The 72,089-nt window shown below is 36.5% G+C and overlaps 3 protein-coding genes and 1 pseudogene across 3 annotated transcripts; all 4 read right to left on the reverse strand.

Moving 5' to 3' along the window:
- Nucleotides 1–8,261: 8,261 nt before the first annotated feature.
- Nucleotides 8,262–9,308, reverse strand: LOC127561237 (olfactory receptor 5V1-like). The gene has a single exon (XM_051996532.1). The coding sequence runs from the start codon at nt 9,306–9,308 to the stop codon at nt 8,262–8,264; it is 1,047 nt and encodes a 348-aa protein (XP_051852492.1).
- Nucleotides 9,309–21,423: 12,115 nt separating this feature from the next.
- LOC127561238 (olfactory receptor 5V1-like) lies at nt 21,424–22,386 on the reverse strand. The gene has a single exon (XM_051996534.1). It carries the CDS (start codon nt 22,384–22,386, stop codon nt 21,424–21,426), a length of 963 nt encoding a protein of 320 aa, XP_051852494.1.
- Nucleotides 22,387–48,556: 26,170 nt separating this feature from the next.
- On the reverse strand, nt 48,557–56,917 carry LOC127561239 (olfactory receptor 5V1-like; annotated as a pseudogene).
- An 8,796-nt stretch (nt 56,918–65,713) lies between these two features.
- LOC127561240 (olfactory receptor 1020-like) lies at nt 65,714–68,711 on the reverse strand. The gene is made up of 2 exons (XM_051996535.1): nt 68,580–68,711; nt 65,714–66,670 (listed from the first exon to the last, which is right to left on the reverse strand). The coding sequence occupies exons 1-2, from the start codon at nt 68,709–68,711 to the stop codon at nt 65,714–65,716; spliced, it is 1,089 nt and encodes a 362-aa protein (XP_051852495.1).
- Nucleotides 68,712–72,089: the final 3,378 nt, after the last annotated feature.

The raw sequence follows: 72,089 nt of genomic DNA on the forward strand, positions 1-72,089 counted from the left end.
TACCTTCTCCAAAGTCTAATTCTTCTCCCTATACCTTTGAACCCATTCTTTATGTCTTCATTTAGGATCTTCCTACAGCAACAATTTTCTTTCATACACCATCAATCTTTCTTTTTCCCTCTATGTGTAGACATGCTCAGGGATTCCCAATTCTAAACTTAAAAACAAGCAAAAAAAAAAAAAGAAGAAGAAGAAGAAGAAGAAGAACAACAACAACAACAACAAGTTTGCTTAATTTCAAGCTGTTATCCTAAAACACTTTTCTTATTGTTAAGCTTCTTATGAAGGTCATCACCAAATGCTTCCATTTTTTTCACAAACCCATACTTTCCTCAATGCCTAATGTCGGGCTTCCATCCAAATCTCTCTATTGATACCATATTTGTACTCATCCATCTACAATGGCAATTCAACAGTGTTTTGCTGAATTTACTGATTTTTTTTCAATTAAATTGACCAAATGTTTTTATCTTACCTAATAAATTTGATGGCCTCATTACTCTTGGGTTTCACTTGTGATGGGAATATTCTTTTTGATCAGATTCCCAAAAATAAAGAATTAAATTATTTTAGAAAACTCAGAAAAAATTAAGAAGTTTCATTTCTGTGAAAGAAATATGACTTACCTCTTTTGCTCTGGAATTTTCTCCTTTAAAAAAATTTTAAAAAATAAGTGACTGAAACTAGGTATAAAACAAATATAAAGGAGATGTTATGATTTCTTGAATGGGAAGAAAATTAATTTCACGAGCATAACACTAAAAAGCTCCTGCCTTAGTCTTGAGAAGAGAGGTAGAATCAGCACCTAGCAGTGAGCCCTGCCCCAGTGACTACAATAAAGTGATTTGGACTTTGAGGTCCTCTGCTAGCTGCTCTAACTTTACCTTAGGGCTTGAATGTGTGTGACATAGGAATATGAGTTTGAAGAGTTCCAAGTTATAAACCAGGTTATTTCCTATTAAGCTGGTCAATCCCTAGAGGCCAGTGTAGGCTTTAATCCCTGAGGTTCTTTTATTGAGGCTCTGGACTAGCTCCTCTCCAGTGCCTCAAACAAAGAGGCTTTACTTTTCCCTGAGGGTCATGGTAAGATTTTTAATTGCAAAGAAAACCAGAAAATTATCTCTTTGAAGCCTTTTTGAACTTTCTTTCTTTGAGCATTTCTGATATTCCTTTGCTATATAATTCTTACATTTTAAACTTCAATTTATTTATTTATTTATTTTTGTTATAGCTTTTTACTTACAAGATATATGCATAGGTAATTTTTCAGCATTGACCCTTGCAAAACCTTATGTTCCAACTTTTCCCTTCCTTCCCCTCACCCCCTCCCCCAGATGGCAGGTAGACCAATATATGTTAAAGTATATGTTAAATACAACATATGTATACATATCCATACAGTTATTTTGTTGCACAAGAAGAATAGGACTTTGAAATAATGTACAGTTAACTTGAGAAGGAAATCAAAAATGCAAGTGGACAAAAACAGAGGGATTGGAAATGCTATGTAGTGGTTCACATCCATTTCCCAGAGTTCTTTCGCTGGATGTAGCTGGTTCTATTCATTATTGAACGAATGGAACTCATTGTTGAAGAGGGCCAAATCCATCAGAATTGATCATCATATAGTATTGTTGTTGAAGTGTATAATGATTTCCTGGTCCTGCTCATTTCATTCAGCATCAGTTCATGTAAGTCTCTCTGGGACTTTCTGAAATCATCCTGCTGGTCGTTTCTTACAGAATAATAATATTCCATAACATTCATATACCACAGTTTATTCAACCATTCTCCAATTGATGGGCATCCATTCAATTTCCAGTTTCTGGCCATTACAGAGGGCTTCCACAAACATTCTTTCACATACAGGTCCCTTTCCCTTCTTTAAGATCTCTTTGGGATGTAATCCCAGTAGAAACACTGCTGGGCCAAAGGATATGCACAGTTTGATAACTTTTTGAGCATAGTTCCAAATCGCTCTCCAGAATGGCTGGATCCATTCACAACTCCACCAACAATGTATCAGTGTCCCAGTTTTCTCACATTCTCTCCAACATTTGTCATTATCTTTTCCTGTCATGCTAGCCAATCTGACAGGTGTGTAGTGGTAATTCAGAGTTGTCTTATTTGCATTTCTCTGATCAATAGTGATTTGGAACACCCTTTCATATGACTAGAAATACTTTCAATTTCTTCATCTGAAAATTGTCTGTTCATATCCTTTGACCATTTATTAATTGGAGAATGGCTTGATTTCTTATAAATTAGAGTCAATTCTCTATATATTTTAGAAATGAGGCCTTTTACAAAGTGTCTACCAAAATTTATTAAGTGTCTACCAAAATATTTTAAAATATTTTCCACTCATGACTTTTTCCCTCAAGAATTTGTATGTGATCCTGAGTATATAAATATTACATATATATGTGTGTGTATGTATGTATGTATGTGTGTGTATGTATGTATGTGTATGTATGTATATATATAAACCAAGCATTTACTAATAATAAATCATAATTTCTCAGCCCCCACATTGAGTTATAAAATGCCATATCGGGTAGTGACTTGCAGTTTAAGAAGCTGGGATATATACTGCATCAAACTATACACTTATTGAGGTCCCTGCCCTCATGGAGCTTACAATCTAGTTAGTACAAATACATATACCACCTGGGGCTCTCCTTTTCCTGTGAACCCCCAAGGCGCTCAGGTTGGAGGCATATCATGAATATGAGTCAACATTCACTGAAAATCAGAGTTTGTGATCCTTTTTCATTATGTTTCTTTTACCAAATAATCAAAAGAAATATTAATTCAAAGGAAAGACTATATAATTCAACAGCACATCAGAATAAGTGACCACTGATTCTGCCCAAACAACCAACAGACACTCTCTCGCAGGTAACCAGAGTGACTGGCATGATGTAAAAGCATTGTCCATTACTCAAAATCTGGGCAGCCATGCTGTCATGGAAGTTATGTATAATATTGATCAACTACTTCCGAGAACCAAATTTTGACATAATTTTCCATAAGTTCTCATGACCAATAGTATCTAAGGTTTTTGTCAGATTGAAAAATATTGTGTACAGACCTTTGTCCTGTTCCTGGCATTTTTCCTGAAATTGTTAAGCAGCAAACTCCATATCAACAGGTCCTCAACACCTTCTGAAGCCATACTGACTCTAAGGTAGATGACCATCTTCTAAGGGAACAATCTGCCTATTAAGTTCTCTGGCAAGAATCTTGCCAGCAATAACTAAGAGAGAGATCTTGTGATTGTCACAGGACAATCCATTTCCTGTAGTATTAATCTATATTAGAGAGGTTTAGTAAAACAAAGTGCTATTTGAGGTCTAAGAAGAAAAGGTTATCAGTAACTAAAGCAAATTTTAAATAGCAATGAAGAGTCAGGACATTTGGAACAGACCTAACCACAGAAATTATAATAATAACTAGCACCCATTCATTCAGTACATCATTATTATATCTCAGTGTCTGGCTTTTGTTTCCTGTATTATATATTGCTTTTTATTGCATTATGGTCTAAAAGGATATGTTTCCTATTTTTGCTTTTTATATTTATTAATAATTTTTCTTGACTCTTACTTTTGTAAAAGTACCAAAAATATTCAGAATATGTATTTTCTTTAGTGTTCCCATTCAGAAGATGGCATTTTTCTTCTTTCTGTTAGATTTATCCTTCTTCATAAGACACATTAAAATACTGCACAATTTTTATAGTTTGTAGTTCTCTTCACATTGTGAATTTAAATGCTGTATACTATTTTGTGCAAATATCATTAATGATAACATTAGTTTATGAATCTTTTAAGTATAATTTTTTGATCATCCCTCTTGACATTGTCAATTTTTATTTTTGCTTTTTTATAGCTTTTTTGATGACAACTAATATTTTTTAGAATCAAATGATTCAAAGTAAATTTAGTTCCATTCTCTTATTTACATTCTGTGTGTGGCTTTATTTTTTAGATGTTATTTATATGCAACAAATTGCTGGGTCTTTTTTTTTATCCAATCTCCCATCTTCTTTTTAATGGATTTAAAAATTCATGTTTCTTTATGGTCATAATTGTTGAATTTATATCTATTTATTTTTCCTGATTTTTATCTCCTTTCTAGTTAATATTTTGTTCCTGAGATTAATTTTGCTTATGGTAATTTGATACTTATGAATTTCTACAAGGTTTCCTTATTCTGATCATCATCTCCTCAAAGTTTCTTAAATTTATTTAAATTGTTGATATCTCTTTATTTTTCAATACTTCTCCAGATCTTTAACCTTTTTTCAACCAGATAAATATGTTGTTGAAATTTTATCTTTCTACTCCAGTTTCACAGCCTATATTTTAGCTTAACTAATATCCTTTTGGGGTCATTTATTACAATAAGTTTTCATTTATTATTTCCCCTTTAGTAATTTTACCTTTTTTGAATTGTATTGTGTCATGCAATGGAACATGAATACACAAATAAAATATATGTTATATATAGTTTTTACATACAGTGTATATATACACACAAACAAACATGCATACATAAAGAAAAAGGGCAAGGCTTAAATGAGATAATGGATATAAAATACTTTGTAAAACTTGAAGCGCTCTACCATGCTACCTCTCTCTGCATGTATTTGTGTCTGTCTGTGTGTGTGATGTGTGTATAGTTATAGACTAATAAACATCATCATCATTATTATTTACCTAATTTGTCTAAAATTACCAGGTTGAAGTTTGATTTTATTCCCTGAGCCTTCTTCTATTGGAATATCCCTGAGCTCAAGCAATGTTTAAAGGAGTTTGCCAGTAAATAGTCACAATTAGATTCTCCAGGGGAAAAAAATGTATGCACACATACTTTAAAGTTTAATCTTACTTGTTTTAACTTTTGACAGCAATGGAAATGTATAAAGCAGCTAGACATTGATTGTGATTCACACAGTGTTACTTGTCACCAAACAGACTTTACTGCAATATAAATTACACAGTATAAATTTTTACAGTATAAATTTCACAAATAATTGCTGTTTTTCCTTGTAGTTTTATGTTTAATTCATTGTTGTTCAGTCATTTCAGCTGTGATCGACTCTTCATGACCCATTTGGGGTTGTTTTGGCAAACATACTGGAGCAGTTTGCAATTTCCTTCTCATCTTTGACAGATGAAGAAACTGAGGCAAATAAGGTTAAATGATTTTCCCAAAGTAACATAGCTAGAAATTTAATGTCTGGGATGATATTTGAATTCAGGGAACATGGGTCTCTTGAATTCATTAAAAAATATCAAGTCTGCACAGGAGTTAATTTTCAAAACAATTCAATGTTGGATAATAAGTGCAATTCTGATTCAGAAAATTTTCATTCTTAGCCTAAACTCAAAAAATTATAATTTTTTTCTCTCTTTGTTTCGACATAATGAGTATGGACTAGTCATCTAACTGTCTATCTCCCTACTCCAGATCATCTTTTCTGCTTGCCACATGTATATCTACTCATTTCCCACTCCAATCTCTTTCTGTCTCTCCCTGGTTACCACTTTCCTATTAATGTTGTCTTCCCTCGTACAAATGTGAACTCCTTGAGAGCGAAAACTGCCTCCCCTTTATATTTGTTCCCAGGACTAAAAAAAATGTGGGATATATAGTAAATCCTTACTAAATGCTCCCCTCTTCCTTCCTTCCTTCTGAACTTTCTTCTATCCCACTTTTTTTGCCTCATTCAATTTGTCCATCATGTTTACCTGAGTCCTCTTCTTGGTTTCTCCTATTAAGTCCTATTATGTTGTTGCAAGTCTTGACTTATCATTGATGCTATATATATGGCTCATATATGACTTTAGTTGTATAGATGATATATTGTCAGCCTAGTGGTAAGAAGGCAATTGTATGGGATATTTTATTGCAAATATATTAGGATAAAAAATCATCTGAAAGTGTCATGTAAGATGTCAAAAGCTTGCAAGCATATTAACAACTTATGTTAATTTCACAGATGAAAAAGGACAGAAATAGTGCTCATTAGAAGATGATATTATAGAAATATAACAGTATAAAATGTGTATGTTTTAGACATATAATTTCCCAAAATGTAAATATCACAGGATAATGTGTTAGACATCTACAAGCCCCCAGTTAGTAAGGATATTTCCTCCTCAACCTCATTACTTTTTAAAAATGAATTTATGTTTTCAGTATTATAATTATTTAGCTCATTCTACATTTAGAAAGTTCAAATTACCATGAAGCTACTCTACTTTCCCCCAACATATCAATATTAAAATGACTCATTATATACCAGGACCTAATCTAGGGCTTGGAAATATGAAAAGACAGGCAAAACCAAAACAAATCATAGTCCTTGCTCTCAAGAAGCTTCTGATTGAAGTTCTTTGTCATATTCTAGTGCATTACCCTCTAGGTTTAAAATCCTTAAAATCTTCTCTGTTATTCCCACCATAGAAATCATTTATACAGGAAGAGTTCTAGTAATCCAGATTAGGTAATCTCAACATTTGGACATAGACAATTTTGGCAAATTGATGAAACCAATGGACTCCCTTCTTTCTCCAAATTTAGCATATGTGCTGCTTCTCAATAAGCATCTGATTAAGGTACTCAGAATGTATCCTCTGTTAGGTGCTAAGAATATAAAGAAAGTTTTATCAAGGATACAAAGAAGGACAATACTTGCTCTCAGGAATGGTCTAATCTGATGAGGGACACAACATGAAAACAACTATGCAGTAGGAAGCTATAAAAAATTGCTAATTAAAAAACAGGGAAAGCACTAGAGTTAAAGAAGATTGAGAAAGGATTCTGGCAGAAGGTTAGATTTAAGGTGACCCATGAAAAGATTTAGGGAAACCAGGGAATGGAAACAAAGGGGGAAAGGATTCCAGCCATGGTATATTTATGACCAATGAAAATTTCTGGGGTTGGGAGATAGTGTCTTTCTCAAGGAACAATAAGAAATTCCATGTCACTGGATCACAGAGTAAATAACGCAGTATAAGAACTCTAATAATTTAATTTTTGAAGACTAAAGGGGAGCAGAAGCAGATTATGAAGGCTTTGAATAACAGAGATCCTTGAGATAATATAGAGTCACTGGAGTATATTAAACAGCAAGGGGAGATGGTCAAACCTGTACTTTAGGAAGATCATTTGATATTTGAGTGAAGGTTAGACTGGAGTAGAGAGAGACCAGTCAGCAGACTATGAAGTTGTCCAGACATAAGATGGTAAGGATCTGGTATCAGTGTAGTGACAGTGTCAGAAGAGAAAATGAAGACATAGCAAAGATGTTATGATGAGAACGTCTCCAGATTTGGCAACAGATCACCCAGATTATGATTCGGGTGATAAGGAAGATGGCCGTACTCTCAAGAGTAAAAAAAAATTAGGGAGAAGGGTAGTTTAGCTTTAGACATGTTGAATTTAAGATATCTATGAAACATCCAGTTCATGGTGTCCAACAGGTATTTGGGGACAGGAGACTGGAGTTCAGCAAAGAGGTTTGGTGTGAGAAAAATAGATTTGAGCATCAGCAGTAGAAAGAGAATAGTTGAATCCACGGAAACTGATGAAATCACCAAGTGAAATAGTATAAAGAGGAAAGGGAATAGGATCTAGGACAGAGTCCTGTGGAGCATCCAAAGGGTAGTGGGCATGAGCCAAATAACTATCCAGCTAAGTAGATTGAGAAAGAATGACCATATGGGTAGGAGAAATATAGGAGAGGATAGTGTTAGGAAAAGCTGGAAAGAAAGTCATAAGAAGAAGGTGATAAAAAGTGACAAAGGCTACAGAGGAGGACACAGAAAAGGTCATTAGATTCAGCAATTAGGGAATTAGGGAAAGTTTTGGAGAGGGCAGTTTCAGTTGAATGATGAGATCACAAAGCAGATTCTACAGAATTTAGAGAAATTGAAAGGAAAGAAAATGGCTTCTGGTGTAGTTTAGTAACAAAAAAAGAAAGATATGAGATATACCTGTTGGGTGATAGAGGGTTTTTTGCAGTTGAAGAGAGATGGGGTATGTTTCTCAGCAAATAAGGAAGCAACCAGTAGATAATTATAGTTTAAAGGTCAAAATGAGAGAATGGAGTGAATAGGATGGACAGTATGATAGGGAAGAATGGGTTTTTTAAATGCATAAAATACAATGATTACAAAGGAAATCGATTCTATTAAAATATAGTTAATAAATATATATACTTTTAAACCAAGTTCATGGACCCCAGCTTAAGCTCTGATTTGAACACTGGAATCATTGGGTAAAATATGCCCCTCACATAGTTTCCGCAAGGCAAATTTAACTTCCTTATTTCTCAAGCTGTAGATAATGGGATTTAACATGGGAGTAACAATACAGAAGAGAACGGAAACCAACATATCTACATCCAGGGAGTAGCCTGAGCTGGGCTGATCATAGTTGAAGTTTCCAGTTCCATAGTAGATGACCACCACAGTGAGGTGAGAAGCACAAGTGGAGAAGGCTTTTTGCCGTCCTTGAGCAGACTGGATTTTTAAGATGGCAGAAATAATGAGGATATAGGAGACAGCAGTGAAGAGGCAGGGGCTCAGACCAATGATGGCACTGGATATATAGAGTGCAACCTCATTGATTGAAGTGTCTGAGCAGGAGAGCTTCAGGAGTAGGGGGATGTCACAGAGAAAATGGCTGATCTGGTTGGGACCACACAAAGTGAGAGTTGCTGTCAGCCCTGTGTGGGCCAGAGAGTTCACTAACCCACACAACCAGGACCCAGCTGCTAAGTAGCCACAGACCCTCTTGCTCATGAGAACCGGGTAGTGTAATGGATGGCAAATGGCTACAAACCTGTCATAAGCCATAGCAGCCAACAAGACACACTCAGAGCCTGCAAAAGCAACAAGGAAGAAGAGTTGACTCAGGCAATCATCATAGGTAATGGTCTTCTTCTTTCGGAAAAAATTCACCAGCATGACAGGGACAGTGGTGGAGGTGTAGCAGATGTCCAGGAAGGACAAGTTGCTGAGGAAATAGTACATAGGGGTATGAAGAACAGGATTGATTCTGATTGCTGTTAATATGAGAAGGTTACCCAGAAGAGTTACCAGATACACAACTAAAAATATCAGGAAGAACAATCCATGCAGTTCTGGGTGGTTGGAAAACCCCAGGAAGATGAATTCAGTGATAACTGTTTGGTTTCCCCTTTCTTTAATGTCTTGCAGAGCTGCAATGAAAATAGAAGCTATTACTGTTTGTAGGAGGAGAGAGTTAACCTCTTCCTCTGTCTCATCCATCCTCACTACATTATTGACTACAGGAATCAATGAGAAGTACTTAGTCCAAAACATATAACAGAAAGGACAAAAATGGATAAACACACATTCACATGAACGGTTGTTGTCTATAAGATTAAAATGACCCTACCATGTTAGATCCAAGTTATAGTGTATCTGACTCTGCCCAGTCAGACCAAGATGAGCTTGGAATGCTCTTCCACAGGCCAAGCACAAAAAACTGGTGTGAAAATTTGGATGGTCTAAGTGTTTGCATCTCATGTTTCTTTTAAGCTGTTGCCATTCTGCTTTGCTTAGAGAGCATAGCTATAGGCAGTCTTTACCAGCATCTATTATGTCAAGCAATGGATTACAAAGTTCTTCAGAGAGACCTTGAGAGTGAACAAACTATTGAAGGACAGCCACAAAAAGGAGGAACCTTGACTTCAACTGAAATCCTCACTCAAGTCATGAATTTGGAGTTCTCTCTTCCTTAATTACTCCTTTGATATTCATTAGTTTCTTTGTACTGAGCTCAATGATGGGCTGACTATTATTTTATACAAAGGATCTATGGGTGGGACATCCAGTCATTCAGACAATATACATTTATTAAGTGCCCACTATGTGCCAAGAACTATGCTAAGCACTGAAGCCATAAATACTAAAAAAGACAGTCCAGTCATGCTCCTTTGATCCCTTTTAGAGAACCCAAGGTCACACAGCTAGTAAGTATCTGAGCTCAGATTCCAAGTAGTGGCAATTTTTGTCCAGAATTGGCTCTGTCACCTTGTTTAAGGTCAGACTTCAATGGGGCTGGTTTTTCAACAAGCAAATAAGATGAAACTCATCCCTTCAAAGTAGTCACATTGAGAATCATACACATATACTTTTTATATTATTTATATTTCAAGGGTGGTACAATGGATAGAGTGCTGGGGCTGACATCAGGCAGACCTGAATTCCAATTGGGGTTCAAAAAATTTCTATGTGATACAGGGCAAGTCACATGAACTTTCTTTAAATCGGTTTGTTCAGCTGTAAAATGGGAATAATAGTACTCACCTGGCAGTATTGTTGTGAGGATTCAATGAGATCAAATTTGTAAATCTCTTAGCCCAGTAACTGGCACAAAGGAGACACCTAATAAACACTCACTTTCTTTCCTTATTCCAAAGATGCAGTCATTATTTAAAATTTCTAGGAAACTTCTCTTTAGGAATTTCCTCTGAGTCTGAGGATTGCTTTGAAACATTCTTGATGGTGATATATCTTTATTCTTTGACAGAGAGTTTAGTTTGGGAAACAACCAAAGATCAATCATAACCTGTAGGTGATTAAATTGGATTATTTTTAAAAATGAGAGGAATTTTCTTGAGTGGCTCACAAACTGGCCTTGAAGGAAGAAGACCTAGGTATCTTTTTGAACCACAGAGCCAAGTATTCCTCATATCTCCCTGACTGGGGATGTGGATACATTCCTGTGTCCTTCTACTGGTCCAGTGTTCTATCCCCATGATCTCCCTTCACTGGAATGAATAATTGAATGTCAGGAGATTGTACTTGTACTTTTTTTAAAGAATGTAATTAGATGATATCCTGGAGGATATGGAAAATAAAATGCAAATACTAACTCACTGTTTATCTCACTGATACCATTTGAGAGGAACCCAGATTTTAGACAGATCTATCAAAACTATTAGAGAGGGCTGACCTTTGTCCATTGTTCAGAATGGATCATCCACTGCTGGAAACAAATTTGTCTTCATCCCACCTGGATCTGAAATGACAAGCAAAGATCAAGCAAAGATGCTTGGGAGAGCAGGTTAGCTCATAGATGAGGCAGGAGAGAAGCTATGCTGTGATGATAAAGTTGGTTCTAATGCTTTTTAAGCCACTGACCTTTTTGTACTTCAAGAGAATCTAAGAGCATATGAATGGACCATACTAGGTCCAACTAATGGCCTATTCAGCCCAAAAAGTGTTGCCAACAGACACCCTATACTACAGGAGAGCATTTTGTCCATTCTGATTTCCATTTAAGAACTGGTAGTTAAATATGGGCCAGATTAAATGTGATTCTCCTGGAAAGGAGAGTTACAATCCTGATAATACTGCATATGGAGAATAGTTTGGGATATTTCCTTTTAACAAGGCTCCTAGAATCCTCTATTTCAAATCTGAAGAGAACTGGAGATCTGCTAGTATAATTCCTTCATTTTTTGTAGGAGGAATTTGGGACCTTTTCCCTTTTCCAAAACTATATACTGCTTCTCCAAGTCTTGATTTCAGAGCTATCACATTCTTTTAGTTTTCCTCCTTTTCTAATTATTCCTTCTATAGTCTTTACAGTCTTCTGAAGGAAAATATCCTACACAGGTCTGGCTTTGTTCTACTTCTCTTCTTTGTCTATTCTCTCTCCCTTGAAAATCTCATTCAATTCTTCAACTATAATTATTTTTATGCAAATGACTCTGAAATCGATCTCTAGATCCTGAATCTACAGAGATAAGTCTCCCCCAAAAAAGTAAAAGAGAAAACAATAGATTAGGAAAGCAAATATACTTCAGGGAAAAGACAATTTGGAAAAAGAAGCAAAAACCAATAAGAGTAAGAGATCTATAGACATGGTACAAGAATTGCATATAGAAAAAACACATTAATCTTGAAAACAAGATTTGAAGAGACAACTTAAAAACCACCCCCCAAAAACATAACAAGTCGAAAACCTGAATATCATTAAAAAATAATTAATATCCCCAGAATTTTGAACACAGAAATAAGTGCCAATTGAAAAAGTCATAGATTATCTTCAGAAAACACAACAACAATAACAATTATAGGCTTCAAACACCAAGACATGAATTGATTAAATTACAATCCAATAACAAGCAATACATTTTGCAAGCCACAGAGACATAACCTACAAATATAAGGAAAAGGAAATTTGGATAGCCTTTACTCATCTTAGTCTGCTTCTCATTCTGCATACTCTATCACTGAATATATGTGTAGTCTTTATTGCATGTCCCTTCTTCAGGGACACAAACCTTCATTCCCATGACCCTCTTTGGAGGATCTCTTGAGAAGCAATATTTCTATTGCTTGATCTTTTCCCTCAATCCTATTGAGTTAGCAGGAATAGGGCTTGTGGTTACCCAAATTCTGATCCTTATAATTATGGATTGCCTATTGGGCAAAAATACGGTCATCTTTTTTTTAGATGAAGGAGAATAAAGAGACAGTATTAGGGTCAAAATCATGGCAGAAGGGGCAGGACACAATGAAATTTGGCCATAGATCCCAATATATCTGGAGTCTTGAATCAAAGAGCTAGAATGGAAGAGGTTTAGAGTAAAAGAAATGGATTATATGTGGTTACTCATCTCTTGATGGAAGCGGGAATTAGAAAGTAAGAAAATATGGTAAGAAATAAAGCCAACATGAATTCTTGAATTGGAACCAGAAGACCTGGGTTCAAGTCACAAACTTTCCACTTGGGTATGTGATCTTATTTTACCTGGAAAAATCATTTAACTCTCTGTTTGGAAATCTCAACTTCCTCATTTACAAATTTGGGATAATAATGTTGGTAACATCGACTTCACAGGGTTGCTGTAAGGATCAAGACGTATATAGTACTTTGGAAAGCTTAGTGCTGTAATATTATATCATGTCAGTGTCAAATATTGTTGTCACAGAAAAAATCAAATGGATGATGACTGTCTATTGTCCAAGATATGATGTGAATCTGAATGGATCAGAGTTTTTCAGTAAGACATAAATCTAAGACAGGAAATATAGATGGATCTTGATCTGTGCTGTGGGTTCAACTATATTTAGGAAATTGTGAAGTATTTTTAATGACCCCAAGTTTCTCATAAAAACAACTCCCATCTTTTCAACACAAACGTTGTACAAGTGTTGCTGCATGGAAGGAAGCACTGCTTCCAAAAAACTCAAGATAAGCATTACCCTGAGGGCAGTGGAGAAGAGCTCTGTAAGTGGGCTAGAAGGAACTGATGAGGGACAATGGAAAAAATAAATAGTGTGAACAACCTCATCAAAAAACTGTTTGACAGAAAGAAAAGATGGGCTGGGTTTATAGGAAAAGTGAGAGATGAGAGGTGGGTGGTAAGAGTTCCTCAAAGGACACTGCACTCAGATGTCAGGAGAAAAGGAGGAAAGCTTCTAGCACATTGGGTAGACTCAGACTTTCAGGATTACCTATACAAAAGCAGCCCAGTATAAATAGGAAAAAATTGGTTTCAATCTGTACCCTGAGAGAAACTCCCAAATCTATGGAATCAAAAAAGAAAAACATTAATCTCACATTCTATTCTTTTTGTTACCTGATGACTATCTCACTTCTCTCCTCTCTTTCATTTCTAAATTTCCTGGGAAAAGTTGTTTATGACCATACCTTCAGCAACTATTTTTTTTCATGGACTATCAACTTTCCCTCTTTATTCCCACCTCCCCATCCCATATATAGGCAAGTTCCAGGATTCCCAATTCTAAACTTAAAAACAAGAAAAAAAAAACCAAGTTTGCTTAATTTTCTCAACCTCCTGTCCTAAAACTTTTTTCTTATTGTTAAACTTCTTATGAAGGTCATCACCAAATGTCTCCATTTCCTCATAAACCCATACTCTCCTCAATCCTTAATATTGGGCATCCATTCCAATCTCTCTATTGAGAACATCCTCTCAAGGATCATCAGAGAGTCTCATTTTCAGGTGGTCTGGCCTTTTCCCCATCCTTATCCTCTTGCATTCTCCATTGCTTTTAACTCAGTCCTTCCTATTGGATACCACTGGATATATGTCTTTGGCTTTATAACCAAGGCAGCCAGATGTCACAGTAGGTAGAGTACCAGGCTTGGAGTCAGGAAGGTGTGAGTTCAAATGAAGCCTCAGATACTTAGTAGCTGTGTGATCCTGGTCAAGTTGATTCTCTTTGTTTCCTCAATTTCTCCAACTGTAACATAGGGATAATAATTGTACCTTGCAGGATAGTTATGAAGATGAAATGAGATAACGTTTGTGAAGTGCTTAGCACAGATCTTGGGCCACAGCAGGGTCTATAGAAATGTTAGCTATTATCATTATTATTATAGCTCTCACATTCTATTCTCCTTTCTTACTCCCTTTATACTCTTCATAGACGTCAGAAGAAGGGTATTCCTAAAGAGTGAGTTTTGATCTAATTCTTTTCTTTCACTACTTTCTCTCTTGAAAATATCATTCAATCCTCTGGGTTCAACTATGTCTTTTCAAAGGACTCTGAAATCTTATACGTAGTCTTAATTCTAAAAAATTCTTCCTTTGATGATTCCAGTCTCTCTGGTGACCATCTTTCCTCTCTTTCATTTCTAAATTTCTTGGGAAAAGTTGCTTATGACTATGCCTCCACTTTTACATTTTCTCCAAGACAGCACTACCTGGATGTCATACCTTCATTTCAGATATTATGTGTCCCAAACCAAGCCCTTCTATTTTTCAAATGAGGAAACTGAGTCTAAGATTGAGTGCTTTGTCCAAGATTACACAGGGAGTCATTGATCAGCCCAAATTCAAGCCCAGATACTTGATTCCTTATCAGAAGAATGTGCAGTGAATAAGATGTTTTAGGGTGAATGGAGACAGGAGGTAGAGTGAGAGGAACACTTGACACTGAAACAGAGGAGACACTTGGAGATCAGATGATCTTGTCTACATTATCTTTAATTAACCCTGTGGATCTGAATTTCCTCCCATATAAAATGATGTCTAAATTTCTTTCCAATTCAAATATTCCTTTGGATCTTTGGGGTTCTCTTGATAAGGGGAATGCTCTCTTTTCAAAAATATCCCTTTACCTGAAATTGTCCTCTCGAGATAGTCAATTGCCACCAGGTTAAGAGGGCTCTCCTGATGAGATCTGGAGCATTGGGGTTGGTGTGCAGGCTTGAATAGAGAAATAGACCAAGATAGTCCTAGACACAAAAAGGATGTTCACTCATGAACACATGGCTGGAGCTTCTGGTGGAATGGAAATCTGGGGAAATAAATGGGAATTGGAGCCAGTAGCATGATTTGTTTATTCTTGTACTGTTTCCTAGGTTTGTTAGAAACAAATTCTGTCCATTCTCTTCTGAAACATCTCTCAAATCTGTTCTTTCTATTCTCCCAACTGTTCCTACTGCTCCCACTGCCCCTCATCACCAAGTGCACTGCTCTAGCAGCCTCAAAGCAGGTCTTCTCCCTGTTCTCTACTCTCTCCAAAGCAACCTTCATGCTGATATAGCCTCATCTTTCTAATGCATTGAGCTAGTGATATCCATCTACAATGGCAATTCAACAGTATTTTGCTAAATTGATGGATTTTTTTTTCAATTAAATTCACCTGATATTTTCATTTTTCTAAGCCCTGTTGAAAATAAATTTGATGACCTCATTACTTTTGAGTTTCACTTGTGGTGAACATTTTTTTTTTTTGGCTCAGATCCCTAGGATAAAGAATTAAATTATTTTAGAAAATCAGAAAAAAATAAGAAGTTTCATTTCAATTAAAGAAATGTGACTTACCTCTTTTGCTCTGGAATTTTCTCCTTTTAAAAAATCCAAAGAAAATAGGTGAATGAAACTAGGTATAAAACAAATATAAAGGAGATGTGATTTCTTGAATGGGAAGAAAATTAATTTCATGAGCATAATCTTAAAAAACTCTTGCCTTAATCTTGAGAAGAGAAGTAGAATCAGCACCTAGCATGAGCTCTGCCCCAGTGACAGCAATAAGGAGACTTGGATTTTGAGGTCCTCTGTTAGCTGCTCTAACTTTACCTCAGGGTTTGAATATGTGTGAGATAGGGGATATGAAGTTAAAGAGTTCCAAGTTATAAACCAGGTTATTTCCTATTAACCTGGTCAATCCCTAGAGGCCAGGATAGGCTTCAGTCCCTGAGGTTCTTTTCTTGATGTTCTGGACTAGCTCCTCTGGAGTGCCTCAAGCAACTAGGCTTTACTTTTCCCTGAGGATCATAGGATGCCAGAATTTTTAAGTGCAAAGGACCCAGAAAATGATATCTTTGAAACCTCTTTGGACTTGCTTCCTTATCAACATTTCTGATCTTCCTATATAATTTTTTTCCTATATAATTCTGGCATTTAAAATCTCTATTCATTAAAGATTTGTAATTGTGTATTAGGTCTTTTAAAATATTTTCCACAAATGACCCCTTTTTACGTGAGATTTTTTTTACATGACCCTGGGTCTATAGATATATAAAAGAGATACACAAATCAAGCATTTACTAATAATAAATCATAATTTCTTTTTTTAAAATAACTTTTTATTGACAGAACCCATGCCAGGGTAATTTTTTACAACATTATCCCTTGCCCTCTCTTCTGTTCCGATTTTTCCCCTCCCTCCCTCCACCCCCTCCCCCAGAAGGCAAGCAGTCCTATACATGTTGAATAGGTTACAGTATATCCTAGATACAATATATGTGTGCAGAATGGAACAGTTCTTTTGTTGCACAGGGAAAATTGGATTCAGAAGGTATAAATAACCCGGGAAGAAAAACAAAAATGCAAGCAGTTTATATTCATTTCCCAGTGTTCTTTCTTTGGGTGTAGCTGCTTCTGTCCATCCTTGATCAATTGAAATTGAGTTAGTCGAAGAAATCCACTTCCATCAGAATACATCCTCATACGGTATCATTCTTGAAGTATATAATGATCTCCTGGTTCTGCTCATTTCACTTAGCATCAGTTCATGTAAGTCTCGCCAGTCCTCTTGGTATTCATCCTGCTGGTCATTTTTTACAGAACAATAATATTCCATAATATTCTTTTACTACAATTTACCCAGCCATTCCCCAATTGATGGACATCCTTTCATTTTCCAGCTTCTAGCCACTACAAACAGGGCTGCCACAAACATTTTGGCATATACAGGTCCCTTTCCTTTCTTTAGTATCCCTTTGGGGTAAAAGCCCAGTAGAAACACTGCTAGATCAAAGGGTATGCACAGTTTGATAACTTTTTGAGCATAGTTCCAAATAGCTCTCCAGAATGGCTGGATGTGTTCACAATTCCACCAACAATGTATCAGTGTCCCTGTTTTCCCACATCCCCTCCAACATTCCACATTATCTTTCCCTGTCATTCTAGCCAATCTGACAGGTGTGTAATGGTATCTCAGAGTTGTCTTAATTTGCATTTCTCTGATTAATAATGATTTGGAGCATATTTTCATATGGCTATAAATAGTTTTAATTTCTTCCTTTGAGAATTGTCTGTTCATATCCTTTGACCATTTATCAATTGGAGAATGGCTTCATTTCTTATAAATTAGAGTAATTCTCTATATATTTTGGAAATGAGGCCTTTATCAGAAACTTTGACTGTAAAAATGTTTTCCCAGTTTATTGTTTCCCTTCTAATCTTGTCTGCATTAGTTTTGTTTGTACAATAACTTTTCAATTTGATATAATCAAAATTTTCAATTTTGTGGTCAATAGTGAACTTTAGTTCTTCTTTGGTCATAAGTTCCTTCCTCTTCCACAGGTCTGAGAGGTAAACTATCCTATGCTCTTCCAATTTATTTATAATCTCATTCTAATAAATCATAATTTCTCAACCTCCACATTGAGTTATGAGATCCCATATGGGGTAGGGACATAGTTTAAGAAGTTGGGGTCTATACTGTATCAACCATGCACTGATTAAGGTCCCTGCTCTCAGGGAGCTTAAAGTCTAATTAGTACAAATACATATAGTACCTAGGGCTCTCCTTTGCCTGTGAACTCCAAGACTTTCAGGTTGGAAGCATATCATGAATGTGGGTCAATAGTTACTCAAAATCAGAGTTTGTGATCCTTTCTCATTATGTTTCTTTTACTAATCAATTAAAGGAAATATTAATTCAAAGGAAAGAATATACAATTCAATAGCACATCAAAATAAGTGACCAGTGACTCTGTCCAAACAAACCAACAGACACTCACAGGTAACCAGAGTGACTGGCATTATAGAACATAGGCAACTATAGATAATAAGCCAATGAATGAGCTTGACATGTTCCAATGAAACTTCATTTGTTGAATTTTTTATAATTTTCATGTGTCATGAAATAATGAAATAGTCTTCTTTTGATATTTCCCAACTATTTAAAAATGTAAAACTATTCTTAGCCCTTGGGTCATTAAAAAAACAACCCAACAACAGGAAGTGGGAATTGGCTTGGAAGGGAGTTTTGATTTCTGAGGTACAAATGTTCACCCTGAAATTGTTTTTAATTGTTCTCATCAGCTAGTTAGCACTGGCTTTAGCACATCAGTACTTGTATCTGAATGTGTGTCATCCTTCTTGATTCTATGTCACAGAGGAGTAGAGCCTGTAAAGAACCAAATTTGAACTCCCCAGTCTGTCTCATTTCTCTGTTGTTTAGATGTCCCCATGTTTTACTTTCTCTTTGCTAATTGGCTTAATTTTATCTCTTTTTGGTGGGGTCTTCTATTGTATATCACCCCCAGAAGTATCAATTCCTGAATGAGACAATGATGTATGATGTATGATGTATGCCAGTACTATAATAACCTTTCCTAGGTCCAGTATATTTCTATCTCTGGATCTCTGTCTTCTTTTTTTATGCTAGTGCTAGTTTCCCCTTATTTATTCCCAATCTTGGGGTGGGATAAAATTCTGGTAAGTACAATTCTTGCTAGTCAGATGAAATCTATAAAAATCCTGCCTCCCCACATTCCCTAGGTACCCAAATCTTTTCCTTCCATTACTTTACTCTATCTACTCTTCTATGTTTCTACATATTTGTTTAGAGATCAGAGAAATAGCTATCCCTTTTCTATTTATCTCTACATTCAGTGGAAGTGCATTTTTTTGCTCTATTTTCTTATTTTCCTTCCTCTCTCTGATAAAATATCGGTCAAAAAAATCACAACAGATCCACTCATAGCAAAGTAAATGAAGTTTATTTTATTGCTTAGTTTTTTCTTGATTATTGCATTTGTTTACTTTTTTATATTTATCTTGTTTACTGTGGTTGTAAATCAAATATTCTGTTTACCTCTGCTTTTGTTTGTTTTGACATTAATATTTTCATTTTCTTGTTATTCAGGATCTATCTTTTTCAATTGATGATTAGAGCTATTTTGTAGAATATATAATTTAAGGTTGTATCTTTGGTTCTTGCCTTTTTGAAATATATATTCTCTGTTTTTTCACAATTATGAAATACCCCTCATCTATTTGATTTGTTGTTTCTTCATTAAAAGGCCTTGATTCTGCTCATAAAATTTGTTGCTTGGGATTGGAATGCATATCTTGGACTTTCAAATGTAATTTTTTTTTTCTGATGGTAATCAATAGGTCCAATCTAAAAGGATTTTGTAATATGTATTCAAAAGTTCTGGACAGGTTTCTTTCATTATTTTTTCCTTCAGTATTATAAGTATGAGCTTAAAAAATTGTCTTGAAATCTGTAATATACTAGATATCTCTGGGTATCTTAGCTTTGTCAGTCACTTCTATTTATATAGAATTCATGTGTTATTTCAACATTTTTTTCTTCTTCCTCTCTTCCAATAGACTGTCTTCTATTTCTGTGTTTTTTAATGAGACGACAAAGTCATTTTCTTTTGCAGAACCCTCTATTGTCCTCTAAATCTCCATGAAATGTTTTAAGCTGTCTATGCTTATCTCTGTGATTTTAAAAGCTCTTATTTCTGACTTAAGTCACCCCAAATACCTTCTTTTAAACATTTTATTTTTCTTTTGAATCATTATGGGGGATCTCTGTGGAATCAAATTTTTATTTCTTCCACTTGGGAGGGGGAGGGAAGTTGGTTCATTTTCTTTCATAATATAACAATATGTCAAATTAGCCTTCTTAGTCCATTATATTTACTGGCCTTAAATACTAGGCAAGCTTTACCTCAATATCTCACTGAATTCTCTAGCCTTCTGGCTGTCTATTTCAGGCGATCCTATCATCTGCCTGCCACATGCATAACTACTCGTTTTTTATCCCAATCTTTTTCTACCTCGCTTTCCCAAGCTACCACTTGACTATATATGTTATCTTTCCTTGTAAGAATATAAGCTCCTTGGGGGCAAGAGCTATCTCTCTCTATTTGTTCCCAAGAAAAAAAGCAAAATTAGTAATAAATAGTAAGTCCTTGTTAAATGCTTTTACATTCATCCATTTCTTCCTTCTTTCCTTCATACCTTTTCTATCTTGTCAACTTATTCAAACATGTTCACCTGTTCTGGCTTCTATTTTGACCTATTACCTTCTTGCCAATCATGACACATCATTGATTCCAGAAAGTAGTATATGGTTCACAGAGAGTCCTGGAGATGATATAGTGCCTGCCAAATTGTAGAAAGGCAATTGTATGGCACATTTTAGAAGATGTTTTATTGCATATAGGCTAGGATAAAAATTTTCTGAAAGTGTCATGTAAGAAGTCAAAAGCGTACAAGTATATTAACAACTTATGTTAATTTTACAGATGAAAGAGAAATACAGAAATGGTACTCATTAAAGGACTTGATATTATAGAAATATAACAGTGTGAAATGTGTGATGTTTTAAACATATAGTTCCCTGAAATGTAAATATCACAGAACAGTATGTTAGGCATCTACAAACCCCAGGAAATAAGGATCTTTCCCCTCCAACTTTGGTACTTTTTGAAAATGAATTTAACATATGTTTTCTATATTATAATTAATTAGCCCATTCCACTTTTAGAAACTCCTCCACTTTTCCCCAGCACAAAAGATTACATTTGTCTCTTCATTAATCACCTACCCTATACCAGATCCTATACAGAGGCTGGGAGATATCAAAAGAAAGGTAAAACCAAAACAAATTCCAATCCTTGTTCTCAAGAATTTTCTAACTGAAGCTCATAGTCATGTACTCTTGTTTTGCCCTCTAGGGTTGTACTCCTTCAAACTTTCTCTCTTGTTCCCACCATGGAAATCATTTATATAGGAAGAGTTATATTGACCTTAAAATGGGGGTTCTTAAATGTACAAAATACATAAGTTCACAAAGGAAACCAATTATGTTGAAAATACAGTTAATAAATATTTTTTAAACTAAGTTCATGGATCCCAGGCTAAGATCGGGAATCACTGAATAAAAAATACCCTTCACATAGTTTCCTTAAGGCAACTTTGACTTCCTTGTTCCTCAGGCTATAGATGATAGGATTTAACATGGGGGTAACAATACAGAAGAGCACAGAGACCAGTATGTCCACATCCAGGGAGTAACCTGAGCTAGGATGATCATAATTGAAATTGGCAGTTCCAAAGAAGATGACCACCACAGTGAGGTGAGAGGCACAGGTGGAGAAGGCTTTTTGTCGCCCTTGAGCAGACTGGATTTTCAAGATGGCAGAAATAATGAGGATATAGGAGATAGCAGTGAAGAGGCAGGGGCTCAGACCAATGGTAGCACTGGACACATAGAGGGTGAACTCATTGACTGAAGTATCTGAGCAGGAGAGCTTCAGGAGTAGGGGGATGTCACAGAGAAAATGGCTGATCTGGTTGGGACCACACAACGTAAGAGTTGCTGTCAGCCCTGTGTGGGTCAGAGAGTTCACTAACCCACACAACCAGGACCCAGCTGCTAAGTAGGCACAGACTCTCTTACTCATGAGAACTGGATAATGTAATGGATGACATATGGCTATAAATCTGTCATAAGCCATTGCGGCCAATAAGACACCCTCAGAGCCTGCAAAAGTAACAAGGAAGAAGAGCTGGGACAGGCAGCCTTCATAGGTAATGGTCTTCTTCACTCGGAAAAAATTCACCAGCATATTAGGGATAGTGGTGGAGGTGTAGCAGATGTCCAGGAAGGACAAGTTGCTGAGGAAATAGTACATAGGGGTGTGAAGAACAGGATTGATTCTGATTGCTGCTAATATGAGAAAGTTACCCAGAAGAGTTACCAGGTACACAAATAAAAATATTGAAAAGAACAATCCTTGAAGTTCTGGGTGGTTGGAAAACCCCAGGAAGATGAATTCTGTGACAATTGTTTGATTTCCCCTTTCTTTAATGTTCTTCATAGCTGGAATGAAAATAGAAGATTGATCATTGTCTGGAGGAGGAGAGAGTAGATTTGAATTCAAAGCCAGACACTTATTAATTTATGACCCCTTTGCAAGTTACTCTTTGTTTACCTCAGTTTCCTTAATAGCTCTTGCCTTTCAGATGTATTGTGGGATGAAATGAGATAACTTTAAAGTGCTTAGCACAGTACCTGTCACCTAGAAGCCATATATGTGTTAGCTATTATGACTATCATAGCTATCACATTCTCTTAGTTCTCCTAGCTTTCCAACCATTCATTCTATTTTTTTTACAGATCTCTGAATGGAAAGTATCCTGAAGAGTCTGTTCTTGGCCACTTCTTTATTTGTCTCTTAAAAATATCATTCAATCCTCTGGATTCAATTATGTCTATGCAAGTGACTCCAAAATCTTTATCTGCAAGGTATTACTATACCAAAAAGCATCTTCATTCACAAATATGTTACTAGAACTTCTAGTTTAATGGAATTATTAGCTCAAAGAGTAGAGAGACAGGAACACCAGTCAATAGCAGCACTTACTTAATCTTTTTATTCCCACTCAGTTTTGTTGAAAAACAAATCCTGTCCCCTCTAAAACATCTTTTGAATTTTTCCTTTCCATTCCTCCTAATGTTCCTACTGGACTTTATCACCAAGTGCCTGCCTGCCTTGTAGTCTCAAAGAAGATCTTCCTCCTTCTCTTCTCCCTCCAGAGCAGCTTTCATGCTGGCACTGATCTGGTGATAACATTAAGTGACTTGCCCAAGATTACAGACCTACTAAATATCTGAGCCCAGATTTTAATTCTATCCTGGAGTTCTATCCACTACGTCAAAGCTTCTGCAACTGTGGATTACAACTCCATATGGGTCTCATAACTGAATGTGGGGTCATGAAATTAAGATTTATTGTCAGTAAATGTTTGATTTGTATACCCATTTTATATATCTATATGCCTGGGGTCATGTAAAAAGTATTTGGGTGAAAAGGAGTTACAAATGGAAAAAGTTTAAAAAGTTCTTCACTATGCTATCCAACTGCATATTATTTGTTCAAGGAAGACAAGTACTTCTGTTGTGAGGGGTTGCCGAGCCCTTTTCAGGGCTGCTCATCTACCTTTGGTGTCCATCTATCCCCCAATTCTCACCTGTGACTCCAAGAAGCTGTAGCACCTACCTGGGTAAATCCACTTGGCTGACAAACTAAACTAAGTTGAAGGTAACCAACTATCCTCAAATGGAACAAGAATAGTGGGATGCTACTCCAAGCATGTGAAGACTTCACCTGGTGGGATGGGTGGATGAGAACGCATTGTTCTAATGGCCATGAAGGCAATTGAAGCAGATTCTATGGAGTGCTTGGAGCTTGGACGGACATGGCAGACACCAAGGTGATCCCTTCCATCCCGGGCCATCTCCAGCCATTCTGTCTTTTGCCTTGTCACTAGATAACAATGACTCTGGAAGAGAGAGTGAGGTTGATGACTTTGTGCAATCTTGCCTTATTTCATCCATTCATGAATACCCCTACACCCCACAATGAAAACACCCACAATGTTGTTGATTGACTTCAAACATGAAAGACCAATAACAATAACTCATGCTCTGCTCTGTCATCTATAATAGTTCTCTAATATCTACAGCATAAAATTGGAAAAATAGCCTAACATTCAAGGTCCTTGACAAACTTGACAAAAAAATAGCAGCTCCTTATTTTTTTTAATCTTGTCTTGCAGATTCCTTCCTTTTATAGATTTTATATTTCTGTACAGGATGTACTCAGATGTCCAAACATGTGCTGCACTTGCCCACATCCAAACCTTGCTTATATATGCTTAGAATATTATCTTTGCCTATTACATTTCTTCCAATATTTTAAAGCCTAATTAAAATGCTACCTCCTCCATGGTCACCCTGATCCACAAGTTACCCTTTGGAATACTTTTGTGTTTCCATAACTATACATAAAGTGTCTTTTCTCTCTTTGAATCATAAACTTCAAGTGGACAAGGATCAGGGTCTTAACTAAGCTTTGTGTCATGCTTTATATGCTTATACTATCTGTTGAATCAAATTGAAATGTGTTATCTTCAGGTACTAAGGTAAGGAAACACTCCTCCAACAGAGGCAAAAGAAAAATTCTCCTTTCTTGATATTGGTGTATGGAAGATACTTTTTGCAGGGCTACCTGTGACACTTAATTTAGAAAAATGGGCTCATTGTGTGACTGCTGCACCAACTTAGAGGAAATGTCTTTTCAAAGCAAAATACACAGACTGAGGTTGTAGATGATTCATGTTTCAAAAAACCCAGTAAAGTCTGAAGAATCAATTGTGTGGCTGACTTTGTATCAAAAGCTGAGAATGACTGAATTAGTATATGGCTGAAATGACTGATTTTTTTTTTTCAATTAAAATGACTCAATGTTTTTACCTTATATAAACTCTACTGAAAACAAATTTGATTGCCCCTCATTATTCCTGGGTTGTACCTGTGGTGAGAACATTATTTTTGCCCACAATTTCTCCAGTATAAAGAATAAAATTATTTTTGGAAACTCAGAAAATAATAAGAAGTTTCATGTCAATTAAAGAAATGTAACTTACCTCTTGCTTTGGAATTTTCTCCTTTAAAAAAGAAGAAAATGGATAATAGAAACTAGGTATAAAACACAAAGGAGAGGCTGTGGTTTCTTGAATGGGAAGAAAATTAATTTCATGAACATAATATTAAAAAGTTCCTGTTTTAACCTTGAGAACAAATGTGGAATCAGTGCTTGGCAGTGAGCTGCTTCCTCAATGTCTGCAATAAGGTGACTTGGGTTTTGAGATCCTCTGCTTGGCTACTCTAACTTCATGCCTCACCTCTTGGGTTCTACCTGTGTGAGATGAGGGACAAAGGTTTGAAGATTTCCAGGTTATTTCCCATTAACCTGGTCAAATAGAGGTCAGAATAGGTTTTATTCCCAATGGTTATTCTCCTGAGTTCTTGGACTAGCTCCTCTTTATAGTGCCTTAAGCAGGGAAGCTCTACTTTTTCCCCAGGGTCGAATTTCATAGAATGTTGGAGCTCAAAGGGACCCTGAGAATCATCTCTTTGGAGTCTTTCCAGCATTATTTTTTCACCAACATTTCTGAGCTTCACTTACTACATACTGAAATTTTATTTTTTTCCTGGGGTGTAGGGTATATTCAGGGAAGCCTAGTACTTCTAGTGTGAGAACTATCTATCCCTTTTCAGGACTGCTCATCCCACTTTGGTGTCTACCTGATACACCAAATTTTCATCTGTATCTCCAAGAAGCATGTGCAATGGAACCAACCCAGTAAACCATTTTGGCAGATAGAATAAATCAAGCTGAGGGTAGATCAAGTGACTTGGGGGTGTCTATACCAAACATGTGAAGACTTCCCTGTGTGGAATGGACAAATGAGAATAATTTGCTCCAAAATCTGCAAAAGAAGTTAAAAAGCAGGTGCTATGGAGTGCTTAGAGTTTGGTTAGACATCAGATGCCATGATTATCCACTACATCCCAAGCCATCACCATCTTGACTTTGTCTTGCCACTGGATATTGATGACTTTGGAAGAGAGAGTGAAACTGATGACTTTGCCCAACTCAAATTCAATTTATACCCAAGTCAAAAGATATCACCTATACCATTTTATCATTTTTATCTATTTCCAACTCCTGTGGTGCCAGACAAGTGAAAAGCAGTAATTGTACATACCCTGGGAACTATAATTACAACCCTGCCCACAGGTAGCCCAAGCCAGAGGATTATCTTCTCACTGGACTCAAACAACAGTGGGATTTGGCAGCCCCTTGGGTGTCTGAGAAGCTTTTCTGAAGGACCAAACTATTTACTTTTTGGTGTGAGGAAGAGGCTATAAGATACCGTAGAAATCTTCTCCTTCACCCAATCTTGGCTTGCCTACCACAACAGGTGGAGATCCCATCCTGCAATAAACACAAAAAAAGCACAAAAACTTCTGCAAAGATGATTCTACCTACTGTGAGTACATAGGGTGTGTATGCTTATGGAGAACATGAAATCCAGTAGACCTTAAAGACAAACAAGTCTTGTGAGAGAACACAGTAAATGTCACATCCAGATAAAACCCCTAAGTCAAACAAGGCTGGCAAATGAAGGCTAGCTTACCACAGTCAGAGATGAATATACATTTCTTTTTTCTGGAGTGGCCACAGTGAAGGGAGGTGCTATGAAGCTCAATCAAAACTAAAACACTCAAGTCTGTATGCCTAATAAAATGAGCAAATGACAGGTTCATGTCAATGTGATCGCCATTTCTAAGAAAGCGCCATGTGATCATCACCAGTACATATGATTCCACCATTGTCAAGAGCCACAGATAGTAAAGGGATCCCTGGAAAGGTATAAGACCCTTTTGTCCTTGGAAAACTTTGCTAATCAAGTCTGGCTCAGCTTCTCCATCCCCCTTGCAAGGGGCAGACCTTCTGAGAAGTAAGAAGACACGTCTAACCTTGCTGATTACTAGTACCAAGAATCTTTGAAGGAAGGCACATTACTGACTTCTAAAAGACACATCTGGAGGACATCTGCCAGATATTCTATTATCCATTATCTGCTATCTGAATCCCTTTGTGTATGATGTTTGACTATTGTTAGAATACGGAGGTAGTAGTAATTTGTAACCAATTACTTGAACCTTAGGTACAAGTATATTAACCCTGGTGTAATCCTGAATAAATCAGACTTCTGTTTTCACTACTCTGCTGAGTCCTGTGTCCTCTGTCTTTGTCTATGAATCAGGCACAGGGCTAGCATCTGCAGCTTTCCCATGAGCAAATCTGGACACATAGTGACAAACCCTCATGAGCTGCTAAAAGTGGACACGTCTGGATGATTTTAATGCAAGAGTTGACACAGAGTATCAGACTTGGCAGGGAGTTCTTAGGAGAAATTGAGTCAGAAACCGTAACATTCATTTACTACTAAAGACTTGTGTATCTCATGATCTTCTCATCACTAACATTGTCTTTCATTAATCTAAAGGAAATAAAACTTCATGAATGCATCCTCATAGCAAACATGGGCAATTTATACAGTTGGACTTATTATAGACTTATTCTCTCCAAACTAAATATTCTGATTCAGCAAAAGCATCAGTTCCAAGATAAGACAACTACTAGAAAACTTAATATCATCATATTAGAGGACTTTTCTAAGTGAGAATAATTCTTTGTTGACTTGGAGAAAAAGCTGAGCAACAGTGGAGCAGAAAAATGTGGGATTCTGGGAAATGGGCACTGCTCTTATGATTTCCCAGCCATCAGTGGAGTAAAGCAGGGCTGTATGCTTGCTTCCATGTTTTTAAGCACAATATTTTCAGCAATATAGTCAGGCACCTTGCATGAAGATAAATATATCTACCACATTGATGGTAAATTATTTAACTTAAAATGACTAGAGCCAAGACTCAAGTGGAGGGATAGTTGGTGCATGATTATTTGTTTGCAGTTTTGAAGCTGAAATGCAACAAAGTATTCTTTGCTTCAATCTTTACCCCATGTACTAATATGGACTAACATCACAAGAAAATAGAAGTTCTCCACCAGCCAGCACCATCCCATCCATATATGGAACCACCAATTATACCAAATGGAGAGATTTTGAATACTGTGGATAAGTTCACTTCTCTCGGCAGTATACTTTCCAGGGATATATACATAAATGATGAAGTTAATGCCCAAATTGCCAGAGCTAGTTCAGTGTTTGGAAGGCCCTGAAGGAAAGTGGTGGAGGGAAGAGATATTCGTCTGAATATCTGAAGGTCTAGTGAGTTATTGTGCTGAAATCATTTTTGTATGCTTGTGAAATGGACAGAATACCAACATGTGCCAGGAAATGGAATTTCTTTCATTTGAATTATCTTAGAAAGATTCTAAAGATCACCTGGCAATATAAAGTACCAGACACTGAGGCCTTTCCTTGACTCAACTGCCAAAGAGAGCATAACTCTGATGGCTGGCCATGTTGTTCAAATGCCAAATGTACATTTCCCTAAGAGACTATTTTATGGAGAACTCATGCAAAGCAGATGCTCACATAGTGGTCAGAAGAAACTATACAACAATATTCTCAAAGTCTCAAGAACTTTGGAATCGATTATGTGACATGGGACCACCCAGCATAGTTGGCCCGCTTCAAAGAAGGCATTGTGTCCTACTAGCAAAGCAGAATTGCAGTAATTCAAAAGAAATTGAAGATGCACAAATTTTGCAATATCTCTACCTAGATATTTATGTTTTCTATTTGTGTCCAACCTGTGGAAGAGCCCTCTGAACTCATATTGTCCATCAGTCACAGTAGGACACACTAAACCTTTACTGATATGTTTGTTTTATGAGTCAGTCAGGGAAAATTCTAGTTCAAAGCAAAAGGACATAGAATTCAACAACATGGCAAAATCAGTGACCAATGTAGTGATGTCATTCGGGTCCTTTTCAAGAATGAAGGAAAATAAACAACCTCTCAACAAATTCCAGTGTTTAAATTTCAATTCAATAAAGATTTATTAAGTGCTCACTTAATAGAAATAGCCTTAGGCACTGACAGAGATCCCTGTCTTCATGGAGTCAGTCTCCTTCACTTAAAACCTTCATATCAGCCATCCCCAGTTTGGAGCCATAGTGTGAGGGTGAGCCAACATTCACTCAAAATCAGAATTCATGATCCTTTACTGATATGTTTGTTTTATGAGCCAACACAGCAAAATCAGTGACCAAAGAGTCTGCCCAGACATATCAGGAGATTCTCTCTCATAGGTAACCAGATTACCTGTGAGAAAGAAGGCATGAATGGAGAGCATTAGTGGATGGACAAATGGAGCATCTTTCGCTGCTGTTTGCTCTTGTGAAATGTCCCTGATATGCTGTGATGATGTCTCTGGAAAGAATGCTTTATTCCCTGAGCTGGGGGACTCATCTGCTTGGTTTTAGGAGGCCTCTGCTGCTCTCTGTTAATTTTGTGGTCTTTTGGAGGGACTATGCTACCCCTTCCTGCTGGGAGAAAGTTCTATTCTTGGAGCCATAGCTCCATAGGCTAGAGTCAACAAGGAGCCAGCAGACACCCTCAGGCTGAGATTGTTGGTCTTTTAACTTCCTTGTTTCTGCCTCAGGCAACCTCTCTGTGGGTTCAGTCTACTTTTTGACTTGGAATGAAAAAGTTCCTTTCAACACCTTTCCACTTTCATGATAGCAATTATGCTCCAAGCATATCACATGAAGACAAAGCTGAAAAGCCTTGGGTGAAGCTCACTTTGCCTTATGTCTCCCTCCCCATTATTCCACACTCACTCTGAGTGACCAAATTACCACACTCTACACACAAATGAATATACATAGAATGACAAATGTTAAGTATATCAGAGAGGTATAAAATAAAGACCTTTTGAGGACTAAGGAGGAAAGGTTATCAGTTACTAAGGAGATAAGAGAAGGCTTCTAAGGGAGATGGTATTTGGATTGAATTTAAAGGTTGGGTAAGAATTGAAATAGTTAAAGGTATGGAGAAAAAGACAATCTAGTCATGGGGACATATGAACTAATTCTGAATGATTAGGAACAGTCAGAACATTCAGAATAGTTCTATCAATAAAGACAATAATAACTAGCATTTGTATCAGACTTTTAATGTTTTAAAAGTGTTTTACAAATATTATTTAGTTTTATTCTCCTTACAAATCTGAGAGGTAAGTGTTATTATTATTCACATTTTACAGATGAAGAGATTGAGGCAGACAGTGTTAAATGACTTGCCTGATCTTATGCCTTATTGAAGAGATTGTGCTACCTTTTCTCTGCAGGGAGAAAACTAGGAAGTATCTGAGTCTCAGTTTGAACTCAAACTTTGCTAACTCCAGGTCCAACGTTTTGTCCGTGGGGCCACCTCCTTCCCCTAATGATAAAATCAAATGGGTGGAAGATAATATCCAATAGGGGCAGGAAGGGAATAACTTTATTCTCTTTTGTCAGAGAAATTTCTTGGAATCACACAAAAAAGTTGGAAGGCACTGAGAGTTATATATTAGGAACAAATCTATTTCATACATAGAGCCAAAAGACTGAATTTTTCTTTGATTAAGAGAATATGAACTTTTTTCAAAAGAAAATGTTAGACATGCATAATGAGGAGTGCTATTAAAAATAATTATATATCAGCAAAACTGACTGGACAAGGACTTGTTGACTAAACAATTCTTGTATGATGTGCTCTGGATGTCCTGTTTAGTTTCATTTGTGAAGTCAAGGACAGGACAACATTTAATGCTATCATTCCCTTTTTGAAAAAAAAATTCTTTCCTTCTCACTTTTGGTGACTTATAAAGTCATGATTGCCTAATCTCTGTCATTTTTTGTTTTTGATTTTTCGTCTTCAGGCTCTTAACCATTATTCTTATTTTTAAGGTATCTCAGTCAAGTATGATATAAAACAGAATATGATCCTCTGGAATATCATGCAAATCCTAAAAAGAAAAGGAGTCACTAAATTCTGTCTTAGTAACGCTGCTACTAAGATTTGGGAATCAGGAGATAGTCTCAAAAGAGGGAATACAAGCAATAGGCTAAAATTTGGAATTCTCAAATTCTTCTTGGTCTTTCTGCATAGAATGAACATGTTCTTCAACTTCTTTGCTGTATAAAAATGTAAATGAAACATCCAGAGCAGAGTGGGTCAATCATATCACCTCCTTAGAAGCTAGCACAGAATCCAAAATAATGGGATTTTCAATTTGTTGTGGAACTAAGAGTACTGAGGAGATATTATAGAATTCTGTGTTAGGTTCATGGATGGATTTTTCAAAAGCTTTTTTTTGAGGAGTTATCTACATGGTCTCTGTGGCACAGTATCGAGCTAAACTAGTTTATAGCTCCTCTTGGAAATGATCAAGATATGGCAACCGTGTAGGTGAGGAGACATCTCTCTTGTTGTGGATGTCATCCAATTTTTCTTCTGCACACAGACTCTGGGAACTATAACCCAATGATAACAAATGCTGTATCATTTTATGATACCCACATATTAAAATTACCTGTTGCCCCTTCCTATCTTTCCAATTTCCTTACACTTTAACTCTCTCTGCCCTTCTCTTGTTAAAGTTTTAACTGCCTAGCAGCAATCATGACCTCTTTGGCCTCTATGATATGGAGTTTGTACCAAATGATTGAAATGGCAGAAGACAAGAGAAGGGCAGCAAATTATTCATTTATCAGCAAACCATAAAAGAGAGCTGTCCCTGTAGATATAAGAAATCCATTGTGTTGCCAGGTTAAAGTGAACACATAACAGATATTAAAGTCATAATGCCTGTCAGCATAGATTGGGACATATTGAGCGGGGTACAAGCCAAGTGAGTACAAAGAAATTCTAGCAATGAGAATGGGTAGGAGCCAGAACTCTATGGGGAACATAAGCATAGGCAGTGATCATGTTTCCAAACAGGTCATGGTTATAAGACTTGTTGATAAATAACAATAATAATAAAGAACTGGTCTAGCAAGGGGTATATCTATGAAATAGGAATATTGATATCTATAATATCTCTCTGAGTTGTTATAAAACTCAAATGACATAAAGTGCTTTGCCAATCTCAAGTTGCTATATTCATGTTATAATTATTCGTGAAAAATAATTCTCTGTGGTATTCTTTCAGATGAAATATGATTAGCTTAGTTTAATTGGTTTACTTGTTAAAAGAAACCTCTTATAAGTTAGAAATAATCTATAAATATTTATAATGTAAAAAGAAAAAGCAATACATTTTTAAAAGAAAAAGAATTTTGATCTTGTTTAATGAAACTTAAGTCCTGGGTAGGATTTTCTGGCTTATCTCTCCAGAGCCAAATATGTGAAGACACACTTTAAAGTTTTAATCTGCATGGTAAACATTATGTCCAATACTTTATTAAGGCTGATAATCAACACAACAATAGAGCAAATTCTAATTTATAGCATTTGCCAATTTCTGAGATGTAAGTAGTCATGGTGAAAATGTAATAATCAGCTCTCACAAGCTATTACAATCTGGCCCCAGCATACTCCTGATCAAAGGGCTAAGTCATTATCCTGCTATTATTATTTTATATTAAAGTTTTGTAGACTGTTGCACAGGTGGGTAAAATAAATACATTTTGAAGTTGAATAAAACTATGAAGATTTTAAGCTTATTTTCTATAGGCCCACTAAGAGCATTTTTCCATATAGTTCCATATAGCAGATAGAATGATGGGGATGCTATTCTATTCCCACATGAATTTGATTTATTCTTGATATCAGCATTTTTCAATGCTTTCCCCTTCTTATAGCTAAGAGATTATGAGTATTTGGTATGGAGGCATCAATTTTAAAAATTCTTAAATTTTTATGGATCAATGTTATGACTGAGAAATTGTGGGCAACAGCTTGGTCTGTGATCAAATGGTTCAGTTCTGGGACAGATTATTGGTTGAGCTCTCCAGGGCATTTTGAGATTTGTATTTGTATATGAGGATTTGTCATCTGTCAGTTCTTGAAAGACAGAAAGCTTTTGATGAATAATTCTAGCTATTGGGCTATGTCTTGTAAGATATTCCATATTGTTCAGTCATTTTTCAATCATGTCTGACTCTGTGACCCCATTTTGAGTTTTCTTGACAGAGACACTAGAATGATTTGCCATTTTCTCCTCCAGCTCATTTGACAAATGAGGAAACTGAGGTAAACAGCACTAAATGATTTTCCTAGAGTCACAGAACTCGTGGACTCAAACTCAGAAAGATGAATCTGTGCTCTATCCACTATGCCTCATAGCTGTCCTTACATATTCTATAGATGCTAATTTTTGTAGCCCGCAGCAATGTGTTACATAGCTTCTATTTCTTTGCATAGTAATCATTGAATAAAAAATCTGTGCTCCATAAAATGATGACCCTTCTACAATTTTGGATGGCCATAATCTGATCCTAAATCGACATTGTAAATTCCTCAATTTCCACAAACAAATCCATATTAGCTATTTGTTTTGTACTTCCCTGCCTAAACATTATTGACTGAATTCATGTGAATGATGCATGTGGAGGATTTCTTATATTTTTGAAGTTTTTAGCTACAAATTTACATCTGAAATGAACTTTGATGATGCTAAACTACAACATAGCAAAGAATTGTAAACATTCCGCACATTTGTCAATTCTCTCTTTTAGACCAAGTTTTCTTTCAATTACAAATAAATTAATAAATAGACAACTAAAGCAAAAAAACTTCCACACAAAATAAAAAAGAATTTTCCTTCTCATAAACATTTTTAAAAACGTAGTGTTGCCCCTAGCAGCCCTTCAGAAAGTATGATTTGACAATAAGACGCTATTGTGTGGTTGGTAAATACCATTTGTCTCCAGTATGCCCATGCCTTCGATGCCCCTATCTGTCTGACCTCAAGACTGCTGGTCTCTGCTTGGAACTCCACTTTGAGTCTATGTGTCCCTCATTTTTTTCTGTCTCAGATGTGCATAAATAATATGGCTGCTCCTATTGGATACCTGTCTGCCTATTCACTCTAAATCCTGAGTTATAATGCACTCAGGCTCTCTTTTCCCCAGTTGCTTTCCATTCTACCTCTTGACCCTTGATACTAAATACAGCTTTGCCCACTGGCCAGGCTTAGCGTAACCAATACACCTGACTCAGCTAGAGATCTAGCAGCATTCCATCCCCAGAGAAACCCAGCCCCATGAGCCCTGGCTCTTATGTGAACTTGGAAGATAGTGCAGAATTGGAAGAATCAATCAATTTTGTTTTGTGACAAGATCTCTAAACTGATGGATAAGGGGAATGCGGTAGATAACATTTATCTAGATTATAGTAAAGCTTTTGATAAAGTATCTTGTGGAAAAGATGGAAAGATATAGATTAGATAATACAAGTGAACTTAACCTTTAAAAGCCAGGAAGAGATAGTGAAGGTCCTTGGGTTCATGATATATGAAGACAGATTGCAGGAAATCAACAAATGTAGGCTGAAGAATAGACAACTCAGGGAGAACATGAAAAATATCTTCAAATATTTGTAGTAGTTGTTGCAAGGAGATAGATGAAACATTTTTAAACCTCTATTTCCTTATCTCTTAAATAAAGAGTTTAGACTATATGACTCTGCTCTAAAACTAGGATGGTTTTGGTTTTGGAAGTTTTCAGTTTGGAGTGATCGTGGGACATTCAGAAGAATACAAATTTATGCAAAAAATAGAAAAATGCTTTAAGAAACTCGGTAGAACAGTAGAAAAGAGGGTCATCTGCATTATTTTTTTAAAGTCCTAATAACCTGGATTGACTGTACAAATTGGCCCTATACAAAGAAGGGGAACAGGATACAGAGACCCCCATAGTTAATTAGAAGTTTGGAGTTAGAGATAAAACTCAACTCTTTAACATTTTTAAATACCTACTATGTGCTAGGAACTATGTATTATAATTGTATTGTATGTATTGAAATAAGTATTGGAAATATAAAGAAAGACAAAAAAGAAAAAAATAACAGTTCCTTTTTAAAAAATTCATAATTAATTTAATATTTTAAATTTAAATTTAATTTAATTTAAAATTAATAATAAAATAATATTAAATTAATAAAAATCAATAATTAAAATATGTTCAAGTAAGATATAGACAGGAGAAAATGGATATAATCAACAGAGAGAAGATACTAACATTAAGGGGAATGGAAAAGGCTTCTTGCAGAAGGTCAGATTTTAACTGGCAAGAAAAGGAAGCCAGGGCAGCCAAGAGATGGAGATGAGGAGGAAGAGAAGTCTAGACATTAGCCAACAGCTAGTGAAAATTCTTAGAGTTGGGAAGGTCTTATGAGAGGAATGGCAAGGAAGACACTGTATCTGTGTCAGAGTCCATGGGGATGAATAAGGTGTAAGGAGGCTGGAAATGTAGACCAGGTTATAAAGGATTTTAAACAGCAAAGAGAAGCTTGGTCCTGAAGGTAGCTAGGAGCCACTAGAGTTGTCTAAATGAGGGAATATGGGATGGCAGTGTCATAGCTAGATCTGAATTTTACAAAGCTCAATTTGATAAGTGAATAGAGACTGGATTAGAATGAGGTTAGGCTTGAGGTAGGGAGATCAACAAGCAGGCTATTGAAATAGTCCCAGCATTTTTTTCCCCTCACTTTTTCCCTCTTTTTGATCTGATTGTTCTTGTGCAGCATATATGGAAATATGTATAAAATAATTGCACCTGTTTAACATATATTGGATAACTTGTTATCTAGGGGAAGAGGAGAAAGGAGGGAGAAAAATTTGGAACATAAAGTTTTGCAAGGGTGAATGTTGAAAACTATTAAAATAAAAAAGAAAAAGAAAATAAACAGTTCCATCATGAAGTGAAGAAAGTCTGCAATAGGGAGATCACAGTGTCAGACGACAGAAGATGTTACAAAATTAGAATTGTCAGGACTTGGCAATTGATTGGACATGGGGATATGAGAATCAGTGAGGAGTTGAGGGTAAAGTTTGGACTGGATTATTGGAGAGATGGTTTATCCTCAACAGTAATTGGGAAGTTCAGAAAGGAGAAAGTTTAGGGGAAAGATAATTAGTTCTATATATGTTAAATTTTAGATATCTATGAGACATAGAATTTATAGCTATCTAAATCCAACTAAATTTATGACTTTCACCAAGAAGACATGGGAATGCAAGTAGGGTCTTGCTGTTCAGAGATATGACTGGGGATCAGGAAAGCTTGACAGGATAAATCATTTCTGGGAAACGCAAACCTTGAAATGGATTGCCCTATCTTGTCAGGGAGTGGGGAAATTGCAAAATCAGAAAGGTCTTCAGTAGGTATCTAATTCAATCTGTTCTTAAATCACCTTGAGAAGAGCAAACCTTTCAGGCAAGGAAGGAACCATCTCTCCCCTATTAGTATAAGTTGCTAATTAATTGCACCACTAACATAGAGAGCTTTCTACTTTAAACAGTTGAGAAGAGCACTTGTGAATGCTATTGTGGAGAGAATTCTTGTTCAAATTTGAGTTGAGCTGAATTAATCCAATTAAATTTCTAAAAAGTTAAAATGCCTAATACCAAAATATGCTCAATGACCTTGTTGACTTGAGTTCAATCCCAATTTTTTCAGGCTAGTTTGTGAGCAGTTGGTTAGTTACCGAAAGAAATACATCCAAGGGTTTTCTGGAGCCACTTCCAGTCATCTGGTAAGCCAATTTTCAGCATGAGCATTTTTAATCCAAAAATTGGCAAACTACAACTCAAAGTTTTGTTGACTAGAATTAAGAAAGTAATGGTGAGAATATTATTAATACATATTAAATTTAAAAGTGTGTCCTATATACAATTTTTCCTCCAGAGAACTGATTGTTAAATATTTACTTAGCCCATCTCCTCAATATACCTCCTGTATAGCTTTCACTTAAAATTCCATTTCTTACAGTCTCGAGGAACTTAAAGTATTTCAAATTCAATTGAGCTTTTGTAATGAAGTTAGTCGAGAAATAATTTTTAAAATAAGTAAATAAGTATAAATTTAAACTGGAAAGTCAACTGCCTAAAGGTCTTAAGAGAGACAAGAATAATTTGCATTAAGAAAATGGGAAATGTTTTGTTGACTAACCTTAAGGGGTTTCCTTTCTCAAAGGCAATAAAAAAAAATGGGAATAAATCAGTGTAATTGCGTTGACTGTGTAAACCCTTGGAGCACAGATGGGGAAAAGATATCTTCCGATCTGATTTTAATAAATAATTTCACTAAGTATAAAATTTGAACAAAATTTTAAACTACATCTGTATGTTTCTACTTCAGTGATTTATACCTTTTCCCACTTGTCAGCTACATAGTGATACTTGCATAGTTTAGTGCATTGACTTTCAAACTTTTTGGTCTCTGGACATCTTTATACTCTTAAAAATTATCAATGACTCTACCCCAAGGGCTTTTGTTTATTGTATTGTAATATATCTATCAACATTTAATGTATTAGAGATTAAAATGTCTTAGTATTATTATGAAAATAGCTTTGACTTCTGGGTTCTATTAAGAGGATCTTAAAGACCCCTATTCCTGGACCACATTTTGAGAAGCACTGATTTAGCAGATCATTTTAGAGAATTGTCTGAGGTTCATAGGCACCAAAGGGCATGCCAATAGCAATCACTCTTTAGTTAAGATTCAAATTCAAATTTATTTAACCCAGGTCCAATATTCTATCCATTATGAACCTTACTAAGGAGTGTCATGAGTTTTTTTTTCCTTTAAGGATCCCCAAAACTAACACTGTGGACCATTAGTCAAAAGAAAGTACCGAGGACAGTGACAAAATTAATTAATTATAATTATATAAGAAAGAAGGATTTTTGCCTTGACCTAGAATTACCAATGTAAATTTCTCAATAGTGTGGAAATATAAACTTGAATCAGATATGAGGGAAAAGGCATAGATTGAAAACATTTAATGAGTAGGAAAGAACTGGGAATAAAACAAAGGCCTATTCACAAAAGAATGGCTAAATTATTTGTGGCATAAGACTATAATGAAATATTATTGTGCTGTAAGAAATGACAAATATGATAGAAGATTCATTTGAACTGATATAGAATGAAATAAGCAGAATCAGGAAATAATGTGTATGATGACAATAACAAAATGAAGAAAAAAAACTTTGAAAGACTTCAAAAATCTGATCAAAGAGCAAACAAAAATAACCTGAAAAACTAATGAGTAAACATATATCCTCTTGATAGAGAGTTGATAGACTAGACATGCATTCTCTGATATGGTCATTTCTTTTCCTATCAAAACAAATTTCAAATCTAGCTTCAGGTATTTACTAATTACATGCTCCTAGCTAAAATATTTAACCTGTGTACCTCAGTTTTCCAAATTGTAAAATGGGAATAACAATAATATCTACCTCCCAGGGTTGTTGTGAAACTTATATTTATAATCTGCTTACCATAAAGCATCATATAAATGCTAGTTATTGTTATTATTACCATATTTAATAGTTCTAAAAAAGGACATCTCCTAGGGATGGTACTAGGTTTGTCAGTTGTTATAAATAAAATTAATAAAACATTTAAAAATGCACAGAATAAAACCAAAAAGTATAGAAGGAAGCAAAAACTTTGCTACTTTGATAAATTTTATATATGATATATACACATCATATATATTTCCTTAAAAGTACATGTAATAAAATTTCAGTTTTAAATGCACATTTTTTTTTACATTGAAATGTTTGTGTTTGTTTATGATTACTAAATCTGAATCCTTATTTGTAAGAAAAAGGACATATTCTATGATCAGCATTTCAGGTCAAATTCTGAGGGACATCCAATAATGCAGCTTGTGTTTGGTCTCTAAAGTATACATCTTCCCTCACTGAGAGATTCATTTCTATATAAACTTAACAGGATATAGTTCTATTAAATTTTATTTTTATATTTCATATTACAAGAAGATGAGCAGAGAAAACTGAGAAGGGGAAGGCAGTCCAAAACATCATCAACAAGCCACACTGCCTTTTCTATCCAATTGAAAACTCTTGAACTGCTCTAGTTTATTACTATGTTTATATCTATCTAGCACATATGGCAACAAAGAGGCACTAAGGATTTCTTACATATTATCTTCCTGGCAGGATTGCAGGCTTTTTCTGAGTAGGGATTGAATCTTCTTCCCTCTTTGCATCTCTCAGGAGCTAGCCCAGTGCTTCATACATAGTAGAGATAGAGGCGTGTTGAGTTGAATCAAAATGCTTAAAGATGCTTGGGTCTAGCTCAGTAAATTCATCTCAGAAGAATTCTTCCTTACAATTCTTTATGCCTAACTGGTAACTTTCCTATTGAATACACAATTCTGTATCTACCACTATTCTTGGGATCTACAAAGACACACCTTAAAAACTAATAAAGTTATAGACAACATCAGACCCACAAGACAAAGTTATTGATATTAACCAATCCAATAATGTTACAACAGAGTTCTATAACTTTCTGAAGGAATCTGGTTATAATGTACTAAAATGTTATGATGTATTAAAATGTTTTTGTGAAGCAAAATTTAAAGTATTTTTCCATTTTATTTTTCAAACATCAATGGAGGGGGAGATAGAGAGGCAGAGATGTCAGTTTTGGATATTGATCATTAGAAATCCTTGAAGTTAGGGATCTAGGGATTCTAGCTTCTGGCTTCAATTGGGCTATGGAAATGTCTATTGCTGGAGTTTCCTGCCCACTTCCACTCCTACTCCTGGGCTCCAAGTTGTTTTGCCAGCATAGTCAAAAGCAGGATGTGCCAGAGATCCAGCTGGCACAGAGAATAGTGTGATCCTATTTTTGTGCCTGGCAAATAAAATAATAATAACAACAATAAATGATAGCATTTATACAAGCAAATAATAAAATAATTTTATTAATATAATTAATTGTTTAATAATTCAATAATAAATTAAATTAATTGCTAAAATATAATTAAATAATAAAAATAGCATTTCTATAACATTTAGGTTTACAAAACATTTAATACATATGATATTGATGACAACCCTGTGACATTTAAAGTTCAAGGAACATAATTTCTGGGTAATTTAATCATTTTACTAATAAGACTAGCATGTTTATTAATAAAAAGCAGTCAAAAGCACTTTGAAATAGCAGAGACGCTTCATGGCAGTGGGCTCACAGTTTATATGCTTTTAGAAGAGTGAGTGTCCCTGAGGATGGAAATCAGTTCTTTTCAGTCAACAATGAGAAAATGAATATTTCAATGATTTATGGGTTTTGATGAAGATCTTGGGAGTGACTTGGATTATCCAAGCCTTACTCAAAGAGACTCATCAATGTACATATCAGAGAGGGGATCCAATTCTACCCTGACCTATCTGGCTCAACACAATGAATAAAATTCACCAATTCTCTCAACCTGGTTGGGTAAGTCTTTGCTCAAGATTTCCCTGGATTTCTGGATGAGGAAGTGAGAAATGGTAGTGGGAGGGGGTGGGAACACAGGGGAAGAATCCTTAGTCCTAATTCAATGATTATTATTAATACAAGAAGGAAATACTCCTTTCTCTAAATCCTCTAAGGTAGGTGCAACTATTACTAATATCTAATATTTATATAGTGTTTTAAGGTTTGCAAAGCGCTTTACTTTATAATCCTATTTGATCAGCACAACATGCTGCTCTGATTAGTTATTATTGCCTTTATTTTGAAGATGGAAAAACTGAGGTTGAGAGATTAATTCACTCGAAGTCACACATATCTAAGGGAAAATTGAATTCAGGTCTTCCTCATTCTAGGACCATCCCTCTATTCACTATGGCATCTAAGTGCCATTATAACTTAAAGAACAATGGGTTCATAGTAAATGCTTGCTAAAGAATTGATTGAAAAAATATTTATTGAATCATAGAAAATCAATTATCATCTTTGTGTGAACCCTTGGTTTGACATGATAGGATGACTGAGCCAGCTGGATGCCTGGTATATGCTGCTTTTGACTATGTTGGCAAAACAGCTTGGAGCCCAGGAGTAGGGGTGGGAGTGGGAAGGGAATTCCAGCAATAGACAGTTCCAGGGCCCAGTTAAAGCCAGAATTTAGAAGCAGAGAGTTATCTCCACATCTATGATTGTATGTATCTAAAAGCTAGAACACATCCAATGAGCCTGGGTCCAGGGAACTCGAATCCACCTGCAACTATTGGTCTATATTTGTTGTTATCTTCATTATGATGTAAGCTCCTACAAATAGAGATTGTTTCATTTTTTATATTTCTTATATTTCTTTATATATTTTAAATTTATATATTAAATATTTCTCCTTTTATATCTAGCAAAATATCTAGCATATAGTAGGCACTAAATAAATACTGTTTGATTGGCTGAGACCAGTGGGGAAGAGATCAGGAAAGAGAAGCACAGTGACATCAACCAGGAGACATCAGCACTGCTTGGGTGAACATAAATCTTCTCTCCACCATTATATTTTGTCTAGATAAGCTCTATGACCACATTCATTCCTTATTTGAGTGTGCTTTCCTAGCTGGTAAATGACAGACTCAGGGTTAGAATCTAATTCTCTGGTGCAGCAAGTGCTCCTGCAATCACAACACAATTCCTTCCCTTCTGCCAAACTTTCTCTCCTGGATTAGAGATCTTTGTTTTTCTTCCATAATAATTTAGCAATTCTGTGAGAATGTGTACCTGTACTTATGGCATTCCATTTGGCTCAATGAAATTAAATAAGCATTTATATACAATCTCCTATCTCTGATCAGTATAACTTGTGAAATTCACGTTGAGTTCTTATTCTTGTTCCTTGGATAAGTATAAATATTATCACAGATCCTTTTGGAGAATAGCCCCCCAAAACTCAGGATCACATACATAACACAACAAGATAGTGAAAGGAGATCAATATTCACAGGTCATGTATTGGGCCCTTTAATTTTAAAATGTAATTAATTAAATCTTTAAAAAAAATTGAATAATTAAGCTGAGTCCCTGCCCTCAAGGAGCTTATATTCTATTAGGCAACTGATGGACAGAAATAAATGTTGAATTGAAGAAGAAATGTAGTCTCATTGATCCAGGTCTTGAACTGGTGCCTTTGACTGTATCTTTGCCTAACAGAACTACCATCCTTGAATACATAAGACTCAGAATTTCAGTTAGAAGGAATTTCAGACACCATGAAGTCCAACCTTTCAGAGCACAGTGACATCATCTAGACTTGAAGATTTCTGTTGAGAGTAAAGCTACTCCTTCCTGAGCACACTTATCCACTTAAGGCAAGCATTAGGAATATGATCCTCAAATAGAAGCAAAATCTTTTCTAAAATTTCCATCTATTACTCAGTTTTATCAGAACCAGTCTTTCTTGACTCCTATCCCTAGGTCTAGTCTTTTCTTTTTTTAACTGAACCTCCTGAATTCCTTCAACTGATCCTTAACGATATGATCCCTAGGTCCTTCACTATACAGTATACAATTGCTGTTTACAAATCTAATGCTTTTGTGAAGTCATGGACTCATGGAATCTCAGAACTGGAAGGACCCTAAAAGGCAATTTAATCTATGTAAACTAAATTAAAAACCATTTATAGCTAGGTACTCCTTTTTTCTAAATGAAGCTACTTCATCATATCAAGTATGAGACCTATCTAATTAAGTAATAAAGACTATAGAGTGCATTGGATGCTACCTAGGTACTACCCAGAATATTTTTGGACTTAGATGAATTTTATATAAAAAAGCAGTAGTAATAGTAGTAATAAGCATAACTTTTGCTGGCACCCTATATGGTGAATCTAATGTTTAGGCAGGATTTTCCTAAATTGGAATGATAAATAAATGCTTGAAATACCACAGTACAATACAACTCTGTAGAGTTGATATTCCCTTTTTGACCATCAGGTCATAAGCATACTAGTACACTGTTGGTGGACCTGAGAATTGGACCATCAATTCTGGAAAGCAATTTGGAACTGTGCCCAGAAAGTAACCAAACTGTACATACCTTTTGGTCTAGTTATACCACTATTATGCTTATTTCCCAAAGAAATAAAATTACAAAAATAGGTATAATGGTTCTTTTCTTAGAACTCCAAAATTGGAAACTAAGAAGGTATCCTGTCAGGGAAGTAGCTCAACAAATTGTGATATATAAATAGTGCTATAAAAAAGTGACAAAATGGACATTGTCAGAGAAAACTAGAACAACCCTTATTACCTGAGGTAGAGCTAAATTAACAGAACTAGGAAACCAATTAACGCAACAATAATATTATAGAAAAGAAAAATTTTTTGAAATACTTCATTATTCTGATTGACTTAATGATAAACTAAGAGTCCAAAAGAATAAAGATGAAATATACCACCCCCTTCCTGACATAGAGGTAATGAACTTCAAATTCAGAAAAAAAAATACACACACACATACACACACACACAGACAGAAATGGCTATTATGGGAATTTGTTTTCCTAGACTTTGCAGTTATTGTTTAAAGGATTTGCTTTCAAAGTCTGTTTTTTTAATTGCTCTATTGGGAAGGTAGGTAGTAGAAGGGACAAATTAATTACAAATATATACTAGTTACTTGAAAAAGCAAAAATAATAAACAGAGGACTAAAAGTGTGTTGGTTTTTCCCCCCACTTTCTGGGTTAACTATAGTCAGGAATGGATGATCTATGGTGATGTCTTAAAGCTGGTTATCACTAAAATATGAACTCATTGATGATAGAGCCCATATTTTTGCCCTTTCATTTTCCTTTTCTCTTCCTTTTCCTTCCCTTCTATTTTTCTTTCCTTCCTTTCTTTTCCTTCCTTCCTTTCTTTTTCTTCCTTCCTTTCCTTCTTTCCTCTCTCTCTCTCTCTCTCTCTCTTTTTCTCTCTCTAATTCATTTTTCAATTGTGCTCTACTCTTTGTAAGCCCTTTGGGGATTATCTTGGCAACTATCGTGGTTGCCATTTTCTTCTCCAACTCATTTTACAGATGAGGAAACTGAATCAAACAAGATTAAGTGACTTGTTCAGGGTTACACAGCTTCTGAGATCAGATTTGAATTCAGCAAAATAAAATTTCCTAACTCTAAGCCTGACACTCTATCCACTGTACCATCTATTTACTCAATGCAATGTTAAATCGTATTTTAAAAGGCCAGTATTATAGAAATGGTAGAATGACTATTCTGCCTTTGACAAAGCACATTTTGATATAAGGCATTTAGTTCTGAATGGCTCATTTTAGAAAGATCTTAAACTATATGATATTCAGAAAAGGGCCACTTGGATGTTTGAAGAACCTTAAATTTATGCCACAGAAGGATTGACTGAAGGAATTAGAGATATTTAGTCTAGAGAAGTGAAGACAGGAGAGACACAATAGCCAATTTCAGAGATATGAAGAGCTATCATGTATTTAAAAATGTAGATTTCTTCTGTTTGTCTCTGAAATACAAAACTAGACTGATAGTGGAGCTGTGAACTGGCCCAGCTTATCTAGAAATCAATTTGATATGATTCTAGAAAATTTTAAATTATGTATATCATATAAACTAGCTATACTACTCCTAGGCCTATACTCCAAAGAAATCAAAGAAAGTAGAAAAGTTTCTATATGCTAAAAAAAATTGCTTATAGTGCTTGTTTTTATGACAACAAGGAACCAGAAATTGAGAAGGATCTGCCCTTAAATTGGAGAATAGCTGAACTTATGAATGTGATGGAATAGTATTATACTATAAGAAATGATGAAGGTGATGGTTTCAGAAAAACATAGAAGATTTATATGAACTGGTAGAAAGTGAAGTAAGTAGAACCAGGAGAACAGTTTCTATTGTAACAATAATGTTATAAAGACAAACAACTTTGAAAGATTTAACAATGTCTCAGATTAAGACATATAACTTTTTTTTAAATTTCAGTTGATTATTTAATTATTCCGATTTGATTATTCCAATGCAGGAATTTGTTTTGCTTGAGTATTTCTGTTTATTACTAAGGCTTTGTTTTTATTTTTCAATGGAGAAGGAGGAAGAAGTAAGAAAAAGAGAAGGTAGATTTTCGTTAATAAAAAAAAAGTAAATTTTAATTTTAAAAGGTATTTATTAAATATTTTAAAATGAAAGTGAATCAAACGGTGCATGTGGCAAATGGGCCAAATGAAGAAACATGTTAGGGAAAAGGTCCTAACAATTAGAACTATTCCAAAGTAGAATGAGTGGCCTTTGGAGCTAATGAGCTCCATTCCACTGAAGGTCAATGTAAAGCTAAATGATACCTGGTCAAATACAATGTGGAGAAGACTCTTACTCAGGTATGGCTAGCCTTTAAGATCTCCTCCAATTCGGAGGTTCTCTGAATCTGAATTAAATGAATAAATGGATGAACAACAAAAGATCTCAACCCATATGAGGTACATATGTAGCCAGTAGTGTGTGAGATTTTATAATTGCAGTTCAACAGAAACAGAAAGGAAATACTGTTGGAGACAATTCCTGATTTATTAGTAGCATCCTTGAAAACCTCTCCTTGTGTGCTAAGAAATAAGACAGTTAAGTTATTCTGCAAGTTTCTTCTCAAAGCAGACTCTTCCCTTGATTAATTGATTTGACTAGGACAGTTCACTAGCAGGACCTCCTCCTTTCTCTACTTCTCCCCTCTCTTTCTCTTTTTGCTCTCCATCTTTCTCCTCTCTTTCTTTCTTCCTCCTCTTCTTCCTTCTTCTTCTCCCCCTCCTCATTCTTATTTCTCCTTCTTTTCCCTCTTTCTCTCCCCTCCTCTTCTTCTTTCTACTCTTCCTCTTCTTTCTTCCCCTTTTTTCATTCCTTCTTCTCACATCTTTTCCTGATCTATTTTCTCATCCATAGCTTCCCTTCATCATTTCACCCTACATTGTATATGTGATGCAGCATAGGAGCAGTGGGCTAAGAGACAGGAAATCTAACTTTGAAATTCATCCAGATCTGGCAATAATCTGCAGTGTGACCTTAGAAAGAAGAAAACAAACATTTATTAAGGGTCTGCTATATACCAGGCACTGTGCTAAGCACTTGGCAAAGATTACCTCATGTGATACTCACAAAAACTTCAAGAGAGAGAGAGAGACAGAGACAGAGAGAGAGAGAGAGAGAGAGAGAGAGAGGTGCTATCATTATCCTCATATTACAGCTGAGGAAACTTAAGGCAAACAGAAGGATTTGCCTTGCACCACATAGCTAGTAAGTATCTGAGCTGGGATTTGAACTCAGATCTCCCTGATACCTGGTTTAGCACCTTATATATTGGTCCAACCAGCTGCCTGAGGCAGGTCACAGCCTAATACTATTGGATCTTGATATACTGACAGATTCCTAAGGTCTCTCCAGGTGCTGCCCCTTTCCATTTCCCTTGTATCTAAGTTAAACCTGAGCTTGCCAACTCTTACCTATGGGCATTGAATTACAATCTAGGTACCAACTCCAGTTTAGTTCTCTAACCTTCGTGTCTTGTCAGAATTTTAATTTGGTCGGAAAACCCAGACTTTCATTTGAATCAACCTCCCATATTTATAGTGTCATGTACCACTTTCCATTTCATCTTTATGTATCTTCTATGTACCTTTTTAACATACTTACTTTCTCCTCTATTAGAATATAAGATCTTTGAAGACAGGAAATGCTTTTGCCTTTCTCTCTATCTCTATTGCCTGGCATATGGTGACCACTTAATCAATGCTTGTTGTTAGTCAATGGTAATCCCATGCTACAACTTTTCACATTTAATGGATTCACTGTTTATGACCTAAAAACTGTATTTTCTGTCTTACCCTTCAAGCATCTCTCAGTTCTTGCTTCTGAATTCTCTTCCTTTGACCTGTGCACATGTCTTGATGCCCTGAATAACAAAATATTAATGCTATAAGGTATTGGAGACAATCCATAGACCTACAGAGTTAATTACAGTGCCTATATGCCGAAGTGGAAAGAAGACAAATGTATGGCATGTTTTTGTGATATTTTATTGCATCTAAACTGGAATAAAAATCATCTGAAAATGTCATGTAAGGAGTCAAAAGCTTGGAAGCCCATTAGCAATTTATGTTAATTTAAAAGACTAAAGAAAAGTACAGAAATAGTGCTCATTAGAAGGCTTGGAACAGTAGGACTAGAGGAGTATGAAATGTGTGATATTTTAGACATATTCTCAAATTGTAAATATTACAGCAGAGGGAGAATGGATTAGATATTTGTGTGCTTTGTAATATCCTTCCTTCTTTGGGCCAGAGGTAACAATTTTCTTGTACCTTTTTCATGAACTTAAAATGTATTAATGGATATTATAGTTAGTAGTGCATGTGTCTCATCAGTCTCTACTCCCCACCCACAAACTCTACTGTAAATTCTATGAGAACAGGATTTATATCATCTTGTCATCTCAAAGTGAGAAGGAACCACAAAAATCATGGTAGTACCAACACATACTAGAATAGGAATCCCCCTACAATATCCCAAAGAAATGGACATTTAACCTTTTCCTGAAGCTCTCCCATGGCAAGGAATTCATTACAACTGAGGCAGCCCATTCTACTTATTGTGAGTTCTCAATGGTAAGAGAGTTTTCTGTAACTTTCACCTATTACTTCTGGCTCTGTCTCCTGGGACCAGACAAAATAAACCTAATTCTTCTTCTACCCGACAACCCAGAAATACTTGAAGAAAGCTATTTGTGCATACCAAAACTCCGCTTCTGCAGGCTAACTATCCCCTGTTCCTTTGAACCATGTTCCCAAGCATTTCCAGTGTTCTTATTATACTGGTTGTCTTTCTTTTAGAATTGCTCAAGTTTGTCAACGTGCTTCCAAAAATACAGGACAAAAAAAAAAAAGGAAATATTTGGCCTGTCAACAGAACCATTACCTCTCTTGTTCTGGAAACCAGGTTTTTTGTTATTATAGCCTCAGATTACTTTTAGTTTTATGTCTCCCCCTCCATCATATTGTGAGTTTACATTGAGCTTGAAGTCAACTCTTAATTATCTCTTCCTGTGTCTAGTACTATGCTTTGCACAAAGTAGACTTTTAATAAATGTATTGCATTCAATTGAACTAAATCAGCATTCTTTTACTTAATATGACCAAAGAAACAACTCTGTTCGGCAAGTGCAGGCAAACATTGGTCATTTTAGTGAGTGAAATAATCTCTGTGTGTCAATGCTTCTATAAGAACACTTAGTCAAATTTTTAGTTCAAGAATCTGTCCCATTTTATGACTCTGAGAATGGAATTGAGAACTTCCTCACTCCTAGATCAGTCATAACTGTGAGAGTGGGATTTCTGAGAAGGAGAGTAAAAAGTCAGAAGTTACTATTGGCACCAGGAGGATTCCAATTATCCATTGCAATTAAGAAAATATCCAGGCACACTAACTATCCCCAGAAACTTCATGAGAGAGGAGAGTGCAGTAATCAAGGTAGAATTTTAAAATATGTTGATAGAAAATCAAGTGAAGCACATATGCATGTCTATATCATACATCTCACATGTGGAAATATTACATGTTATTCTGTCCTTTCTAAAGACCTACTTTATAACTCCTCTTTTATTCTCACCTTTGGATAGAAAATATTGACCTAAATGCTTAAACCATTGGATAACAGTTTCTTCAGGGTATTTTTGACTTCCTTGTTCCTCAAGCTGTAGATGATGGGGTTTAACATGGGGGTAACAATACAAAACAGAACAGAGGCCAGCATGTCCACATCCAGGGAGTAGCCTGAGCTGGGCCGGTCATAGTTGAAGTTGATGGTTCCATAGTAGATGACCACCACAGTGAGATGAGAAGCACAGGTGGAGAAGGCTTTTTGCTGCCCTTAAGCAGATGGCAGAGATGATGAGGATATAGGAGACAACAGTGAATAGGCAGGGCCTCAGACCAAAGGTGGTACTGGATATATAAAGTGTAACCTCATTGGCTGAAGTATCTGAGCAGGAGAGCTTCAGGAGCAGAGGGATATCATAGATAAAGTGGCTGATTTGATTAGGACCACATAAACTGAGAGTTGCTGTAAGTACTGTGTATGTCAGAGAATTCACTACACTATACCAGAAAGTAATAGGCTAAATATGCTGCGAAATATGCACAGACTCTCTTGCTCATGAGGACTGGGTAGCGTAATGGATGGCAAATACCTAAAAACCTATCATAAGCTGTAACAGCCAACAGGACACACTCACAGCCTGCAAAGGTAACAAGGAAAAAGATCTGGGCCAGGCAACCTTCATAGGAAATGGTCTTCTTCTCTCAGAAGAAGTCACCAGAATAAGGAGGAAGGTGATGACATGAAGGGGGGAAGGAAAGACAAATTACTGAGAAAATAATACATAAGAGTGTGAAGAACAGGGTTGATGTTGATTGCAGTTAATATGAGAGTGTTTCCCAGGATGGTTACTAAGTAAATAGCTAAAACAATACCTGAAGATTAGGGTGGTTTGAAAATCCCAGGAAGATGAATGCCAGGACATTTGTTTGGTTTTCCCTTTCTCTGAATTCCATAATGGCTGAAAAGAAAAATAAGAGATGCAATAGACAAGAGAAACTGAGATCAAAGACAAAAAGAGTTCACAAGATGAAAACAATTCCTAGCCCTAGTAATGAAAATTAGCAACATTGACTTTGGGACCCAACATTGAATTCATTTTTTTTCCTTTTCAAAGCACTTTTAGGTCAAAATATACAATGAAAAATCTAAAACTCTACATGCTTAGATGTATGGACTTCAGAGAAGATCTCATCATCTTATTTGATCCAACATACTAAAGATACAAATCATTCACCTACAGTGAAAAAACGGGGAGCCATGAAAAGAGAATAGTGTGGATAAATGAAAGGCAATTCCTCAAGCTATTCTTATTTTTTTAATGTAGGAATAATCTATTGAAATAAAGGCAAGCAAAGGAAAATATATAAAAAGATGGTTATTGGTTCAAGAAGGTCTAAACAAATTGTGGTAGACAAATGAGAACAAAGAAGTATGGAAAGACTTATGTGAACTTATGAGGCAAAGAAGACATCATAATTGAGGGAAAGAGGGAAGGGGAATGAATATTATGCAAATCTTACTCTCATAAGATTTGGTTCAAAGATATAATATTAAACATATTTGGTTTCACAAAGAAACTTGTATTTGTCATTTGGTTACCTTCAACTTAGTTTAGTCCATCGGCCAAAATGGTTTACAGGAACATGGCCATTATGTACACTATAGCTTCTTGAAATATGATTTGGATGAATCAAAGTAACATCAAAGATGGATGAGCAGCCCTGAAAAGGGCTTGGCAACCCTTACACTAGACATCTCAGTCTTCCTTAAATATACCTTAGACACCAGAACAAAACAAGTGAAACTGAATGTTATGAAATTATGAGAAGCAATCCTGGAGAAAACACCTCCTTTACAGAACTGGGGATCCATGGATTTGAAACAATGCTTTCAGTTTGTTAATTGGTTTGATTGAATTTTTCTCTTCCTTTCAGCAATTCCCTGTTAAAAGACATGTTATGTTCGATAAGGAGTAGCTCTCCGGGAGAGGTTAAATAAGGAAATATCAGTGACATGTAAGCAAAAGATATCAATAAAATCTATTCTTTAAACTGGGTCTATATCATAGTGCTCATAAGCTGCTCAAGCTGGCATGGAAAGCTTGATACAATATACATTTTTTCAGGCTATATTTGTGAATTAGGGGGAATTAGAGAAGAGATCCAATGATCATAGAGAACAATTTGAAAAGAGTACAGAAAGAAAAAAGGCAGAGGTGGTGAGTTCATTTTGCTTTTTTCCTTGGTAAGGAGAATGATTTTTGGACTAGGAAAGATGGATTAAAAGTAGTTAATCATGAATGATTACTGCAAACTCAAACTTTAGACAGATCTCTCAGAGTTGTTAGAGAGGGCTGATCTGTGTCCATTGTTCAGAATGAATCATTCACTGCTGGAAACAAATAGGTCTTCATTGCAAACTGAATATAAAATGAGTTCAAGGGATCAAGTAAAAAGCCTTGAGAGAGCATTGCTGTCCTGCCTTATTAGTGAAGCAGGACAGCAGTTATGCTGTGATTATAAAGGTAGTTTTTAAACTACTAAAAATAGTAATCTCTTTGTATATCATAGAGATAGAGGAATATAGGGATTGACTCACTAGGTATGATTCATGGTCTACTCTACCCAATATTCAGCTACCAAAAGAATACTCGATGGGAATACATAGCAGAGTATTGTTGTCTACTGAGACTTTACTTTTAGAATTAAGCCTGTATTTTCCCTCTCACTTCTGCCCCATAGAATTCTCTTCCTTCAGGAACTAGTTCAAATAGCATCTTCTACATGTAGACTTCACTGATTATTCCCAACTCCTGTCTAAAATGTAACTATTTTGCATGTATGTGTATTTATCTTTATTCTGTGTGTGTTCATTATATATATATATATATATATATATGTATATATGTATGCAGATATATAGCCCCTAACATTTCAATACTTAATAAGTATTTATTAATTGATTAATTGACTAATTATGGCTCAGTTTTACCTGATAGTCAGAGAGGTAACAGTCCCCCTCTACTTTGTCCTGCAGAGACATCTAATGTATTCTGCTTAGGGCTGGGCATTAGATTTTAGCAAAGATCACAGGAACATAGATTTGAATCTGGAAAGGACCTTAGACATCAGCTAGTCTAATCCCCTCCTTTTGTAGATGAAGAATTAAAAAGGAACTAAAGCAACAAAAGAACTTAATAATGATAATGGCTAACATTGACATGGTGCTTTAATATCCCATTTTTAGCCATTGAATATTATTATCATTCCCATTTTACAGATGGGCAAACAGGCAAACAGAGGTTAAATGACTTGTCCAGTGTCACACAGCTAGTAAGTATTTTGTCTGGGATGGCTTTTGAAATCAACTTCCATGTCTACCACAACATGCATGGCACTACATAGCTGCTTGTATATATGACCAAGCTTACGCAATGGTGGCAAAGTCTAGATTCAACCACAGAACCTGATTCAAGAGTCCACTACACACACTACATTTTCCTTCTGAAGTTCATTCAAAAGAAGAGTACCAGGCTGGTAAAGACACTTGAAATCCTATCACATGCGAACAATGGATCATGAAGAAGGTGAAGGAACCAGATTCCATTAGCCTAAAGGAAGAAATATGGCATCTGTCTTCCAAGAATGTATTTGAAGGATTGTCACTCAAAAGACTTGTTCTACTTGGCTCTGGAGAGTGGATTTTACCATTGGGTGAAAATCTCAGGAAGATTTCTGTTTACTCAGGAAAAAAGGAAACAATGATTTAAAAGTGGAATGGGATGCAGTAGGAGAAAATGCCTTCCTTGGCACTAGAGATCTCCCAACACAGACAAGAAGACCTCTCAGCTGGTATAACATGGACAGGATTCAGACTTTAGTTAGAGAGTGATCCCTTTCAATTCTATATTCCTCTGACTCATTAGCAATTTCAGTTTTTAAAAACAAACTATTTCATAAAGCACCATTCTCATCATTTTCCCAATACTTGGATTAAACGGTACTGAAATAATATAGAATCAACTTTGTGAGGACCAAGGTTTAATCAAATCCTATCCCTGACCCTTATGACCTCTGTGACCTTGGACAAATTACTTAAATTCCTTGGGCTTCAGTTTTTTCATATGGCCTCTGAGATCTCTTTCTGTCAAAATGATTATCTCATAATATTAGGAATTAGAAAATTATTCTGCTTGTTAAAGTCAATTTTCAGACAATCTTTATGGTGCTGTAAAAGTTCAGGAGCAGCTAAGTGGCCCCTCGTCACACAACCACGCTTCCCTTTAGTACTTCCAGTTCATTCTTCTGCCTCAGTCTCTCAAAAATTTTACAGAGCTGACATATGTTATTTCATCTGGTCCTCACAAAAACTCAGCAGGACAAGTGCTATTGATAGAATATGGGAGTGCAAAAGGACTGTATCCTTCCAAATATATTGGGGTTTGGGGACTCTGCCTGTATGGCCCACCAAATGATGGTTTGGATACTAAAAGTATATTGGGGTCTCAGGCCGGTGTCAAGAGGTGTCTCAAAAGAATTTATCAGTGTAGATCTTCTCCAAATCAAGAGTCAGAGATTTTATTACATTGCTGGCAGCAGACTAATTTCCAAAGGGATTTTTAGCTACTAACAAAGGGAAAGACACCAAAACAGGGGAAAATGCCATTAAAGTGGAAGACACCATAACAAGGGGGAAGACACCATAAGATAGACTATGTTCTTAAAGTCATTATGATACTTAGAAGCAGGCTATATCTAAAAGGTGTTAACTATGATGATACTTTGTAAACAAGCTAAAAGGAGGTAGCTATAACAAAGAGAAAGATGTCATAAGACAGGCAAAGCCTTGAAGAACTCACTGCCATGAGGGGAATGATTCCTAATGAATCCATAAAGAAGAAGGGTACAAATAGATTCTTTTATATGGGAAAATAATGGGGTACAGGAGGAAGTGAAAGGTATTAACATCATAATTTAACTTTCTGATTGAAAATAGTAAATGTGGGATCATGTCAAAGGAAGGAATTCTGAGGAATTCAAGGAGGGGCCAATTACATCAAAAGTCCACTTCAGGGAGTTGTTTGGATTCAGGCTCCAACCGAAATTAGCCCTATCTATGGCCCAAAAAGATATCAAGGACCTGGAAGCTTTTCCTTGAGGTCTTATTCATCTTATCACTATAATTATTCCCATTTTATACATGAGGAAACTGAGGCTAACAGGTGAATTGATTTGCCCAGGATCATACAGTTAGTAAGAGACAAAGACAGGATTCCTGTCTTTAAATCTAGCACTCCAACCACTGTCACCTAATTGCCCACCTAGACAAACCACACATCCAATTCACCCTTCTATATCACTACCAAAAGGCTTCAAGGTGGCCATTCACTCCTGTTGACCATCTGCATGCTCTTCCCTTACTGAATCCTCATGTAACACTTGAGAATGTCAACTCCAAACTTTTTCTTTCCTTTACCCAGGAAGTTCTCAATCCACTCTCATTGACAGCAAACTCTTGTTTCCCTCTTGATTTACTAAGACTGAATTCCCTCAGCCCCACCCTCCCTCAACTTCTCAGCATCATCACTTTCCTGCTCCTACTATTTCTTGGTCTAAGAACAGGAGGTATCTTTACTCCTGTGCCTTCATTGGAATCCTCTCTCACCTTTTCCAAAAACTTTGTTCCAATTGGCAATGTATCTGTCTCAAAAATCTTCAGAAAATTCATTCATCTTTTCCTTTCAATGGCTCTTTCTCATCTGCTTATAAAGACATGTTCAAATCTCAGCCCTAAAAAAAAGTCTTCCCTTCATCCTTGTAGCCATCAACATTATCATGATTTCTGTGACTGTCTCCTTCACTGCTCAAATTCTTGGGAAAAGTTTTCTTCTAGGGAGATGGATGAATCTGAGTATGTGAGTTTTGGAGAAATATATTCTCCAAAGACAAAGTAACCTTGGACGCCAAAGAACCAAAGCTATGAGGTTATGTAAATAGAAACCTTCAAGAAGATAAGCTTGACTGATTCTCTCTTGAAGGAGGCCTCTATCATCTAGCAGATTTACTGCCCATAGAGACTATTCTGATAATACTAGCCACCAAGAAATGCATTTTCCTGTGGGAATAAACCTGATATTTACTAAACTCCTTTGATCCCAAGACTACAAACTTCTCCGTTTCCATTCTGTATGACATGCCACTGGTTAGCTATGCAATTCAAATGGACTCTAAAAAGGTATAAAAGCCCAATCTGTACCTTATGAAATTAAAGTTTCTGTGAAGGAACAGTATTCCTGAATGCTTTAATGAATTTCTTTTCATTTCAATAAAACCACTCACTTTTTGACTTTCAGTCTTATAGATTCTTGGTAGGGGAGAATCTCCCAGAGCTCTCAAAGGACCCAGGCTGAGTCCCACAACATTGCCAAATGCTAGTTTTCCTCAATGACTTGCCTTTCAACACCCCCTCTTCAAATCCTTGAAATCAAGGATCCATCCCCACTTTCTAAAGAAAGTGTTCTCAAAAAGGTCACCAATGACCTCTTTTTTAACAAATATAGTAAGTTTTTTTTCCAGATCTCTAACTCTTTACTGCTTTTGACATTCAACAAGCATTTACCAAGTGTTTACTTCCTGCCAGGCACTGAACTAGGATAAAAACAATGAAAAAACACAACCTGTGCCTTCAGAGAGAATACATTCTAATAGAGGAGATAGTATTTAAATAACTAAGTCCCTAAAAATATTATAGAGTATGGAGGAAAGAGAAGACATTAACACTTGGGGGACAAAACCATGAAAGGGCTCCTAGGGAAGGTGAAATTTGATCTGAGTCTCAAAAGGAGCCTGGGAAAGCAGGAAGCAGAGGTGAGGGGACAGAGTATTCCACTCATGGACATCAGCTAGTTCTAAGGTATGGAGACTGAGATGGCATAAGGTATTCAAGGGAAAGCAAGTCACTGAATCTTAGTGTATGTGTAAGGAGGTAAAGAGTAAGGAGACTAGAAAGGTAAAAAAAGGGTCAGATGATGAAGAGTTTTAAATGCCAAACAAGAAACATTTATACTTGACCACAATGGATCACTCCAATCAAACACTCTTCCCTCCTGGTCTTTCCTGATCCTTCCATTTCTCCAATCGTTCCTCATGATGTCATTGGTCCTATTGGAAAAGGAAAGATGAACAACTACCTTCATCTTTTAGAGGCTTCTGTGGTCTTCTCCCAGATTTTGTAATGTGAGCATGTCTAAGAGTTAGTCCTTGGCCCTATTATCTCTCTACCCACTTTCTCTGAGCAAGAATATTCTCCTTCATTGTTTCAATTTCAGCATCTAAGAAAGGATTCCTAAATCTCTATCTACTGCCCCAATGTCCTGTCTGAACCCATCACTATTTGCATCTAAGGCAGATGCTGCTCGGGTACCTTATGAATTCTTGGCCACAAAGAGGAGGTTTGAGAAGGCAGCTCTCACCATTTATTTCCAGAGATTGGAGACTATTGATATTGAACATTCAACATCTGAGACTATTTTGATATAATGATTAGTTTTGCCCAACTGTTCTTTTTTTCCCCTGCTTCCTTTTTATTCTTAGTTATAAGATATTGCTCTCTGGGGAGTAGGGGAATGAAAGGATGCATTGGGAAATGTAGATGGTAGGATAAAAAATAAAAGATAACATTTTTAAAAATAATTACCTTAATGTCTTATTCTCTAAATCTGTTCTCCTTTTTCCTTCAAATTTAGCATATAAACACATACCTATTAAATTCACAAAGAGGAAAAGCCTTGTCAGAGATGGCTGTCAGATTTTTGTAGTTATTCATTTGTTAACCACTACCACCACCTATATTATTAAGGAGTGGTCAGAATGAAGGACTCTCAATAAGGCCTCAGGGATCATTTAGTGCAGCATCCTTATAGTGAAGATGAGAAAACTGAAGACTCGAGAGGATTAATAAGATCACACAGGTAGTAAATTAAGAGAATTGGGATTTGAACCTAGAGACCCCAATGCCAATTCCATTGCTGTTTTCATTAACCATGCTCCATCCCTAAAATTTTATTAGCAAAGGAGAACATGAAGACTCAGGGAAGTTATACAACTTGGCCATGACTCCACCCCCAGAAATAGATTTCTATTCATTATGGCACACTGCTTCTCTGGTGAAGGGGCAGAGTTTAATTATTATCTTTAAGAAGATAATTCCCTTATCTAGATATCCAGCCATAGCCTCTGTTGCACCCAGTCCCATGTCACCAATTACCTTTTGCTCATCTTCAACCAGATAGCCTGTATACATCTCCAATTCAATATGTCCAAAAAAGGAGCTCATCTTTCCTTCCAGATCCTTCACTCTTTTAAATCTCCTTTTTGGTAAAGGTGCTACCATCCCTCCGATCATTCACTTTGAAACCAGGATACCATCCTCAACTTTTCATTCTCATCTGATCTACTTATACACTCAGTTTTCAGATCTTGTCCTTTCTACTGCCACATCTCTTTTAAATGTTCTGTTCTTAACACCCACACAAGCATCACCCCAACTCAGATACTCATCCCCTCTCACCTGGACTACTAAAAATGCTCCCAATTCTCACTGCTACTCACTCTCTAATCTATCCTTCAGTAAGCTATTAAAACAATTTCCCCAAAACATAATCCTGACTATGTCCTACCTCTTTTGGCAAAACTCAGTAGTGACCTTGTACTTGTAAAGTAGAGGTTCTTTATCTTTTTTGTATGTTATAGAACCCCTTTGGCAAACTGGAGAAGACTCAGAATAATGCCTTTTAAAAGAATAAAATAGAATGCAGAGGATTATTAAAGAAATCAATTATATTGATATATTGATATACATAAATTATATTGAAATACAACTATCAAAACTGAAAAACAAGTTGATGAAGCCCAGGTTGAGAATCCTTGTTCTAGGATCAGATGCCCATTCCCTCTCCTGATATTTAAAGCCTTCATTGCTTAACTCTAATCTAATTTTCTAGCCTTTATTACACATTTCTCCCCTTCCCATGCTGCATGGAGCCGCCCTCTTTACCCATAAGACTCCATGTCTTGTGTCTGTGTCTTGGTTTGCCTTTGGGTCTGGAATGCCCTTCCTCCTGACTTCTGCCTCTGAGAATTCCTAGGCTCCCTTCAAGACACAACCTCTACCTGGGTTCCTGGAAGGATAATGAAATTAGGGAGATGAATGGATTTGAAAGGAAACAAACTTTTTTTTAATTATCTACTATGCTCCAGGCACAGTGCTATGTAGAGAAATAACATTATTATTCATAAATTATGGATCAAATCACTTGTCCAGGGTTACACAGGTAAGGAAACATCTAAAGGAAGAATTGAATGTAGATCTTTCCCGATGCCAACTGCTTCAACCTAGATGTTTTAGGTGACTGAGGAAACAGTTTTAGTTTCTAGCTCCTCTTCTGCTACTTACTAACCATGGAATCTCAAGCAAGTTATCTGCAACCCTTGAACCTATTTCCTCATTTATAAAAAGAGGAAGAAAACGGACTAGAATGATGTCTTTTTTTTTTTTAAAGATAATTGGATTTAATTGATTTGCCTATGGTCCCACAGATAGCAAGTTCAAGTATCTGAGGCCACATTTGAACTCAGATCCTCCAGACTCCAGGGCCAGTGCTCTATATACTGTGCCACTAGAGCTAGGATGATTTCTAAGGGTCTTTCACATTTTAATATATCCATGATTCTTTCATATTCTCTTTTCAGAGTAAAGTTCTTCTTTTCAGAAGTCAATTCTGGGTTCCAGATTGTCTTATAGGAGCACAAAATTGCCACATTTTCTTTTTGAGAAGACAAGGAAGGGGCAGCTAGATGAACACTTCCTAGCTATGTGGTCCTGGACAAGTCATTTAACCTCAAGTGCTTTGCCTAAGAGAAAAAGAAAGAAAGATAAAGGAAGCAGTGAGACATCCCCAATCATATCCTTGAGGATTTATTCATCTGGATCCAAGGCTGAGAGAGAGTGCATACCTCTTGGTCCCCTTAATCATGTAGGGGGACATGCAATAAGCATTCTCCACATTCTGCTAGATCGGCTAGTTTTATGGGAAGATTCTTTCTACTAAGAGATAGTTCAAAGGGAATTGCAACCATGAAAAGGATTTCTTTAGCTTTGGTCTCCTCTTCAAGATTTGCTGGGGGGCGGGGGAGAGGGAAGGGGCGGGAAATCATATCAATTTCCCCTTGGAAATATCTCATGTCCATACCTTTCCTTTTCCTACTATCATACCTCCCAAAATGAGCAATCTTGTTTACATGCAGTACAGGTAGTGCTTGTATTGCAGAAGCTTCTAAACAGATACTGGGACAACAAAGTAGTGCCTAAATTCCAGGAGACCCACCCTGGAATCAGGAAGATGTGAGTTTAAATTCAGCCTTAGATATTATTAGCTGTGTGACTGTGGACAAGTAACTTAAATGAATCCCTTTTGCCTTAGTTTTCTTATCTGTCAAATGAGCAAGAAATGGAAATAGTAAAACACTCTTTGCTAAGAAAACCCCAGGGTTTTTATTGTGCCACAGAGAATCAGACAAACTCAATAACTAAACAGATCTTGCCTCATTTGCTCTTTCCTCTTGCCAATTCAGCCTTCATATTTGACTAATATTCCTTATGGGTAGATATGATCATGTTATCTTTCAACTCAGAATCTTTAGTGGCTTTCTATTGCTTACTGAATAAAATTTAATGGCTTCTGCCCGATAATTGAGGCCCCACACCATCTGATGACATCCTATTTTTTCAGTTTTGTTCTATAACCTTTCTAAGAGCCTTACACTCCCACTAAATATGTCCTGTGCAGAAATATATCGTTAGGGGTATTCACAGGATTATCTAGTCCAGAATTAGCTTGTTGCTTCTCTGCCTATTGCTTTTTTTTTTCTTTAAAGCTCAGCTAAAATGTTGATTCCTCCAAGAAACTTCCCTGTTCCTCAGGTGTTTTTGCCCTTCCTGCCCAGGATTTCTCATAGCTATTTTTTCTGTATGTTTCTAATGCATTCATTCATTACTGCAAAAATAAGTTATCTAAAATGTGTCATCCTTCAGTTACATTGAAATCACTAGGATGGGCCAGGGACTAAAGTCCTATTTAAGCTTTTAAGCATTTAAGCATTCTCTTTCATTCTCCTTTCACCTAACATGATGCTCTGCACACAGTAAGTGCTTGGAAATATTTGTTGAAGCATGTGCTTCCCTAAGCAACTGGAGCAAAAAAAAGTGTTTTTCCTAGAGAAACAAGAGAAAAATTTTACCCTCTTCTTGGCAATACATAGAAAACACTTCTCCAAGAACAATGTCTGACAGAAGTTCAGAGAAATGAATAGTTTCTTTGACTCCTCCAACAAGCTGGAGGAAACATTGCTTTAAAGTAAAGAAATATGCTATCTGGGAAGGGGATGGGGAGAAGGGAGGAAGAAAAAAATTTTGGAACACAAGGTTTTGCAAGGGTGAATGTTGAAAACTACCTGTGCATATCTTTTGAAAAGAAAAACTTTAAAACATAAAAATAAAGAAAATACAATGATAATTTATAGACCAAAGTTAAGGCTCATGTTGCCAAAAGTCCCCATCAAAAATGAAAAGCTCAAGTCAGTAACTAATAGACTGTTTGGCCAACTTTCAACCAAATTATGAGTTTAATTTTTTTAAATTAAATTAACCAGATATTTTGATCTCACCTAGACTCTGCTCCAAAGAAAGTATGACTTTATTCATTACTAAGTTTTACCTGTGAAAAGGACATTTTTTGGTCTATATAATATTTAGGATAAAAAATTAAATGATTTTAGAAAACTAGGAAAAAAACAAGAATTTCATATAGATTAAGTAAATTTCACTTATCACCTTCTTTGTAGTTTCTTTTTTTCCTAAAAAGAAATAAAAAGAGAGTCAGTGAAAAGGATATAAAACACAATGGAGGATCTGGGGTTTCTTCAGTTGAAAGGAAATTAATTTTATGAGCAAAAGCAAAAAGTTCCCACCTTATTTAATGTGAGACCTGGAGTAGAGTCAATTCTGGTAGCTCCCACCCCTGGCACTAAAATGGAGTGGTATGGGCTATTCAGTCATTCCTCCTCTACCTGCTCCAAATTCTCACTTCATCTGACAGTTATACCTGTGTGAGATGAGGGATACCATACTTGAGACTTCCAAGTTATAAACCAGGTTTATCTCTGGCCTCAGACACTTAACACCTCCTAGATGTGTGACCCTGGGCAAGTCACTTAACCCCAATTGCCTCAGCCAAAAAAGAAAGTGAGCAACCTATTGGAGTAGATGAGATGGAATAGAGTTTTTCAGATGGATAGAGAGGTTATTAGTCTTGGTAAGGAGTAAAACCACATTTTTTTTTATTAAAGCTGTTATTTTCAAAACATATGCATGGATAATTTTTTAACACTGACCCTTGCAAAACCTTGTGTTCCAAAATTTCCCCCTTTTCCCCCATCTTCTCTCCTAGATGACAAATAATCTAATATATGTTAAACATGTATAATTCTTCTATACATATTTCCACATTTATTGCTGCACAAGAAAAATCAATCAAAAGGGAAAAATAAGAAAGAAAACAAAATGCAAGCAAACAACAACAAAAAGAGTGAGAATGCTATGCTGTGACCCACGCTCAGTTCCCACAGTCCTCTCTCTGGATGTGGATGACTCTCTTCATCACAAGATCATTGAATCTGGCCTCAATCATCTTGTTCTTGCTGTGTACAATGAACTCCTGGTTCTCCTCATTTCACTTAGCATCAGTTCATATAAGTTTTTCCAGGATAAGACTACATTATTATATGCAACACAGGTGAAGGAAGGGCCAAAAGGTAATGGAGTGACAGAAGATGAAGAAGAGGGATCTCATGGTAACTGGCCTCAATAAGTCAAGGTTCTCAGCTGAGAGAGTGCGAGGAAAGGGAGTCATGGGGATTTGAAGATGAATGAAAAGTTTGGAAAAACTACTGTGGAGAATGCAATGGTGAATTGATAAGAGAGATATACTAGAATTTCTGAGCAGGAATGAGAGCCCACTGGGGGTTATACAATCTCAGTCAGAATGGTTGAGTAATTTTCTCTACTTTTTTCCGCAGCACATGTGTTTGCTCAATAAATGTGTTCACCAGAGTAACCAAACATGAGGGTTAGACAGGTATGATTGGGCATTTGATAAGGAGACTAGGAATTTAGAATCATGTGCAATTTAGGTCAAGATAGAAAGGAGAGAGAGTGGGTAGGGTAAAGTAGATGACCTAGGAGAGAACTAAAAGGTCAAAGGATTAGAGGTCATAGATGATAAGGGTTTCATTAGGGAAGACAGAAAGAGAGGTAAAAAGACCAATAGATTATGGTAAATAAAAGGATTTCAGAATATTTGACTACAGGGATCAAGGTTAAGATTCATGTTGCCAAAAACATTTGCCAAAACGGGCAGTACATTTGTGAGTGATGGAAAGTTCAAGGATATGACCTCATCTTTCTGTGTGACTAAAGTTGGGTGGACTAAGTCATGGGAGGTGAATAGGTTGAGGATCTCAGTAGTTAGGGCATTTGAGAGAGAATCAATTTGTATGTAAAAGTCCTCTAGAGTGAACATAGGAGTTTGAGAGGAAAGAAAAATTGTGAGCCAAGTATGGAACTCATTAAGGAGGGAAGGGAAGTGACCTGGGAGTCTGTGGACAACAACTAGCAGGACTTTGGGTGATAGATTTGAATAGCATCAATCTCAAAGAAAGAGAGGTTCCTTAATTATGGAGAAAAGGAAAGAAACTGGAAATGACAATGCAGAGCAGAGAGTATTCCAACTCCCCTGCTTCAGCCAGTGAACTAAGGGGAATGACTGAAAGTGAGGCTAGTAAAGGAAAGGGTATACAGGGAGGGTATGTCATCAGGGAGGGGCTAGATTTCAATAAGATCTAATCAATCAAGGATTGGGAGAAGAAATACTTGTTGCATGTGGAAAAGGCATTCCAGAGGGCACATTTAAAGGATAGGATGAAATTAGGATGAAACTTTGGAGTAGGAGAGTTGAAGATAGAAGTGAGGAATTAGGGTAAAAGGTATGAAATAGAGTTTGGATGATGATGTATGGGAGTACAATTACTGAGAGGTGAAAGGTATGTCCTGGTGAGAGAATTTTTATTATTAAGTGGAAGATGCCTCTTCTCTATCTTCAAGGAGAGACACAGCAGAATCTGGGAACCTTAAAGTCAAAGGGACTTGTGTTGGAGGTTCTTCATATTGCAGTTGAGAGATGGGACTGGAAAAAGGTTGCCTTGTTCTAGTATGGATGAAAGTCATTGCTAAGGAAAATGGAAGATGCTTGATCCAGTCCCTAGCAGTCTTTCCTTAGGAAACATTGCACTGAGCAAGAGATTCAATTCAATTCAATAAACATTTATTAAGCACCTACTCTGTGTGTGACACCGCTAAGGCTACTAGGAAGATTCAAGGGGAAGGCATAGATTCTCTATGTGGATGGAAGATACCCAGCTTGACTCCTAATTGACTTTTTTTTTAGGAAACCTGTTATATACAGCAAGAGATGGAAGGCCCAAAGCTAATGCACTTTTGCACTAATAAAATACCTAATACATACATGTATAGTACCTAGAGTTCTTTCTTCCTATCTGAATGATACTCCAAATATCATTTGGAATATTTGCTGATACAATGTGTGACTGAGGTTGAGTGGATTAATTCATGGGAGGTGCATTTCTAAAATATATAGAGAACTGACTCAAATTTATAATAGTTCAATCCATTCTCCAATTGATAAATGGTCAAAGGAAATATACAGACAATTTTCAGATGATGAAATTGAAACTATTTGTAGCCACATGAAAAGGTGCTCAAAATCACTATTGATCAAAGAAATGCAAATTAAGACAACTCTGAGATACCCCATAGACCTGTCAGATTGGCTAGAATGACAGGGAAAGATAAGGACAAATACTGGAGGGGATGTGGGAAAACTGGAACACTGATACATTGTTGGTGGAACTGTGAATGGAAACAACCATTCTGGGGAGCAATTTGGAACTATGCTCAAAAAGTTATCAAACTGTGCATACCTTTTGATCCAGCAGTGTTTCTACTGGGCTTATACCCCAAAGAGATACTAAAGAAGGGAAAGAGACCTGTATGTGCCAAAATGTTTGTGGCAGCCCTTTTTGTAGAGGCAAGAAACTGAAACTGAGTGGATGCCCATCAATTGGAGAATAGCTGAATAAGTTATGATATGTGAATATGATGGGATATTATTGTTCTGTAAGAAGCAATCAACAGGATGATTTCAGAAAGGCTTCGAGAGACTTACATGAACTGAGCCCAGTGAAATGAGCAGAACCAGGAGATCATTATACAATGCAACAACAAGACTATATGATGATCAACTCTGATGGACATGGCCCTCTTCAACATTGAGATGATTCAAACCAGTTCTAATTGTTCAGTAATGAAGAGAGCCATCTATACCCAGAGAGAACAGAGTGGGAACAGAGAAATAGCATTCTCACTCTCTCTGTTGTTATTTGCTTGCATTTTGTTTTCTTTTGCAATTTTTCCTTTCCTTCTTTCTTGATCTGATTTTTCTTGTGCAGCAAGATAATGGTATAAATATGTAAGCATATATTGGATTGGATTTATTTCAATAGATGTAACATGTATTGGCCTGCCTGCCAGCTAGGGGAGGGGGTGGGATGAAAGAGGGGAAAAATTACAAAAAAGGTTTGGCAAGGATCAATGTTGGAAAAATTATCCATGCATATGCTTTGTAAATAAATAAATAAATTATTTTTAAAAAATTCATGGGAGGTGAATAGTTTGAGGATTTTAGTGGTTAGGGTATTTGAGGGAGAATAAATTTGTATGTTAAAATCCTCTAGAGTGAACATAGGAGTTTGAGAAGAAAGGAAAATTGTGAATCAAATATGTAACTCATTAAGGAGGGAAGGGAAGTGACCTGGGGGTCTGTGCACAATAGCTACCAGGATTTTGATACAAATGAAGCAATTGTATTTGCCGATACAAATTACAGCAAATTGTATCAGTCAACAGAAATGCAAAATCCAGATTTCACGGCCCCCATTATTGTGTTTCTTTTACTAAGCAACCCAATAATACATTATCTCAAAGCAAAAGAAATTTAATTATATAGTATAGGAAAATGAATAACAAGAAATAATTTCCCAGTTACTCACTAACTTTCTTGCTTTCCAATTCTTTGCCCCCACAGAAAGAGCTATCAGATCTTTTCTAATACCATAATGCCAATTATGCTTCTTATAAATGATCCAGGGAGCAAAATTGATAGTGGCTGAGCAGAATTAGTGGAGTTGGCTATGCCCTACTCTCCCCTCCGTCCCTCCCATCAGCCAAATGATTGCACTAATTATGCTAAGTATAATACAGTAAGATATGACACATTAAGTGAATTGAAGTGATGAAAAAGCAAATGTTCTATGAAGTTCAAGCAGAGAAGGTAATTACTGGAGGGTGACAGTAGTTTTCATGGAGCACATAACTTTTCAGCTGGGTTTTAAATTCTAGAAAGCAACTGAATTGGCAGAGAGGCAGAAAAGTCAGGTAAAAGCAATAGTATGAGCAAAGTTTAGAATCAAGGGGATAGGTAGGACATTATCAATCATGTTCTAACGGACAGCAATTATAGAAAGTTCTATGAAACGACTTTGTTCTTTTCCAGGGACAGCATTTGACCTCTTGTTACCACTTCTTTTCTGTCCTTGGCTCAATGAGCTATCATTGGCAAGGTTTGTACACATATTTAACGCATTTGCTAGGTCAGGACAGGTTTCCTAGCTATCCCCTGAAACTTTATGGATAAGAGTGCAGTAATCAAACTACTGACCATATATGGGGTATTTGTGTTGTAGTGTTATAGAGATTATGACAGACCTGGGAAAATGACTAAAATGGTTAATAAGGATACCAATGCATAGTGATTAATAACTTAATAATAAAAAAATTTTAAAATTAGTGGCAGAAAATCTAGTGAATTATATATATATATGCATGTCTGTATCATACCTTCACATGTGACAGTATTACATGTATTATTTCTTTTCTTTCTGATGACCTAATTTATAACCTCACTTTTATTCCCACCATAAGTTAGAAAATGTTGACTTAAACTCTTGAACCACAGGATGACACAAACCCTTCAAATAGTTTCTTCAGGGTATTCTTGACTTCCTTGTTTCTCAGGCTGTAGATGATGGGGTTTAACATGGGGGTAACAATGCAGAACAGAACAGAGGCCAGGATGTCCACATCCAAGGAGTAGCCTGAGCTGGGCCGGTCATAGTTGAAGTTGATGGTTCCATAGTAAATGACCACCACAGTGAGATGAGAGGCACAGGTGGAGAAGGCTTTCTGCCGCCCTTGAGCAGACTGGATCTTCAGAATGGCAGAGATAATGAGGATATAGGACATAGCAGTGAATAGGCAGGGGCTCAGACCAATGGTAGCACTTGATACATAAAGGGCAACCTCATTGGCTGAAGTATCTGAGCAGGCGAGCTTCAGGAACAGAGGGATATCACAGAGAAAATGGCTGATCTGGTTGGGGCCACAAAAAGTGAGAGTTGCTGTCAGCCCTGTATGTGGCAGTGAGTTCGCTAACCCACATAACCAGGACCCAGTTACTAAATATGCACAGACTCTCTTGCTCATGAGGACTGGGTAGCGTAATGGATGGCAAATGGCTACAAATCTATCATAAGCCATAACAGCCAACAGGACACACTCACAGCCTGCAAAGGTAACAAGGAAAAAGACCTGGGATAGGCAACCTTCATAGGAAATAGTCTTATTCTCTCGAAAGAAATTCACTAGAATGACGGGGAGGGTGGTTGTGGCATAGCAAATGTCCAGGAAAGACAAATTACTGAGGAAATAATACATAGGGGTGTGAAGAACAGGGTTGACCCTGATTGCAGCTAATATAAGAGTGTTTCCCAGGATGGTTACCAAGTAAATAATTAAAAACAAGAGAAAAAACAATCCCTGAAGGTTAGGGTGATTTGAAAATCCCAGGAAGATGAATTCCATGACAGTTGTTTGATTTTCCCTTTCTCTGAATTCCTTAATGGCTGAAAAGAAAAATAGGAGATACAACAGTTGGCCAATAGAAACTGAGACTAAACACAAGATGAATTCACAAGATGAAAACAATCCCTATTCCTACTAATAACAGTTAGCAACATTAACTTTGGGATCTTACATTGAGTTCATTCTTTCTCCTTTCCAAGACTCTTTTAGTTCAAAGTACACAATGAGAAATGCTACACTGGACTTCAGAGAAGATCTCATTCCTTTTTCTGACCCAACATACTGAAGACATAAACACTCGACCACAATAAAAAAAGGGGAGCTATCAAAAGAGAATGATGTGGATAAATGCAAAGGCAATTCCTCAAGCTATTTTTTTTAACATAGGAATAAACTATTGAAACAAAGGCAAGCAAAGGAAAATATATTTTAAAATACCTTATTGGTTCAAAAAGGTCTAAACAAATTGTAGTAGACAAGATGAGAACAAAGAAGTATGGAAAGATTTATGTGAACTTATGGGTCACATGATTTAAGCACAGCCAAGAAAATATGTACAATGCCTACAAGAGTAACAATGGAAACAACAACCATAGTTGGTTGGTTATTATTCTTTATTCTTTTTTTCCCCTGAAGCAATTGTGTTAAGTGACTTGCCCAGAGTCACACAGCTAGGAAGTGTTAAGTATCTGAGATCACATTTGAACTCAGGTTCTCCTGACTTTAGAGCTAGTGCTCTAACCATTACGCCACCTAGCTGCCCCTGCTATTCTTTATTCTTGAAAAAGATTGAAATGATATCACTGTTGGAATCAAAGTCCAGTGTTTCTGTGACTAACCAGAGCAATGTGACAGGTCAGGCACAAATGCTTTATAGGAACATTGGGAGTTGTCTCTAAATTTGTGCATCTCAAATTTCTTTTGAATGACTGCAATTCTACTCATAGAATACAGAACCTTCTTTGATACACACTATGTTGGATGATTCTCTGCCAGTGCTTCCCATGTAATGTAATCAATTCCAAAGTTCTTCAGAGAGATCTTGAGAGTGTCCCTTCCTCCAACCAGCATGGGATCTCTTGTGTTTTATGAGTTCTCCACAAAATAGTCTTTTAGGCAAGCATATGTCTGGCATTCAAATAAATGGCCAGTCCACCAGAGTTCTGCTCTCTGCAGCAGAGTTTGGATACTAAGAGTCTAGTTCAAGAAAGGACATCTGGGTCCAGTATTGTATCTTGCCAGATCATCTTCATAAACTTTCTAAGACAATTCAAATGGAAGTGATTCCATTTCCTGGCATGGTGCTGATAATACTGTCCAGGCTTCATAAGCTGACAGCAGCTCTGTAAACATTCAGTTTAATAAGCAGCCTAATATTTCTCCCACATTTTGCTTCAGAACCTCCCAAACACTGAGCTAATTCTGGAAATATGTGCATCAACCTCTTCATCTGCATGTACATCCCTGGAAAGTATGTTCCCTGTCAAGGTAAGCGAACTCCTTTTCTGCTCCACCATGGGTTGAGTCAGAGTCCCTTCCAAGTCTACTGACTTGGTGTTAAGTGTATCAACACAGAGAAGCCCTTTAACCTGATGACATGATATCCTCTTATAGACATCTTGGCTTAGACTGCTGCTTTTCTTGAATAAAATGTTTAGTTTGGAAAGAATAAGTCTATGATCAGTCCAGCACTCTGCCACATATCACCTTTATCACTCTTACATCCTATATGGCTTTTCTCATTACACTGACACATAGTCTATTAAATGTCAATATTTGCTAGGAAGATAAATTCACAAACTTTTTTTGCTTTTAGGTAAATGATGTTGGTGATGAAGACATGAGACATACCAATCTACAGTAGTAAGTGACCATTGCTATTGTCTTTTCCAACTTGATTCCTCCTAATGGCTCTCTGCTGTGTCTGATAGGCTGTGCCTACTTTTGTCTCAAAGTCACCCAGAATTACAAGCTTGTCTTTCAGCACATTAATGATAAAGGTCTTCAGGTTTTCATAATTTTTTTTAGCCCCATTAGGGTTCATATTGATCCTACCATAAGCACTGATGGTCATGGCATGGAGCTTTCCAGTCAGTGGTAATTGCATTATCACAAGCCTGTTATTAGCTCCTCTAGGGAAGAATACAAGCTTGCTGACTAGATTAGTTTTGATTGCAAAACCTTCACTGTGTCTGCGCCAGAAAAATGTACATTCAGTTCCAACTATGGAAAGCTAGAGTTCATTTACCAACTTTATTTCACTCAAGGCTCTATTCGGATGAGATATCTACTGAGTTCTTTCCCAAGAGTGTTTCTTCTTTCATTTCCATGGAATCTTGTGTTGTTCATAAGCATGCACACCTTCTATGTACCGATGGTGAGTGAAATCACCTTTGCAAAAGTGTTTGTACAATTTTTTCCCAACTTTAATCACAGGTGGGATCCCACATATGGTAAACAGGCTGGTGTTGAATGTTGCAGACAGTTTTTAGGGCATCTTTTTTGGCTCCTTCTTCACATAAAGGCTTAGATAATAGGGGGCTGCTGAATCCCACTTCTGCTTCTAATAAAAAGATAGCTCTCTGATCTGGGTCACCTGTGGGTAGACTCCCACACTGTATAGTTCCCAGTATATTTGCAATTGCTGCTTTATTCTTTGCCTATCACTAAAGGACTTTGAGGTAGGTAAAAATGATAGAATAATATAAGTGGTGTCCTTTGACTGCATGTAAATTAGATTTAAGTGAGGCAGAGTACAAAGTTGTTGGTCTCACTCTTCCAGATTCACTAAGATCCAGTGACAAGAGAAAATTCTGAATGACTGTTGATACTCAGATTGCAGTGGATGGCCTTGGTGTCTTCCATGTCTAACCAAACTCTTAAGTGATCCATAGCACCTACTTCACTCATCTTCATGGCCTTTGGTTCCAAAGGAAGATGCTTCTTCTCTTTCCTCAAGGAGAGACACAGCAGAATATGTTGGGGAGCCTTAAAATCAAAGGGACTTATGTTGGAGGTTCTTCATATTGCAGCTGAGAGATGGGACTGGCAGAAAGTTGCCCTATTCTGGTATGGATGAAAGTCATTGCTAAGGGAAAATGGAAGATGCCTGATCCAGTCCCTAGCAGTTTTTCCTTAGGAAATACTGCACTGAGCAAGAGATTCAATTCAATAAGCATTTATTAAGTACCTACTCTGTGTGTGATACAGTGGTAAGGCTAACTAGGAAGGTTCAAGAGGAAGGCACAGATTCTCTCTGTGGATGGAAGACACCCAAGTTGGCTCCTAATCAACTTTCTTTAGGAAACCTGCTGTATCCCATGCCTTGAATCTTAGGTTTTTTCAGTTTATTGATTGGTTTGATTGAATTTTTTTCTTTTCCTTTCAGCAATTCCCTGTTAAAAGACCTAGCATGTCTTTTACATGTTTATAGTACATGTTATGTACTATAAGGAGTAGCTATCTGGGAGAGGTTAAATAAGGAAATATCAGTGATGTGTAAGCAAATGATATCAATAAAATCTATTCTTTAAACTGAGTCTATATCACAGCACTCATAACCTGCTCAAGCTGGCATGGAAAGCTTGATACAATGTATATATATATATTTCCCCCCCCAAGGGACATTTTGAAAATAAGATGAATCAGAGAAGAGATCCACTGATCACAGATAGAAAGAACAATTTGAAAAGAGTACAGAAAGAAAGACGGCAAAGATACTAAGCTCATTTTGCTTTTCTCCTTAGCAAGGAGAATGATCTTTGGACTAGAAAGGATGGAATAAAAATTGTTAATCACTACTGATTACTGCAAACCCAAACTTTAGACAGATTTAGAGAGGGCTGACCTGTGTCCATTATTCAGGTTGAATCATCCACTGCTGGAAAAAAATGGTCTTCATTGCAAACTGGATCTGAAATGAGTTCAAGAGATCAAGTAAAGATGCTTGAGACAACATTGATGTCCTGCCTTATCAATGAAGCATCATAACTTAACCTTCTCATTGGATATAGTAAATGTGGGGTCATGTCAATGCATGGAATTCCAACAGGAATTCAAGGAGGGACCAACTACAATAAAAGTCCACTTAAGGATGACAAAGGATATAATTAAGATCCTGTCAGTCCTCCTCCCTGCTTGCCTCAGGATTCTAGCTTGGATAGTAAAATTCACTCCACACAATGCCCCTAACTATGAACCCAAAGATATCAAGGATTTGGTAGCCTTTTCTTGAGGTCTAATTCATCTCATCACTATTAGTATTCCCATTTTATAGACTAGAAAACTGAAGCCAACAGGATCACACAGCTAGTAAGAGACTGAGACAGCTTTCCTGTCTTTAAGTCTAACACTCCAACCAATGTCACCTAATTGCCCACCTAGCACAAACCACACATCCAGATCACCCTTCTATATCACTCACCAAAAAGCTTCAAGGTGGCCATTCACTCCTGTTGACCATCTGCATGCTCTTCCCCTACTGAATTCTCATGTAACACTGGAGAATGCCAACTCCAAACTTTTTCTTTCCTTTTTCCAGGAAGCTCTCAATCCGCTCTCATTGACAGCAAACTATCTTGTTTTCCTCCTGATTTGCTGAGAAGACCAAAGTCCCTCAGCCCCACCCTCCCTCAACTTCTCAGCATCATCACTTTCCTGCTCCTACTTTTCCTTGATCCAAGAACAGGCGGTGTCTATTCCTCACTAAGATCAATCCTTTTCCCTGTGCCCTCATTGGAATATTCTCTCACCTTTTCTGAAAACCTTGCTCCAGATGGCAATGCTTCTGTCTCAAGAATCTTCAGGGAATTCATGCATCTCTGCCTTTCCATGGCTCTTTCCCATTTGCTTATAAAGACATGTTCAAATCTCAGTCCTAAAAAAAGTCTTCCCTTCATCCTTCTAGCCCATCCACATTTTCATGCCTTCTGTTTCTGTCTCCTTCCCTGCTCAAACTCTTAGGAAAAGTTTTCTTCTAGGGAGATGGATGAATCTGAGTACTGTGAGTTTGGAAGAAATATATTCCCCAAAGACAAAGTAACCTTGGATGCCAAAGAACCAGAGCTAAGAGGTTATGTAAATAGAGACCCTCAGAATGAATTTTATTTCTTTCCTTATTGGAAACAAGATAAGCTTGACTGATTTTTCTCTTGAAGGCCTCTATCATCTAAGAGATTTACTGCCCATACAGATATTCTGATAATACTACCCACCAAGAAATGCATTTTCCTATGGGAATAAACCTGATATTTACTAATTCCTTTGATCCCAAGACTTGCAAGTATCCCCATTTCTACTCTGTATAACATACCATTGATTAGCTATGGAATTCAAGTGGACCCTAAAAAGATATAAAAGCCCAATCTGTACCCTATGAAATTAGAGTTTCTTTGATGGAGCAGCATTCCTGAGTGCTTTAATGAATTTCTTTTCATTTAAGTCAAATCATTCA

The sequence above is a fragment of the Antechinus flavipes genome, chromosome 4 (genome assembly GCF_016432865.1).
Source record: "Antechinus flavipes isolate AdamAnt ecotype Samford, QLD, Australia chromosome 4, AdamAnt_v2, whole genome shotgun sequence".
Classification (NCBI taxonomy): domain Eukaryota; kingdom Metazoa; phylum Chordata; class Mammalia; order Dasyuromorphia; family Dasyuridae; genus Antechinus; species Antechinus flavipes.

Bases quoted from the DNA above. Each gene is read 5' to 3' on its own strand.
- LOC127561238 (XM_051996534.1), bottom strand. From the start codon at position 22,386: ATGAAGAACATTAAAGAAAGGGGAAATCAAACAATTGTCACAGAATTC.
- LOC127561240 (XM_051996535.1), bottom strand. From the start codon at position 68,711: ATGACCATCAGTGCTTATGGTAGGATCAATATGAACCCTAATGGGGCT. The intron at 66,671-68,579 runs GTAGGCACAGCC...TCAGCCATTAAG, and splicing joins TGGGTGACTTTGAGACAAAA to GAATTCAGAGAAAGGGAAAA.
- LOC127561237 (XM_051996532.1), bottom strand. From the start codon at position 9,308: ATGGATGAGACAGAGGAAGAGGTTAACTCTCTCCTCCTACAAACAGTA.